Genomic DNA, 72089 nt, shown 5'->3' on the forward strand with positions numbered 1-72089 from the left:
TCTTTTTGGTATTTTTTGATGGAAATTTGTATGTTTTCTACTTGATTTCTTCTACTTTTCGCGAGGAACTGAAAGATTTCTTCAGAATTGGAGTTGCTTTGGAATGTGGCTTGAATCTCGACGGTTTGGGTATTGATTAAGGAAGAAGAGGAAGAAACTGTCATAATGAGCGCGCTTTGGAAAAACGAAACAGTTGATTAAGGCCCGTGTGTTTACGCTCGATTGTAAAAAAGTGTAATGTGCGTGCTTTTTGTTGGGGTTGGACCAACTTATATAACTTATAAGCCAAAAAGACTTGTATATATAGCAGATCTGAATTTTTTACTCTTTATAGCCCGAATTTAATATTTAGCACTATCTAACGACCAATATATCATATAAATTCTTTACACAAAATCAAGTAGCATATTTTTTTTATATATATATTTGTCAAATTCAAGAGACAATCAATCTTAACATAAATCATAACAACTCTCTTACTAGAATTATAATTCGTTATCTTTCGCTATGGTTTATGAAGTTATTTGGTTAAAATTTCATAAAAATCTGTAAGTTAATTTATTATTATTAACTAATAGTAGAGTGTCAGATAAATAAAAAGTGATATTTATGTAATTTTCAACTTACATTGAAAGCAAAATTAATTAAAGAAGCTCAAGTATGCTAAATTAAAATGCCAACTCATAGTAGATGCACTTGATTTGGACTAAAAAGGGGCTAAAACATGCAAAAATTCAATAAATACACATGGTTTTCATTAAATTACCGATGTAATGTCATAAAGGTCAAGATAATCAAGTTGCCAAATGAGAATTACAATCAAATTTTGTAAAAATTCAAAGATTTGCAGCAGCTACAATCACATTTTCTTCAAATCATGCATGTTAAGAGTTAAAAATTATGCATTCTTTGTTCTGTAAAAGGAGAGGTCACTTAGAGCTTTAAGCAGGGAGTTTTACAGAGTTTTATAGAGAGTTTTTAGTGAGAAATATACTCAAAAACAGAAATACATTTTAGAGAAAAGATAGTAAAAGAAGATTAGAGTTTTGAATCAACAATTCAATTTCATTTTTTAATAATGTACAATTTTTCTCATCATTCATATATATTTTTTATTTTATTTGTGTTATTATGAGCTAATCTTATTATTAACTAGGATAAAAATGTATTTTTTATGTGAATTATTGGATAATTATAGATCAATATCATTCACTGATACTTGTTTTAAATAATATGTGTTTATAATCAATCTTAATGCTTTTAAATACTTGGTCAAATGATGTGTTAATTTACAATATACTTAAAAAAGAAGTTGTAAATGAAGCTACTTAGCTACTAATTATGAACATCTAATAAATTGAGTAAAAATTAGAGATAGATAAATCCGATTTATGTGATTATTATACAAGTTTTACAAAACAGAATCTTTTATTCATATAAGTTGTAACTAAAAGAATAATACATCTATATGAGTTTAAGAGAATTTCTTGACCTTGACAAAAATTAAAAACTATATTAAAAAACTTAACCAATTTGAACTTACAACTAAGAAATTGAATGACATAATCATAAATATCCAATTCCGTAATATGGTGAAATTAATTATCCTAGTATTCATTTTATTTTATTCAAACTCTCAATTATGAATTCTTGTCGTTAAATTAATTTCATTTTTCATTTCAAACTTCAAAGACTGTAGTTTTCAAATAGTAGTTTAGTTAAGTTAATTTCATTAGTAATTAAAAAATTCTGGTGAGGACGATATTTTACTCATCACTATTACTTGAAACAACTAGTGTACTTACTAAAAAGTGAATGAATTTATAGCCTACATCAATAAATAATAAAATACTAAAAACAAATAAAACTTTTTTTATAATATGAAGGAAATGTTTTTATTTTATTTATATTGTAAAGAGGGAGCATGAATGAACTAGGTGATGATGAATATCATATTTGCCAATATAAAATAAAAAATATTATGTACATATAAAAATTAGTTATCAAATTAACTGTTATATATTTATATATAAATATATGTATTTATTTTAAAAGTATTATATATATATATATATATAAAATATACTTAATGCTAAATTGTATATATGAAACTAATGATATTTATGAAGGGCCTTGGCCAACAATGGAAGATTGTATGGATGAATGTCAAAGAAAGTTTTTGTATAACGGAAATAAACATTACAATATTTTAGATTTATGGCCATGATTTTTTCAGTTATAGTAAAAAATTGTAATTATAGAGGGTCTATGATTACGATTTTTTATTGTGACAAAAAAAAAATTATGATTACGGTTTTTTAAGAAAGGATGATAATAAAGTACTTATAGTCACGCTTTTATAAAAATGGATAGTCTTAAAAGGCCTATGATCACAATTTTCGGAGTGACCTAAAAGAATTTATAGTCATATTTTTAGGAGTGACCTAAAAAGGTCTATGGTCACAATTTTAAAGATTGACCTAAATGGATCTATAGTCACGATTTTGGGGATGACCTAAAATGGTCTATGGTCATGATTTTTCAAAAAAAGGTAACCTAAAAGAGTCTATGGTCACAGTTTTAGGAGGTGACCTAAAGGAATTTATGGTCACGGCTTTGGAGGTGACCTAAACGGGTCTATGGCCACGATTTTTCGAAAAGGTGACCTAAAAGGGTCTATGGTCACGGTTTTAGGGGTGATCTAAAATGGTCTATGATCACGGTTTTAGGGAGTGACCTAAAAGTATCTATGGTCACGATTTTAGGGAGTGACCTAAAAGGGTCTATGGTCACGGTTTTTCGAAAGGATGACATAAAAAGGTCTATAGTTACGGTTTTATAGGGTGACTGAAAGGGGTTTATGGTCATAGTTTTGGAGGGTGACCTAAAAAGGTCTATAGTCACAATTTTGGGGGTGATCTAAAGGTATCTATAGTCACAGTTTTGAGAGGTGACATAAAAGGATTTATGGTCATAATTTTACGAAAGGGTGACCTAAAAGGGTATATGGTCACGATTTTGGTGAGTGACTTAAAAGGGTTTATGGTCACAGTTTTGGAGAGTGACCTAAAGGTATCTATGGTCACAATTTTGGAGTGTGACCTAAAAGCGTCTATGATTATAATTTTTTAAAAAAGGGTGACCTAAAAGAATCTATGGTCACAGTTTTGGGGAGCGACCTAAAGGGGTCTATAGTCACAGTTTTAGTGGCTGACTTAAAAGGTGTAAACCCCGATAAATTAGTCAATAAATTAGTTTTTAATAAGGAAGATTAGAAATGAGAATATTATATCAAATTAGGATAGAGGTCATCGAAACGAAAATTTTGACACTAATTTCGAAGAAATTGGTCCAAGATTGGACCGAACAGACCGAACCGGTTGAATCAGGCCGTCGGTCCAACCAAACCAGCCCTTTTAAATAAACCCAAGCCTTTCATCCCCTTCATTCCAACAGAAACGAAACTGAAGCACACTTGGGGGAGAAGAGAATCGAAACTTTACCGAAACCCTTACGGTGGTTTCCGATCCCCGTAACTTCTCCGTCCGAACTCCGATCGCAGCACCGATTGCGGCCACGCATTCACCGCATCGAGCTCTACGTTTCTACTGGAACAATTTTATAGGTAACTTGCTATTTCACCTCAGCCTCTTCTTTCCCCCCAATTTTCAAATTTTGAGTAAGAATATTGAATTTCTTTGATTTCTGATGTTTTAAGATCCAATTAGTTTGAGGAAAGTGTTCACTCTTGCTTATGTGAAGCTTGGGTAAGGTGAGGATACGATAATTCTATTTTAATTTTATTGAATTTGAGCTTTGAATATTAAATTGGATACATGTGTTACAAATGTGTATTAGGTTGAAAATAAATAATTGGAGTTTGGAATTGCCAATATTGGAACCTCGAGAAAGCTGAGCTTAGAGTTTGTTGAGTTTTGAGGGGCTGCCTTGATTTTGAATAAATTGCTTTGGTCGTTACATGAAAATCAGCCAAGGTATGGTTTAGTTTTCTCACATTTAATATATAATGTTCTGTGAAAACTTAGGCTAGATGACCATAGGCTAAGCTGAATTGCACGGAATGGTACAATGCTTAGCATACTTGATGTTTATGATGTGGTTTGATTGTATAGTAGAGATTATTATTATGTGGACATTCCAATGAGAAATGAGTAAAGAGATATGGCTAAGTTGGTGATTTTATAGGTTACATGCATATTGATTGAAGGCTTGATGGTTTTGTTGATATATATATATATAATATTGATGGTTGGTAGTTGATAAATGTTGCAAAGTTGTGTTGAGTTTTGTTATTGGTATATGGTGTTAGATTTGGCATATTTAACAAGGAATGGAGTGGAGTTTTAATTGAAAATTGAGGTTTGAATATTTTTGCAAAGGTTGGTTTTGGCAGACTTTCGACGAGGCATAACTTGGCTTTTAAACTTTCAAATTGTTCCCAACTTGTTTTAAAATAAAAATAGGGTTCGTGATGTTTATTCCGTTCGAAGAATGGAAGAAAAACGATTTAAAACCATTGAGTTATGCCCATCAGAAGTTTGGATAACAAATATGTGGTTATACTGCTGAAAATTTGCAAGGTTTGCAGCTCTTTGGTGACCTGATGCTGTTTTTAAAAAGACGTACATCCGCGCGTACACGTGGAATGTAAACTTTGGTTGTGTGACGTGAGTAGCTCTATGTGTACACGTGATGGATCCGCAAGCATGCCCACGCAATTGCGTGACATGAGGTATCCATCTACGCGTACACGTGAGCCACGCGCACGCGTGGATCCTATTTCAGCAAAATGTGACTTTTAATGTTTTAAACTGTATTTTGAACCTCTAAACCTCTATTTTTATTCCATTGGTCATAAATAATAGTGTTAAACCTGATAACTAGATGAAGTTAGGAAATTGGGATAACTTAAAGGTGAAGTAAAGTTGAAAAGTGATGAATTGATTATGAGATGTTACGGACAAGTCATATATGATACTTGACTGGGTATTGCGATGAAAGACTATGTATGAAATTTGGCTTAAATAATTTAATGATCTGAGATACGAGATTCTCTGGATAAAGTGCCGTAGCTTGCCACCACGTGTAGCAAGTTGAAAGCTCGATATTCTGTTGCTCCTACGACGTAAGTGTGACCGGGCACTATAAATTCCCGGAAATGTAACCCCCATTGAGCAATATTGAGTATTTGAGAAAAAGCTATGCATAGACTCTTGTAGATGCATGTTGGGGGACAGTATAAGGTTTTCAGACTTGTCAGGTTGGCTGGATAACCGACAGATGAGCCTCATCAGCCATAGGACAGACTTGCATCATATGCATATTATTTGAATTACTTGCTTGTGCTCTAGCTAGGTGTGCTTAAATGTACTTACCGTGTTAAATGTATATTTGTTACCTGCAGTACTTGTAACCTTCTTGTGCTTGCCTTTATTTGTTTATTTGTTTGTGAAATGCATGATGGAGTTGGAGGTATGGAGGAATGGTAGTATGGGACTTAGATTTAAGATTAAGTTAAGTTAGGTTTAAAAAGTCTTAGAAAACTACCTTTTATGGTTTCAGTTTAATACTTTAAGCTCTATAATCTGAGTGTCAGCGTTTTAGAATTGCCTCTGGCATTCCCAGGACCTTATATCTTATGTGTGTGGCACCTTTACTATACTGAGAACCTCTGGTTCTCATTCCATACTATATTGTTGCTTTTCAGTTGCAGGTCGAGAGGCGTCTCGTTAGGCGTCTAGGCTCCTGAAGCGAAGTGGTTACTGGATTATGTTGTTGTACAATGATATGTGTGTGTGTGTGTGTGTGTGTGTGTGTGTGTGTGTGCCTAGCTTTCTCTCCGCATAACTTGTTATTTGATCCTCTTAGAGGTTTATGGGGAGGCAGGATTTTGTTTATGTATATTTGGGTTTTGGATATGTATATATATGTGTGTAAATATTCTCCGGCTAGCCTTAACTTCGCGAGCTGAGTTAGGAGTTTGCTGTTTTGTATATTTGGCACTCTATTCCTATTTTTACAATCTTATGTTTGATGGATTAAGGTTTCTTAGCACGCAAGTTAACTCGTTTCTCGAGCGTTGCGCTTTTATTCCGCGGTTTTTTATTTCCTCTATTCTTTAAGGCTCCTAGCATATTATAATCATTCTACTATTATATGTACACATTTTATTTTAGAGGTCGTAATACCACACCAACTCTGTTTTACGACTTAAGCGTAAAGCTCAGAGTGGTAGGGTGTTACATTATGGTATCAGAGCAGTTCGTTCCTATAGAGCCTGAAAGACGGACTGATTGTGCTTTTGTGCATTCTCTATATATGTGTTTATGTGCTATTAGGATATCTGACTGATATATATATAGCATAAACGTTTATGAGCATGCATTTGGAACTTAAAGCATTAGACATGCGATATTAAGACTGATCAACTTAATATCACTTGTTTAGTGTGTATAAGGACCATATGTCGACTCGCGGGTGAGGTAGAGGTAGGATATGCACCGTTACTCCTGGCCTTGCAGGGAATGATCCAGTAGATTTTATGGCTTCCCCTGGGCAATATGGTTGAGGCTATGCAGGCGACAGCCGAGGCACTGGGTAATCAAATAAACCAGGGTAATCACGGGAACAATAATGAGGAAGACGACCCTATGACACTTGCTACATTTCTGAAAGTTCACCCTTCAACTTTCAGGGGAACCTCAAATCTCACAGATACAGATAATTCAATTCAGGCTATGGAATAGGTATTGAAGGCTCAACAGGTTCCTAAGGAGCAATGGGTTGAGTTTGGAACTTATCAGCTGCAAGGTGAGGCCCAGTATTGGTGGCAGGGAACACGATGTATCCTGCAGCCAGGTGGCGTTGTGATAGTCAGAAGATTGATTATTTAAGAATCTTGTTTTATTTGATTGTTCTGAGAAGTCAGTACAGTTTATGCCAGAAGGGTCAGAAGCACCGGTTGTAGTGAACCGTTACTATTTGAACTCTATGATAGTAAATTGTTCTGGAATTGAATATCAGGGTATTATGTCACTAATTGCAAAAATATCAGGTGATAATCAGAGTTTAAATCAAATTCCGATTGTATGTGAATTTTCAGATGTATTTCCAGATAATATTAATGAATTTTCACCTAACTAGGAGGGTGAATTTGCAATTGAGTTGGTGCCTGGAGCCGGTCCAATTTCTATTACTCCTTATAGGATGTCATCTTTAGAAATGGCTGAACTGAAAGCTCAGCTGGTAGATCTATTAGGTAAGCATTTTATTCGACCAAGTATTTCTCCGTGGGGAGCGCTAGTGTTACTGGTAAAGAAGAAGGACGGAAGTATGCGCTTGTGTGTCGATTATCGGCAATTGAATAAGATCACTGTGAAGAATAAATATCCGCTACCTAGAATCGACAACCTAATGGATCAGTTACAAGGTACATATGTGTTTTCTAAGATTGATTTGCGATTCGGGTATCATCAGATAAGGGTTAGAGATGAAGATATTCTGAAAACTACTTTCAGGACGCGTTATGGTCATTGTAAGTATACAGTGATGTCTTTTGGGTCAACTAGTGCTCTAACTGTATCTGGACAAGTTTGTTATTGTCCTCATTGATGATATTCTTGTTTATTCTAAGACTGAAAAGGAGCATGTTGATCACTTGCAAAATGGTCACGTGGTGAGTAAGCAGGGAATAGCTGTGGATTCTGCTAAGGTGGAAGCAGTAATGAATTAGGAGCGACCAACTTCAGTGACAGAGATCAGGAGTTTCCTAGGTTTGGCAGGGTATTATCGGAGATTCATTAAGGGATTTTCACAGCTCGCTTTACCTTTAACCAAGTTGACTAGGAAGGATACGCCTTTTGTTTGGACTCCGGAGAATGAGGAGAGTTTTCAAGCATTGAAGCACAGGTTGACTACTGCACCCGTGTTGATATTGCCTGAACCAAGTGAACCGTTTGATGTGTGCCGTGATGCATCACTGAAGGATTTGGGATGCGTTCTGATGCAGCACCAGAATATTGTAGCATACGCCTCACGGCAATTAAGGCCGCATGAGATGAACTATCCGACTCACAACTTAGAACTTGCTGCTGTTGTGTTTCCTCTAAAAGTTTGGAGGCATTATCTCTATGGTGTTAAGTTTCATGTCTTCTCAGACCATAAGAGTTTGAAGTATCTTTTTGAGTAGAAAGAGTTTAATATGCGTTAAAGGAGGTGGATGGAGTTTCTAAAGAATTATGATTTTGAATTGAATTACCATCCTGAAAAAGCGAACGTTGTGGCAGACGCCTTGAGTCGAAAGTCTTTATATGTAGTTTGGACAATGCTATGGGAAGAAGAGTTACTGAAGGCATTTCGAGGTTTGAAATTGAGAGTTAGAGAAGAATCTAGAATTCTGTGTTTGAGTCAGTTGCAGATTTCAAGTTATTTTAAATCAGAACTTCTGAATGCTCATCAAGATAGTGAAGCATTACGTAAGGTATTACCGGCAGTTGAACAGAAAAAATAGTGGAGAGTGTCAGAAGGTCAGAATGGTTTGTGAATGTGCAAGAACCGGATCGTTGTGCCAGATGTCGGGGACCTGCAACAAAGTATCTTGAAGGAAGCTCATAAGAGCAGGTTTTCAATTCATCCAGGAAGCACCAAAATGAACCCTTCAGCCTTTAGAGATTCCACAATGGAAATGGGAGAGTATCGTAATGGATTTTGTGACAGGTTTGCCTAGAACCCGATCAGGTTGTGACGCTATTTGGGTGGTTGTGGATTGACTGACAAAATTAGCTCACTTTCTCCCCATTCGCATAAGTTGCACAATGGAAGAATCAGCTCGAATGTATATTAAAGAGATTGTCATGTTGCATGGCGTGCCTTCTACCATTATATCTGACAGAGATCCTCATTTCACATCAAGGTTTTGGGGAGCCTTTCAGCGTGCATTTGGAACTCAATTGAGTCTGAGCACTGCATATCACCCTCAGACAGATGGTCAGTCAGAGAGAACTATCCAGACCTTGGAGGATATGTTAAGGGGTTGTGTTTTGGACCAGCCGTCGAGCTAGGATTGGTATATGCCATTAGTGGAGTTTGCTTATCACAATAGCTACCATGAAAGCATCGGAATGGCTTCATATGAGGCTCTGTATGGTAGGAAATGTCAATCTACGCTATGTCGGTATGAAACTGAAGAAAGAAGTTTGTTAGGGCCTGAGATGATAGCTAAAACTACTGAACAGATAAAGAAGATTCGTAGTCGAATGCTTATAGCCCAGAGCCGTCAGAAGAGCTATGCTGATCAAAGGCAAAAGCCTTTGGAATTTGAAGAAGGGGAGCATGTCCTTCTAAAAGTTACACCAGCCACTGGAGTAGGAAGAGCTATTAAGACTAAGGAACCGAATCCCCGTTATATTGGGCCGTTTGAGATTTTGAAACGAATTAGGCCAGTGGCTTATAGAATTGCCTTACCGCCATATCTTTTGAACCTGCACGACGTGTTTCATGTATCACAGCTTCAAAAGTATACTCCTAACGCAAGTCATATTCTGGAATCGGAACTGATTCAGGTAAGAGAAGATCCAACACTCCCAGTAATTCCGGTGAGAATTGATGACACCAGCTAAATGATTACGCGGGAAAAAAGTATCACTAGTAAAAGTAGCTTGGAGTCGAGCTGGTATCGAGGAACATACTTGGGAACTTGAATCAGATATGCAAAAGGACTACACACATCTTTTTTCAGGTAACTGAATTTAATTTTGAGGGCAAAATTCTTTGTTAGGTGGGTAGGATCTAAACCCTGATAAATTAGTAGATAATTAGTCAATAAATTAGTTTTTAATAAGTAAGATTAGAAATGCAAATATTATATCAAATTAGGATAGAGCTAATTGAAACGAGAATTTGGACAATAATTTCGAAGAAATCGGTCCAAAATTTAACTGAACAGACCAAATCGGTTGAATCGGGGCCGAATCGAGCCGTCGGTCCAACCAGACCAGCCCTTTTAAATGAATACAAGCCTTTCATCCCCTTCATTCCAACAGAAATGAAACTGAAGCACACTTAGGGGAGAAGAGAAATGAAACTTTACCGAAACCCTTACGGTGGTTTCCAATCCCCGTAACTTCTCCGTCCGAGCTCCGATCGCCGCACCGTTTAAGGCCACGCGTTCACCGCGTCGAGCTCTGCGTTTCTATTGAAACAATTTCATAGGTAACTTTCTATTTCACCTCAGCCTCTTCTTTCTCCCAATTTTTGAATTTTGAGTAGGAATGTTGAATTTCTTTGATTTCTGATGTTTTAGGATCCAATTAGTTTGAGGAAAATATTCACTCTTGCTTATGTGAAGCCTGGGTAAGGTGAAAATTCAATAATTCTATTTTAATTTCATTGAATTTGATCTTTGAGTATTAAATTGGATATATATATATATATGTTATAATGTGTATTAGGTTGAAAATAAATAATTGGAGCTTGGAATTGCAAATATTGGAACTTGGAGAAAGCTGAGCTTAAAGATTGTTGAGTTTTGAGGGGCTGCCTTGATTTTGAATAAATTTTTTTGGTCGTTACATGGAAATTGACCAAGGTATGGTTTAGGTTTCTTGCATTTAATATATAATGTTCTATGAAAATTTAGACTAGATGACCATAGGATAAGCTGAATTGTACGGAATGCTACAATGCTTAGCATACTTGATGTCTATGATGTGGTTTAATTGTATAGTAGAGACTATTATTATGTGGACATTTCAATGAGAAATGAGTAATGAGATATGGCTATGTTGGTGATTTTATAGGTTACATGCATATTGATTGAAGGCTTGATGGTTTTGTTTATATATATATAATATTGATGGTTGGTGGTTGATAAATGGTGCAAAGTTGTGTTGAGTTTTGTTATTGGTATATGGTGTTAGATTTGGCATATTTAACAAGGAATGGAATGGAGTTTTAATTGAAAATTGAGGTTTGAATATTTTTGCAAAGGTTGGTTTTGGCCGACTTTCGGTGAGGCATAACTTGGCTTTCGAACTTTCAATTTGTTCCCAACTTATTTTAAAATGAAAATAGGGTTCGTGATGTTTATGCCGTTCAAAGAACGGAAGGAAAACGATTTAAAAAAATTGAGTTATGTCCGTCGGAAGTTTGGATGAAAAATATGTGGTTATGCTGCTAAAAATTTGCAAGGTTTGCAGCTCTTTGGTGACCTGATGCTGTTTTTAAAAAGACGTACGTCTACGCGTACGCGTGGCCCACGCGTACGCATGGAATGCAAACTTTGGTTGCGCGACGCGAATAGCTCTATGTGTACGCGTGATGGATCCGCAAGCATGCCCACACGTACGCGTGACATGAGGTATCCATCTACGCGTATGCATGAAAAGAGAACGCGCGTGCGAGCTGCACGCGCAGACCCTATTTCAGCAAAATGTGACTTTTAACGTTTTAAACTGTATTTTAAACATCTAATCCTCCATTTTCATTCCATTGATCATAAATAATAGTGTTAAACCTGATAATTAGATGAAGTTAGGAAATGAGGATAACTTGAAGGTGAAGTAAAGTTGAAAAGTGATTAATTGATTATGAGATGTTACGGACAAGTCATATATGATGCTTGACAGGGTATTTCGATGAAAGACTATGTATGAAATTTGGCTTGAATAATTTAATGATCTGAGATACGAGATTCCCTAGATAAAGTGTCGTGGCTTGCCACCACGTGTACCCGGTTGAAAGCTCGATACTCTGTTGACCCTACGACGTAAGTGTGATTGGACACTATAAATTCCCGGGAATGTAACCCCATTGAGCAATATTGATTATTTGAGAAAAAGCTATGCATAGATTCTTGGGGATGCATATCGAGGGACAATCTAAGGTTTTCTGACTTGTCGGGTTGGCTGGATAACCGAAAGATGAGCCTCATCAGCCATAGGACAGGCATGCATTATATGCATATTATTTGAATTACTTGCTTGTGCTCTAGCTAGGTGTGCCTAAATGTACTTACCGTGTTAAATGTATATTTGTTACCTGCAATACTTGTAACCTTCTTGTGCTTGTCTTTATCTGTTTATTTGTTTGTGAAATGCATGATGGAGTTGGAGGTATGGAGGAATGGTAGTATGGGACTTAGATTTAAGATTAAGTTAAGTTAGGTTTAAATAGTCTTAGAAAACTACCTTTTATGGCTTCAGTTTAATACTTTAAGCTCTATAATCTGAGTGTCGGCGTTCTAGGATTGCCTCTGGCATTATCAGGACCTTATATCTTATGTGTGTGGCACCTTTACCATACTGAGAACCTCCGGTTCTCATTCCATACTATGTTGTTACTTTTCAGATGCAGGTCGAGAGACATCTCGTTAGGCATCTGGGCTCCTGAAGTAAAGTGGTTACTGGGTTATGTTGTTGTACAATGATATATATATATATATATATATATATATATATATATATATATATATATATGTATGTATGTATGTATGTATGTATGTATGTATGTACCTAACTTTCTCTCCGCATAACTTGTTTTTTGATCCTCTTAGAGGTTTATAGGGAGGCGAGATTTTGTTTATATATATTTGGGTTTTGGATATGTATATATATGTGTGTAAATATTCTCTGGCCAGCCTTGACTTCGCGGACTGAGTTAGGAGTTTGCTATTTTGTATCTTTGGCACTCTATTCCTATTTTTACAATCTTATGTTTGATGGATACAGCTTTCTTAGCACGCAAGTTAACTCGTTTCTCGAACGTTGCGCTTTTATTCCGCGATTTTTTATTTCCTCTATTCTTCAAGGCCCCTAGCATATCATAATCCTTTCTGCTATTATATGTACACATTTTATTTTAGAAGTCGTAATACCACACCACCTCTATTTTACGGCTTAAGCGTAAAACTCACAGTGGTATCGTGTTACAAAATGGGTCTATCGTTACAATTTTACAAAAGGGTGACCTAAAAGGGTTTATGGTCACAATTTTTTAGAGTAAATTTTTTTTAACTAAATCTGGTTTTGATCATTTAAGTTTAAATTAATTAAGGTTCTTATATATTTTTTATGATTTACAATATTTCATATATTTAAAATTTAAAAATTTTACTAATTAAAAACTAATGAGAATTTTATATGATTTAATTTAAATATTGAAATTTTAAATTTAATTTTATAAATAAAAAAATTAAGTAGAATACTTTAAATTTAAATTAAAAAATTATTTAAAACTTAAAATTAATTAATAAATTGACAAATAAATATTATATTTTTAAAATAATATAAATAAATTATTATTGATTTTTAATTACTATTGTATCTTCTAATTTTATTAAAATTCCCACATTATTCTAGTCGTAGTTCTAACCCTAACCATAATTACTATTCAAGAACTTTTTTGTGACTAAATCAGGTTTCGATCATTTGAGTTTGAATTAATTAAGATTCTTATATATTTTTTATATGATTTTGGGTATTTCATATATATAAAATTTAAAAATTTTAATAATTAAAAACTAATGAGAATTTTATATGATATATTTTAAATATTAAAATTATAAATTTAATTTTATGAATAAAAAATTAAATAAAATACTATTAACTTTAAATTGAAAAATTATTTAAAATTTAAAGCTAATTAGTAAGTTGACAAATAAATAATATATTTTTAAAATAAATTAAGTAAATTATGGTTGATTTTCAATTATTATTCTACCTTCTAATTTTATTAAAATTTTTACATTACCCTAGTTCTAACTAACCGTAACCCTAATTACTATTCAAAAATAAATTTGTAACAAAATCAAATTTTGAAAATTTTAATTTAAATTAATTAAGATTTTTATAAATTTTTTTATGATTTTGGGTATTTCATATATTTAAAATTTAAAAGTTTTAATAATTGAAAACTAATAAAAAATTTATATGATTTATTTTAAATATTACAATTTTAAATTTAATTTTATAAATAAAAGATTAAGTAGAATACTATTAATTTTAAAGTAAAAAATTATTTAAAACATAAAACTAATTAATAAATTGACAAATAAATATTATATTTTTAAAATAATTTAAGTAAATTATGGTTGATTTTTAATTATTATATTACCTTCTAATTTTATTAAAATTTTTATAATATCCTAATCCGATCCTAACCCTAATCCTAATCCTAATTATTATTCAAGAATATTTTTGTAACTAAATCAAGTTTTGATAATTTGAATTTAAATTAATTAAAGTTTTTATATAATTTTATGATTTTGGGTATTTCATATATTTAAAATTTAAAAATTTTAATAATTGAAAACTAATAAAAATTTTTACATGATTTAATTTAAATATTAAAATTTTAAATTAGAGTACTTGATTAAAAATCAATTAGCAAATTGATAATTAAATTAATATTTTTAAAATAATTTTTAAAGGATTAAATTAGATTTTAAATTAATACTCTGTATCTTAATTTGATTAAAATTACCAAACTCTGACTCTAAAATTCAAAACACACACTAACACTCACAACTCTATCCGTCACTCACCCCTTTACCCCAGTTAGAAAGAAAGAAAGAAAGGAAGGAAGAAAAGAGAAAGAGATGGAGCACGAAGAAGAAGAGAGGAACGTGATGACGCCGGCAAAGTTGGGTGTTATCGTTGTCGTTGTCATTGTCAGAACTGAGAAGAAGAGGAAAAAGACGTTGAGAGAGAGGAACGTCGTTGAGTCAAACGCGAGAAAGAGAAAGTCGTCACAATCCATGTTGCCGCTGGAGGGATCCTCGCACGTCATTGTTGCCGTCAAAATTACCGTCATAAGTTAAAAAGGCTTCCAAATTTAAAAATATACAGAAAAATAAAACAATACAATCAAGATACATATCTTATATCAAGAAATTTAATTTATGTACCTGTAAGTTACATAAACATCAATATTAAAAAATAAAAAAGTCTAAAAACTATTAAATTGTAGATAAGCTTCTTAATTTAATTTTCAAAAATAAATTATAATTCATAAATAAAAAGTAAATCAAAGTTTCATATTCTATAAATTTATAATTATCATTCATAAATAAAAAGCAAATCAAAATTTTATGTATATACAAGTTAATGCTAGTTGAGTACCTTTTAATTATGTTTGTAATTGACTAGTTGATATAAAAAATTAATGGTGGATTGTCAACCATTTTTTATAAAATATGTGTACTGATTTTAGTCTTAAAGTTGATTTGGTATTATTTATATTGTATTGTCTGAATGAGTATCTTTATAATTATGTGAGTAAAATAGTCTAATTTGTGATATTTTTTTTAGTTTATTTCTCATTGTCTTACTAGAATTTTACCACATATGGTGTTTAAAACTCGCTTTTTAATTTCTATATGGAAGGAAGGTTGGTGCTGAACCCCGTTATGGGAAGGAGGAGTGCTTTACGAAGGGGTGGTGTCAGTTAAGAAGGAAATCGGACCGTGCGAGTAGCTATGTATAACTCGGACCCTGCGATATGTTGGTCACATGCAGCTGCTCCCAAGTCGGACCCTGCGTAATGGTGCCCACAACATGGATGGTCCGTTTTGTGTGTATGGAGACACGCGTCGTGCAACCCTCACTCCCCAAACGGTGCCCTCATTACCAACATAGTGCATGTTGTAGAGACTCTCACCATCCGATATCTCACTCTCAGCATTCAGTCTCAACCTTCCAAATTCCATTCTTCTTCTTCTTCATTCCTCTGCCAGCAGTAGTGGGTGTTGTTGCATGAAAAAATAAAGAAAATGCCAAAAAAATATATAATCAAAGATGTTGATCGCCCTGAGCTTCATATTAGACATTATCTCAGCCATTCTGATTATGTAAGTTTATTTAATATTTTGTTAAATTTTTATAATTATAAATATTGTTCTTAAAATTTAGTTGTTCCTGTTGTTGTTAGGATCTGAACTTAGAAATATATATAGAATGACTAGAACTGTTTTTTAAATTGTTTTTAATTTTTTTCACGAACTTTTTTTATTTTTTATTTTTGAAAATTATTATTGTTATGGTCTGAATATTTATTATTGTTGTAACATAGAATCTGAAAATGTAGTTAACATGAGATGATGTTATATTCATTAAAACAAACAGTTTTTTTTTAATTTGTTTAGTTTTTTTTGATATATTTATTAGTGTTTGAAAGTGAAGTGAATATTAGTATTTAGAAAATAAATTATAAAATATAAATCGGATTATTAAAAAATGTTTTTTGAAGAACGTTTCTTTTTTTATTTTTGAAATTTTTTTAATTTTTTCTAGTTATAATTGTTATGAAATTAAATATTATTGTGGTGAATGTAAGAATAAAAAATGAATGGTTAGTACTAATTTTTTATAGATATTTAGTTTGATTTCGTTAATTATAATCATAATTGTTAGGAAGTTAATTATTCATTATTGTTATTAGAAGTTGAATTTAGGAAGATAATGTGAATGATTATTAGTATTTTTTAAAATTTACATATATGTGTTTAACTTTACTTATTAATAGTTAATAGCTAATTAAAAATAATACAAATTTTGATGTTATATGTTAAAAAAATTGGAATCTACCCGAAATAAATAAATAACCAGCATGTATTATAATCTAATCTAATGTTGTGATATTCCTAAATATTGATTAGTAATGTATTTATTAGTTGATGTCATTAATAGTTAGTTTTGAGAAATTTCAAGGAATAATAATTTAATTTAGAAGTTGTATATATTTGTTTTACTTTGACTTAGTTAAATAATTTATAAATGTCGTGTGGCTTTAACTAATATGTGTTGTTGAGTTATTTGTGCAAATTTTGTTAATTATTTGTTCTACTTAAAAATTTCTTACCTCTTAGTAGTAAGTTAGTAATTGTTAATTAGTTGACTAATATTTTTTTATGTTTTTTGTAGAAATTAAGAATGTTGACCTGTGACCATCCAGTTCCTCCTGATCGGTACGACAATAGGGTGGAGGAGTATTTACAAGTAACTGGGTTTTATCATGTATTTCAGATTGGTGTAGTACAGTGCCAGAAAGCACTTGTGAATGCTCTAATCGAACGGTGGCATCCAGATACACATACCTTTCACCTACCCATTGGTGAATGTGCCGTAACTCTTGAAGACGGGGCTTTAATTCTTGGTCTTCCGACGGATGGTCTTCCAGTCACGGGGATGACAATGAGTAGTTTCGAAGCGTTGCAGGCTTAGTGTTTGGATCAACTTGGAGTTGCACCGTGTAAGGAAGAGTGTAGAGGATGCTGCATAAAGCTGACGTGGCTGCGCGATCTAAAAGAAAATTTACAGTTGACAGATGAGATTAGTATACGTAGGTATGTGAAGTGCCACATTATGTTGCTGATCGGGATGATCTTGTTTGGGGATAAATCTGGGGCAGCTGTGCACTGGAAATTTCTACCATTGCTTCGTGATTTCTACAGTATTGGACAGTACAGCTGGGGATCAGCATGCTTAGCACACCTCTACAGGGCATTATGCAGGGCATCTCGCTTTAACTGCAAGGAAATTGATGGTCAACTAACACTTTTGCTCGGATGGGTTTGGATGCGACTGCCTTATCTATCGCCGCTTCCTAGGGAACCCCGCAGTTTTTCGCTAGCAAACAGGTAATATTATGACATAATGTATCCGTTTGTTGATATTTAGAATACAAATGCACTAAATAAATATCTCATATTAGGTGGCGTAACTGGGAGCGTGGTGACCGACGATATAGATATTTGACACTGAGTCACTTTAGGAAGGCCTTTGATGAACTTCAAGAAGGCCAGGTTAGTTTTCATTAAAGATGTATTACTTTCGGTTTTAGTGTTTAGCTAAATATGATGAGGCATTGGTATTGTAACTGTGATGTCGGTTGTAATTATGAGTTTCATTTATGATTGACAGTTTGTGTGGTCTGCTTATTCTGTGGATCGCGTGGATCCGAATATAATTCTTCCTGAAATCTACATGCAATCGGTTATCTGGAGCGCAACAGTGCCATTGGTGTCATTCGAATGCATCGAGTGGCATGCTACTGATAGGATTAGGTGACAATTCAGTTTCGTCCAGGGAATACCTAGTCAGGAACAGAATCTGGACAAGGCGCATGGAGAAGTCCTGACTGGTCCTAAGAATTCTAAGAAAATTGGATTCTATATGCCTTATGCAAAACATATGGAAAGCTCTTGGAGGTGACCAAGCACCGTTACTCCTTTCCACAGCGGCATTTATGGATTCATGACGGTCGGATATCAGTCCCACACCATCCCGAGTTACAACATGCTGACGAAGGTTACTAAGGAAAAAGTACCATGCATCAGAAGTCTCTCCCTCCACAATAGCGAACGCAATTGGGACGATATTGTTATTGCCATCTTGTGAAACGGCCACTAGTAGACAACCCTTGTACTTCCCGTACAAGTGTGTCCCATCCACCTGGACAACGGGCTTACAATGTCTGAATGCCCTAATGCAGGGGTAATAACTCCAAAACACCCGATGTAATAACCGAATATTAGTCACCAAGTCATCACCTTGATATGCAGGCATAGTCTCAAAATGAACAACAGCTGATGGCTCCTTATGACACATGGCCTCAAACCATATAGGCAAGGCTTCGTACGATGCTTCCCAGCCTCTAAATATTTTTCCACTGCCTTTTGCTTAGCCAACCATGCTTTTCGATAACTAACGGTGTAGTTAAACTTCGATTGCACCTCTGCTATAACCGATTTCACCTTTATGGCGGGGTCAGCCTCAACCAACGGCTTTATTGCCTCTGCAATTGTATTCGAATCCAACTTCGAATGATCCTGAGAAATTGTTGCTCTCGTACATGTGTTGCTGCCATTATACCTTCTTATAACCTAACAGTACTTCCGGCTAATCATGCTAACCCGGATAAGCCAATCACACCCTGACCCATACTGTGTACACTTAGCATAAAATGTCAACGGCTCAGACTCATACACCCGATAGTCTACCTTCTTCGTATGGTATACTCTTTTATCGCCTTAATAACACATTCTCTTGAACTGAATTCAATCCCAACGGCAAATTCACCATCTGCGATAAAAGGAATTTCTGCCACAACGACGGCCATACAAAACATACTTAAAAAACATATATTGTAACATCAAAAATGAACGTAAACAATTTTTTACTGCATCCATTATGACATAACTCCATTTTATTTATATTTAACTAATTGACTTATTTACACTGACCACGAATTTATTTTCAACTAATTTACTGACTGATATTAATTTCTATTTAACTAATTCACTGGTTTACTATTTTACTAATAAATACTAATTTATATTAATGTAATTTACTAATTTACTATATCAAAAACAAATTTACATATTTACTGAAGTTTTCTAACTTAACTCATAAATCCTAGCCGATATTTATTTGATTTACTAACTTCTATATACTTTCTAATTTACATTCAACTAATTAAGTCACTTGCTAAAAATTAACTATCAAAATAAATTATTAACAAATTCCAAAACATTTTATAAATATAGAGAATTACGTACCTGCAGTGGTATAATCCGGAAACTCCGGAACATGCATGGCTTCCATATCCAAAACTCGCATGAATGATGGCTCCTGAAACGGTATTTCGTTTGCAAGTGCATTTGCCACATCTGACACATTCGGAGCCACAGCTCCGTCACCTTGATCTTCATCTCCATCTGGACCAACAACTTCGTAGTTGCTTTCGAACTCTTCTTCGCTATCGCTGTTGTAATCTTCCCGTAGAATATTCTGGTCGGCCTCAGATTGCTCAAACTCAACATACAACTCGATGAACGCCAGTTGACTCCGACTTTCAATATACATTGAAAACATCTCTTGCATGCTCGCTTCGTCCGTTACATATTTCGTTTGAAACTGGACGAATCCACCAAATACTTGTATAGGATATCTATATAGAATACAGGCCACTCTTCTTGCCCTCTCAGATTGAACATTTTCACAGATCACACCTTTGAGCTCTTCAAATGAGATTGTGAAAGGAATCACAACATCTAACGAATTTTCACAAATAAATCTTATTCCTTTAGATGTTTGTAATAAAATTTGACCAAAATAATACACTTTCAATAAAACTCTGTCACCCATTACTCTTAATCACATAAACAAAATCAAAAACTTGAGAACTTGATCTTTGAAACTATCTTGCTAAGTAAAGAACAAACAGAGATAAAAAAAACCAGAACCGTTGAAGAAGGAGAAGAAGACGCGAGAACGTCCCCACCCGCATTCAGACTCTTTTGTTTAGAGTCACCAAAATATCGAACCCTCCGATTAGGTATGATTCATTCAAAAAATTTTGAATAACTCCTAATCGCACCCTCCGATTTGATTACACGAATTAAAAAAAATACACTTCATCAACAACTCGGAGGGTCCGATTACGCTTATCAGCCAATTTTGTTTTAGTCACAACAACTCGGACTCTCCGATTAAGTATGCTTCCTTAAAAAAAATTTTAACAAATCCTAATCGTACCCTCCGATTTCATTAAACGAATAAAAAAAATTTCACCTCACTTGCAACTCGGACGGACCGATTACCAGTTCCAGAACATTAAAAATTCCATCTTCTTCAAATCGGACCAACCGATTTGTTGGTCCAAAATTGAGAAACAAACATATCGAAGGGTCCGAGTTCAATGACTTGACACCAGAAAAAAGGCTGCCCCACATTTTGGTTTAGCACCCCATGATGCCATATCCCGAGATGACATGCACGCTGCATCCATATCAATAAAATTGAGCCGTTTAAAACTCTTTGATGGTTTTGTTTTAAAACTTTCATTTAGATGTGTTGTTGATTGTGATCAGCATCACCTTTTTTTTCTTTCATTGTCAATGAAATTTTTTTATAGGTATCTTTCTATTATTAATTAACTTGTTAATATAGTCTTTTCTAATATTGATTGACTTATTAAATATGTGTCACATATTTATTATTCAACTGTATTGTATCATTAAAAATAATTTTATTCTGTTTTAATATGTTTATTTTTTTATTAACAGGAAGCTTTAATGTGAAAAAAATATTATTTTTTATAGAAATATGAGAAAATGTAACTATAAATCTATGATCACGATAGAATAAGTCATAATAAAAAAATTGTGACTATAGATTAAAAATGGTGACCATAGACAATTATATATATGTGAGATTATAACTAATTAAATTGTAATTATTTTCTTTCTATTTATCCAAGACAATATAGACAATTGAATTCTGGACACCTGATCATCGTATTTACTTATAAACATCTTCATATTATTTGAATAAATTAATAAATTTCTGGTAACTTAATTTGTTAAATAAAATCATTATTAAACAACTCAATATATTCAGTATTATTAAAATAATACTTCTGAAGAGATATAAAATATAAATTCCATAATAACCATGAAAGGAAAAAATATCATACAGTGTTAAAGGATTAATTTCCCCACATTGATAGAAAAAATTATCAATACTAGTTAATATCACTACCGCAGAGGCGGAGACTAGCGGCGGAGAAACAGCGGCCCATTCCAACAACGCCGCTAGTTGAGAAGATCCCAGCAGAGGTCAGCGGCGGTCATGGCAGGTACCGCCAAACGCCCCCTGGATAGCGGCCGTGCAGTCCGAACCGCTGCCAAATTGGTCTATTTATCTTGAACCCTCCAGATTTTACGAAGCCTTCTTGGCGCGAACAAAACCACAGGCAGAGGCGCGAAGAGCACCCAACCTAAATCTGGCGCAACCTACCCGCGAGTACACCCATAAACGCCGCTAGGTGAGTTTCAATTCCTTAATTCAATTCCCCCTTTTACCTTACTGCAATTAATCGAAACCCCTCCCCCCAATTTTGCAGAAACCCAACACTTGATTTTGCTAGCGCACCGAACACGAGCGGGAGCAGAGCCGCGTACCATCCGCTCCACCCGGCGCTTCCCTCTTGGCTGTCGAATCGCGCAGCGGCCAACCGTGGTTCTATCTCCGGCGACGAAGTTGAACATCTCATCGGGACTGTGTGAAACCATGACACCGTCCTCCATCGTGCGCGAAACCTAGCTATTGCTGCCTCCCCCTTTCACTGGTTTGTTCTTCCACAATGAGCTTTTCTTCTGGTTTTCATTATTGGTACCGAGTTCTGAACATGTATTTGTCTATTTGTTCTATAAATTGTGGTTAATTGAAGCTGTTTCGAGTTAGGGATTTCATTCTTCACGATGAATTAGCAGATTGCAAGTTTATCTTCCAAAAGATAAAAAAAATTTATGTGTAATACATCTGTCCACAATCATCAAGGATGAATTGCCCTGTTAATTTTTATATTCAGTATGGAGACTTGATTGGTTCACGTTAATATCCTCTATCTCTCACCCTTGAATCAATCTCTTATTGTGTAGACAGATAGAGTACTATTAGCTTTGTGTGATGAATGTGGAGCTGAGAAACAAGGTTGAGTGCTTTGAGTGAACAAAAAAGCATGTTGAGACCATAGGATTAATTTAATTTTACAGATTCTTTGATGCTCAATCGGTTGTTGATTGTTGTCTTTTTCTCCCCTTTTTCTTACGATCGATCCTCAAATTTATATTGCCTTCTTAAACCTGCTATAGTTAGTTGAACTTGAAGGGTAATCGTGTGAATTGGATTGAATCAAGCAATATTTTGGTTGAGAGACAAGAAAATCCCATTAGCCTTTGAAACATCACTGACTCCCCTCCCTGTGTATGTTGCTTTTAAAGTGTGAAATTAAATAGACTATTCTAGTTACAAGGTTCTGGATTAACCATGATATATAGATGCAAAGTGGTTGTCATCATTCCTTTTAGGTGCGTGTACAGAACTACAGATATACAAACGCTTTAGTTTTCATAATGATCTCCATTGTGATCTTTGCATTCTGTCCTGCATCTGTGGTCTGCCTCTAAGTTTGAAAATTTGAATCTACTCTGATAAATTTGATTTATTAATATTGTATCCATTCATCTTTTGCATATGTGAGTAGTGGAATTGACAATTCTTCTGGTTAGGAAAAGGGTTTTAATAAGAATGATTTGGGCCTGATGTAACCATAATAGTGTATATGTGTTATAACCAATACTTACCTGCATTGAAAACTTCTCACCACTGCATCTTTTGCCTATTGTTAGTAATGTTAAAGTGAAATCTACAATATTATGTGAGTTTTGGATATTGTTGGATAATTGATCATATAGTATATTTGGTGGCATTCTAATCTCCAAAAAAATCTGACTAATGAATGAAATGTTGAAGTCAAGATGAGTTACTAAGTTCTAACAAACATATAGATACATGAGTCTTTATTTCATTTTTGGTTTGACTGATTGGTACCTGTTATGTTCAACAAATTGCAACAGAATATACAGGTTTCCTTTGTATTATTATTTATGTGAAACTTGAAAGTAGTGCTTAACTAGTATCCGCAGCTAGCTAGATATTATGGATAGGATTTTAGTCACGGTTTATATACTAATTCCAACAGAATATACAGGTTTCCTTTGTATTATAGTCATGGTTTATATACTAATTATTGATAGAGATGTTTGGTTTATATAAGATAGTACTTTGGGCATTTATCCAAGAATGAAAAACAATGAAGATACTATGGACTCTGCGTGTTTACTTATTAAGTTTCTTTTTTTTACTTGACTTCAATTGATTTCGCTTGACCATGGTTTCCTATTTCTACTTCCTGCTTCGGTAATACAGTTTCTATGTCACATAGCAGATGAAGCCAAAATATCAAAAGAACCCAATTATATTCTTCATCATTGTTACTACAATTCTTAATGTTATAGCAGCTCCCTTACCATGGCTCAAAACCACATTTTCTTGTATGCCCTTTTTCTTTTCCAAGTAAAGGAACAATATTGACTTCTCAAAACCCGTTACCAGTGACTTGTTCTATATATTGAAATTGAGTTGAGTGGTTAATAATTCATTCTTAATCAATGAACTTGTTTATTATATTTACACGGGCAAAGACAATTATGGCAGGGAAACTATAATAAGAGCTTCTTATAAGCATACAAGGAGTAATATATCCTTAAAGTTTATGAATCTGTCCTCCATCTGTTATTATTGTTATTTTGACCCCTTTTTATTAACTTTCTTTTAATTCTAACTTTTAATACTGTTTTGTCTTCCATTTTCGACATATTTTAAAGATCCAATTCACTGTACATGATCATTGTTTAGTTATCTTTGTTGACCTATTTATTGTTTAATTTTAACAGTTATTCTTGGTTTCTTTTTTAATTTTTAAGGTAGCTTTTCTTTATCTTTTCATTTTTTGGATTTGGAACCAGCAAATCTTTCTACCAGTATTCTTTTAAAAAAGCACAGAATTTTAAACATGAGTAAGGCTCCTTCCCAATACCTTTCCTGTTCCACATGTTATCTGGGATGCACTCAACTTTGGTTCTGTTTCCGTTTTGAGTTATTGCGTCTCTTCCTACATGGTTTAGCTTGTAATATCTTGTCGAGTTTATTATCGTATGGTACTCTCCCTTAACATAATTGTGATAAACTGTTACTGGTTCAACTGACATACACCCTATTTTTTATTTAGGGTTTTGATTTCTATGTACTTTTTTACTAAGTATCTATTTGTGTGTGTTATTTCATTTACTAAGACATTGATAAGAGCTGGATTACAAAGCCACGAGGTAATACAGAATATAGGGATGGACTCAATATATTCCTCGACTTCGCATTTGCCAATGCATCATCCGATGGGATGATACATTGTCCATGCCCTATGTGTGGGTTCCGGTTTTTCCAGACTAGAGAAGATGCATACGATCATCTTCTGATGAAACCATTTCCCCCCAACTATACCTTTTGGTTACATCACGGTGAGAGGATAATAGACGAGAGACCCAGCGGTAGGGAAGAACTAGATCCCACTATAAATTCAGGAGATCAAATGCGTGACATAATCCACGACGCATTCAATTTGCCGGGACAGCAGAGCGAGGATGATGATTCCATGCATGGGCATGCTGGATACGTTGCGGATGGGTTGCCGTACTTATCTGATGAACCTAGTCACGAGGCTCGTGCCTTTCAAGACTTGCTTAATGACGGCGAGCAGGAATTATATCCGGGATGTTCAAAATTCTCGAAGCTGTCTTTCCTGGTTAGGCTGTACCATATAAAGTGCATGTGCGGAGTGAGCAACAAGGCTTTTGGATTGATTCTAGAGCTATTGGGGGATGCCTTTGAGCATGCACAGATTCTGAAGACCTTGCACGATGCCAAGAGGATCATAAGGAGGCTGGGTATAGAGTACAAGAAGATAGATGCATGTCCGAATGACTGCATGCTATACCAGGGTCCCGACCACGACCTGTCTAGATGCAAATGGTGTGGAGCATCCAGATGGAAGCAGAAGACCAGGAAGAATTCAATAGTAAGGATCAACGCTGTTGTCAAGAAGAATGGTAAACCTCAGGCGGCGAAAGTTCTTCGTTATTTTCCTCTGATTCCACGGTTGCAGCGGTTATTCATGTCCAGCAAGACTGCTGTGGACATGTTGTGGCACAAGAGAGGCACCAACTCTGACGGTTTCTTGAGGCATCCCAGAGATGGCGAGGGTTGGAAAGCATTTGACATGAGATATACTGACTTTTCGGGCGATCCGCGCAGTGTTCGCTTAGCCTTGGCCAGTGATGGCTTCAATCCTTATGGAAACCTCAGTTCAAAGTACTCAATATGGCCAGTGATTCTAATCCCATACAACTTACCCCCGTGGATTTGCATGAAACAAACCAACTTCATACTCTCTATGATTATCCCCGGTCCTAAAATGCCTGGCAATGACATAGATGTATACCTGCAACCCCTGATCGATGAGTTGAAGCAGTTGTGGGCCAGTGTTGATACCTACGACGCCAGTGAGAAGAAAACATTTAAGATGCGTGCTGCGTTGATGTGGACTATCAGCGATTTTCCTGGCTTGGGCAATTTGTCTGGTTGGAATACGTACGGCGGGAGAGCCTGCCCCACGTGTAACTTGGACGCCAAGACTATGCGACTCACTTTCAGTCAGAAATGGTGTTATATGGGTCATCGACGCTTCTTGAATCGCGATCACAGATATAGAAGAGACCGGATTAGATTTGATGGTAAAGTAGAGGATAGATCCCCACCTACCAAATTGACTGGCAGGGATGTCCTGAGACAATTGGAGGGTGTGCCCATCTCACAGGGCAAGGTGCATGCGGTGGGCGGTAAAAGAAGACGTGGCCAGCAGACTGTGGTGCAAGACGAGTCACCCTGGAAGATGAGGAGTGTATTCTTTGAGTTGCCTTACTGGGAGTACAACGAATTACGTCACAACCTTGACGTCATGCACATCGAGAAGAATGTGTGCGATAACATTGTATTCACCATGTTGAACGAGATCGATAAATCCAAAGACCACCTGAAAGCTCGTAAAGATCTCCAGATGATGGGAATCAGGCATGATATGTGGCCACTTGAAGATGGAAAGTATCCCGCTGCAGTCTTTACCATGTCGAACTCACAGAAGGATGTATTTCTTAGGACCATAAAGAATGTGGTTTTTCCAGACGGGTACTCTAGCAACATCTCTCGCTGTGTTGACTTAAAACAGCGCAAGTTATTTGGTTTGAAGAGTCATGACTGTCATGTTCTAATGGAACATCTATTGCCAATTGCGTCAAAACACGTATTGCCGACCCCAGTGCCCGCTGTCCTAGCCGATTTATCAGCCTTTTTCCGATTAATATGCAGTAAATCCATAGATCCTCAACAACTTCCTCTCCTTCAGGATCGTGTAGTCCATACTCTATGCCACATGGAGATGATATTTCCACCTTCCTTCTTTACAGTCATGGTTCATCTAACGGTGTATTTGGTCGAGGAGGTGCGTCTCGGTGGCCCAGTGCACTACCGGTGGATGTACCCAATCGAGAGGTAAAGATCCACTTAAGATTTCTCAGCCTGTTTTATTAGGAGCTATCACCTATTAATTTATATGTTACATTCTTGAAGGTACCTATGTCGTCTCAAGCAGTACGTGCGTAACAGGGCACAACCGGAAGGATCGATAGCAGAGGGCTACCTATCCGAGGAGATTCTCACATTCTGTTCAAGATACCTAGATAACGTCGAGACTAGGATCAACCGACTGACGCGCGTTGACGACCAGCCGACCGATGCCCGGCTGAATGAGATTGCCAACTTGTTCCCAGAGGTTGGAAAGGCGGTCGGGGTAGCCTCATTTTTCAAACTAACACCCACCGAAAAGCTTCAAGCACATCGTCATGTACTGGTCAACTGCATTGCTGTAGAGAAATTATTGGAGTACGTGCAGAGCCTGAGTTCTAAATTTATACCGTGAGCCAATTCGGTTTTGATAGTACTGAACTTGAAATACCTTTTTGTGTGCACAGTGAGTTCAGAGCCATCACAAAGAGAAGGTTGCGAAGTAAAACAAGGTCCCAGTCTCACGTAGATAATGTTGTGCACAGAGAATTTTCGAACTGCTCAGGCATACGATAATCTTAATATCTCCTGGATCCTACTACCATGTTATGCTTTCTTGCCTCTAATTGTTCAATGCCAGGTCACATTTGGAAGCGCCAATCATTCGAACGAGTTGCAATGGCTTGCTTGCGGTCCGAATGCTCAGGCCAAACGCTATCAGGCGTACAACATCAACGGATTTAAATTTAGGACCATGTCGAGGGAGGAAGGAATGAAAACACAGAACATCGGGGTTTATGTCACTTCGGATACTAGAAGTTATGCAAGTAAATGGGATGCCAATGTTGCTATTGGCGGTGTCTCGTATTACGGGAGATTAGTAGACATCATCGAGCTAAATTACAGTGGTCAATTCAATGTAGTCTTGTTCAAGTGTCTTTGGGCGGATACCACGTCGGGGAGAAGTATCCGACAGGATGTTTTCGGCCACACCTGTGTCAATTTTGCGACACCGATTCACACCGGTGATCGAGAAGACGATGAGCCATACATTTTGGCAACTGAGGCGCGTCTTGTATTCTACGTGGAGGATGAGGTGGAGAGCGGATGGAGTGTAGTAGTCCATGTGAAACCAAGGGATTTGTTTGACATGGGTGAGGACTATGAACATTGCGAGGTCGACCTTCATCCACAATCCTGTATGACTAGCTTGCCTGAATTTGATGTCGAAGGCCTGCGGTTGACAAGAGACGGTGATTTAGAGGAATCCATTACCGACGGGGTTGAAGACTGTGATGAGGCAGCCGATTCCTAAGAGATTGGATTGTATTTAATGGATTCTATGTTTGTCATATCGTTGGACAATAGGTCGAATTGATTGAGACTTCTTAGATTTTTTAAAACTTATCCTCTCATGTAAACTTATGCTGTACTTGGACGGTCTTTCTATCTCTGTTGACTTTCAGGGAAATTGGAGAGCAGAGACTTCTTTCTCATTTCCAGAAGCCGTTGGTTCGCAGAGAAGATGATAGATGCGTCTCCTTTCTCTTCGTTGGAGGTCGCAACCTCATTTGCAAGGCAGTTGTGGTTCAGAGAGTCCCCTATACAATCATGGTTGGATGCCTTCTCTGGACAAAGTCACCTCTTTCGAGCCATTCGTTATGCCCCAGGATCAATGATGAGGGTTTATTTGCTGCTACCCAATTTTATTTTGTAAATACTTTTCTTATTTGTGAGGGAAACCCATATATACATGTTTATGTGTAAATGCTAGGAATTGCTTCATTGGGACCGAAAGTACCGAGCCAAATATGGGTTTGAGTTTATAACTAGTACGGACTCGTGGGAGTCGCAGAAAATACTTGACGAGGTGAAGGTAAAATAGTGGTGTTATTCCAGGGCTATTTATCTAACGTATATAATATTTATCTATCTAGATATCTAAACTATTTTATTTGCTTTCTAAGATTATAATTAAATTCTGTTCATTGATATAATATAGACCCTTTAATTTTGTCGTACTCAAGCATATAATATTGATCCTTTTGTGGTTTCTAATTGCCATGTTTCTAATCTATGCGGGTGTAATAAATTAAAGAAAAATTTGATACCTGCTGAAGGTAATGTCATGATGAAACATTTTATATATATATAATGGGAAATTCTCAACCCTGTCATGAAGCTGAATTCTGGGATTACGTAGGCTTATTATCCTTATCCTATTTAATAGTAATGTCTCTTATAAAATACAAATGGCTGAGTTTTCTAGAAGGGCTCGAATGCATGCAATTAACCTTTTGCTTCTTTATACAAGTATATACATATATATGTCAACGGAAATTGCTGAAGGTGGGCGTTCTTTTAATTGTTCTTCGTACACTGAACTCTGTGCATGAGCTAAATTTTTTAATTCTAACTTAAGTAGGAGCGACCCCAAAGGTTCCAATTTTTGATGCTGTTATTTGTGTACTCCTTTTTGGATGCCATATCTTTTATGCCTTCTTGAATCTGTTTGCTACGAAATATTTTCTAGTAATAAACTTATGAGTCACCAGTATGGTAATGGTATAGGTTTGGAATGATGTGAATAATTATATATATCATATATTGTAAGGGATTGCATTGTCCATGATTTTTACAAAAAGTGTTTCTACATTATTTGGGTGGTGTGTTGTGCAGGTACGCTATGAAAATACTCTTGTTGTTGAACTGGATATTGCAGCACGAGAGGAGTTCAAACTCATAGAACATGGACTTGAACGACTATGGGAACGTAATATTATCAACTTCTTGAAATTCTTTGAATTAGAATAATTACGTTCATACACTAAGTCCTAACATTTTGCGCTTATATTTGGCCATGACGTACCTGTCAGGATTATCTCGATCCCAGGTTCAGGAGGCACCCGAAGAAACGGGGGAGGTGGTACCGGATTCAGTGGAGAAAGAGGCTGTTGTCTCCTCCGAAAACTCTGCAGAGGCTAATTCTGCTGGACAAAAGGCCTCGATGCTATCATATGACCTCAATAAAATGCCGGACGAGAATGAATATCCATATGGTGGAATGTCCCCTGATACAAAGAATGCATGGCACCTATCTATGTGGGCGACACGATACCTGAACCCTTAAAGATATTGCAATAGTTCTAAAAATTTGGGTTTGGATTTATAGGCTGCCCAAGACTTCTGTGTTGAAGTTGTCGTGACTTAATGGAACTCTTTAAATTGCTTATAGGGATCGTTAGTATGCTGCATGTTGAATGCCCTTGGTCTACTGTTTTACCCATTTATGCAGTTTTTTAACTTGACTGTTTCAAGTTGCTGATTAATATAATTTTTTTGGACAATTTAGTGACCTATTTTGCTATGATTCCTGCCATGGTCCGCATAGAGTATACAACCCTGTTGAATGCTACAAATGCTACAAATGCTACAAAAGCAGGTTGTGCATTTCAGGCAAGACTTGTGATTTTTTAGTTTTTAAAAATGATATTTGGTTGTTCACTTCCATCCAGGCAACTCCCATTGCTTCAGTTATAGTCTACCTCTTAACACGCTCCATATCACTAGCATTCCTTCGCTGAGCAGATGTAGCCATTGCAACAGCACTAATACAAAAAACGACACATACTTTGATAACAGCCTAACATATTAAGCAAGAATAAAAATGTTAAAGGCTGAAAAATACTAACCTCAGAATAAAGTAAACAGCATGCTACCAACACTCTTTGTCTTTTAAAAATGATATTTGGTAGAAGTGAAAACTTTTTTACATTTTTTTTAATCCAAATCACTTTACTTCAAAATCAGTTAACAGAATTAATTCTACAAAGGAAGAACCAAGCTAATTTGCTTAGGTTTGTGCACATATTTGTTGAATCTCACTTCGTACAGAAAAAGAGTTTAGTCCTTTATTTGCTTGCGAATATTGTGTTGACTTTGGCATATGATAGAGGATAGAAAAGGAAAAGAGAATCAGTCATGTACCAATTCTTCCAAGAGGATAGAAAAGGAAAAGTTTAGTCCCTTTTTATCTTTTATGTATTTCTTTTATTTATTATTATTTAAAAATACTTTAGATTATGTAATTTACTTATTATATTTATTAATTTATTTTAAACACATATATCAAAAGTATTATATAAACAAATTTATATTATTTACGATATATGACTTATATCTTTTATAATTTGGAGAAAAATTAGAATTTTATGGAAAAAACTTTGATATAAATGATTTTCTTAAAATTTATTTTAGGTTAAAATAATATTAAAAAAACCAATATTTTTTTTTACCTTTACATTTTAATATGATAATTTTAATGTTATGTTTTCGATCCCCTCTTTATAAGATTTCTGGATCTGCCACTTATTATTATTATTATTATCATTATTATTATTATTATTATTATTATTATTGTTGTTGTTTTTTTCAAAGCTAAGGAATTAGTAATAAACTTAGTTTTTAGTCAATTTTTAATATTTCAGTTTCCTCCCAATATAATCATTCCCGCGTCTCAATATCTTTTTATTTCGTCAATAGTTACTCAGAGAAACAAAATATGGATCTGATTCAACCTAATTTCAAAATCTCCAGCTGCTGCGACCCACCTCTTCTCCCCACTCCTTAAACATTATATAACACACACAGCCCTAGCACACTAATCTGGCCTCTCTTCGTTGTCGCCGGGGGGAACTGCTCGTCTATCCTTGATCTTCAGCTTTCAGAACCTGCCGGTCACGTCGCTCTCATTATCATATTGGTAGTCATGGTTTTGGTCTTGTTGTTAGGCCCGCCCTCTCTGTTCTGGTAACAACCTCTATTTCTTCCAATAACATTTGCCATGTTCTAATGTGCATGCAGTAGGTTTTCTGATCGACATTGATGAATTCGGTTCTCATAAGTGTATTTTAAATCTGAACCCCCTTTAGTTTACTGATGCTTTCATGAGTAGTGCTAGTGTTTATGAGTTTTTCTTTTGCATTTTTCCATCTGTGTGTTGATATTGAGATGGCTTTTCGTTAGTCTGTCATATTCTCTTAGTATATGCTTGGTGGTTCGATGTAATTGGAAAGAAAGAATGAAGGGTAGGGATTTGGGGGGCTTAAGAACACACAGATACGGTTCGGGATTTTGTTATTAACCGACTATTGTATACAGAAAATGATAATCAAATTCTAACATTTTTTTAGATAAATTAAAGAACTAATTATTAAACTAACCAAACTTAATCACCTATAGTAATGAAATTATCATGACTTCATAATGAAAAATGCTGAAACAAGGTTCTTCATTATTACATAAAGAGAAAGAGCACTCACTAGGCACTAACGGCTGTGATCCTTCCATGTGCAGTTGCTATATTCATATCATGGTAACCTCATAGTTATTTAGTTAGCACAGTAGGCGTGTTATGATTTGTAACCTCCCCCTTGTGAACACGTTACTTGATTTGGTTATTCTTGTTCATTTGGTGTTATAACTTTTGTTGGCCTTAAAGATTCATGGTTTGCTTTTGTAATGATGAATCTGATTTATAAAGAACAGGTAGAGTATTCTAGCTTATAACCATGTCTTGTGCTGAGTAACTCCTGGCATTGCTTACAAGTTAATATTTTGGCTTCTAGTATACATAAACAAAATTTACCCGCATTATATGTTGCTGGAGTTAATGTCATGATTTTTTGCCTGCATCATGTCACTATGAATTTAAGATGGCTAGGAAAGGCCGGTTTACCAAAAAGGCTAAATCAGGACCAGCATGCCAGCAGTCTCAAAAGGCACCGGCTTCGGCTCCGTCTCCGACTTCGGCTCTGCACCAAGATGAATCTGAAATTCCCCAAGCAAGCTATGGTGGTGTCCATACAACTGTACGCCCGTTCCGTCCACCACGCAGTGAACCAAGGCCTGCTCCACAGACGCGCACTTATAGCAGTCAAAACTCGGAGCTGGGATCCGACCAAGTGGATACCAATGCTCATGAAGTGGATTCTATTGACCAAGAAGTTGACGACCGCTCTGTTGCTTCTAGAGCTCAGAGTCGCAAAGGACGGAAGACCACAGAGTATTGGACGGTTAAGACCATCGGTAACTTTCTATTAGATTTACCGTCTTCAATTTACTCTTTAGTATGTGTTACTTTAGATTTCTTCGTGCAAACGGTCTACAACGGAGACATATATAAAGGTTTATAATTGGCTTGTAGATTCCGATGGCACAATCAAGGCGGCTAACATCAGTGTGAGGGAGGCTATGGAACGGTCCAATGGTAGAAGGATCGTACTTAGGTTCAACAATGAAAAGCAGCCAGTTGGAGACGAAGCTGGCCTGTTGAGTGGCGTTCTTGGCATGCTTGGATCTGACTACGGTAAATTCCCTATCTGCGAGGAAAGTTGGCGTCACGTTACCACTAAGGAAAAAGTTTATTTCGAATGTGTCAAGGTAAGAGTTTATATCCGATCTAAGTTACATCTGCTTATTCATGATTAGAATTGATTATTTTAGGAATAGTAATTTATTCTTAAATTAAAAGTAACTTAAATACAACACAAAGTGTTTGTATATAAAGTGCTCATGAATACACCGATTTTATTCACAAACTTCTGTGTACTCTTAATATATGAGTTTACATTTTTTCTTTTTAATTTGTTGGCCTTTGGATTTCTGTTAGTAGCAATATACAATTTTTAATCCCTTTGTGCGTTTTTTTTAATCAATATTATATTTGAGTCAATAGACATCTTTTACTCCATTTTTTTGGGTTCTGGTCGGTTGGTGCAGCTTCTTCGATTTATTCTTTATTGCTAAAAGATGTTTTTGTAATGGATGGCTACCTTTTACCTGCTACTTGACCAGCGAGTATTACAGCAAATAATTTTAACGAATCGGGTTACTTATGCAGCAAATCTTTGAGTTTGATGAAGATAGTGACGGAGTTATAAAAAAAATATTTTGAAAAGTATGGGGAAGTCCTGGAAAGATACAAGGCTAAGGTTGTATGATGATTACTACGAGCCAACACTGTCGACTGAAGAAAATATCGAGAACCGTCCGCCAGGAATTGATTGAGATCACTGGCGATGGTACCTTGATTATCGCGCCAAACCTGAGACGAAAGTAAAAATAGTATTTATATTGGTATAATATAGTACAATCCCCTTTGCATTGTGTCTTTTTTAAAATAGCTTCTAACGACCGTTTATCTCTTATGGACCAATAGGAAAAGTGCAGGAAAAATGCATTAAATCGATCAAAACAGCTGTATACACACACTGGCTGTTCAAAAAGCCTGGCTCGGCGGAGGGAAGAAGAGGTAGTGTACTTTTTTATTCACTCTTCAGTATTGTACTGCTCTGCATAATCCCCATTTAATTTTTTATTCTCCCTGATTGCGTGGTTTTCGGTGATGGATTAAACTTTCTTATTTCAGTAAGAATAAGAAGGAAGGATAGTCAGTAGAGGAGAGTTGTGGATCAAGGTTCACAAAAGAAGGGATGGCTCTTATATTAATGATGAGGCGAGAGAAATTGGTGTAAGTACAACTTAGTATGATTAGTCATTACATTTATGATATATAATGCATCCATAGTTCATTGTTGCTTCTTAGTTGCCTATTCCTTGTGTGCTGAGCTGAAAATAGGTTGTGGGTTTCTTTTCATTCAATGTTTACAAATAAGTTTTTGGGTCCAACGCTTATACCATGAAGTAAACTTGGTTTAGGAGAATTTATATATGTAACAGCTCTAATTCTTTGTTTCAAAATATATATGTAACACATGATTGGGAGAATTTATCAAAATTACATGCTGTAACTAGTATTGAATTATTTCTCTGCCCATTTTATTTATTTATGTATTAATACATTTATTTAAATGAGCGATATTCTGAGAGCGTGTAATATGCATAAGTTTAGTAATAGAGAGAGAACAGTAGAAGGTTGGAATCTAAGTTTAGTAATAGAGGAAGAACAGTATAAGTCTTGGAATCCAAGGAGATCTGAATAGTGAAATCTATAGCGTACTTGGGTGTCTTGTGGTTCCTCAAATTGATTTTGTAACAGAACTGGAATCCAATCCATTCAAAAATATTCCCTGCTCTCACTTCAGATGTATATCCCTATGCATGCTTATGCTTATCGTGTGCCTCAAATATATTGTCTCAGTTTAAGTTTTAATTAAGTTGAATGTACTTGAATCGGATCTATATTGTTGTTTTATGTCTGTAGGAAAGACTTCTGGAGATTGAGCAAGAAGATGAGTCTTCTAGAGTCTTGTCTTAAAATGATTCCCTTGCTCAGGTTTTTGGAAGAGAGAAACCGGGTAGAGTGCATGGAGTGGGTCTTGGACTGACTCCTTGTCAACTCTTTGGTACAAATTTGCGGCCATCAGTAAACCGAGTCCTAGAAGAGGAGACGCAAAGGAAGCTGAATGAACTACAGACAGAACTGGAAGCTGAGAAGTTGAAAAGGAAGGCGATGGAAGATGAAGCAGCAGCAGACAAGAAAAGGATAAAGGTAATGGAGAGTGCTTTGATTTATCTTTTTCAACGGCAGGGTAAGGAGCTGCCACCAGAGATTGCTGCAGGGATGTGTTAAGTGGTTTTGATTCAGTAGAAAATAGTAGTTTAGGATTGAAATTGTTTTGGATGGATGCATACTTTTTTTGAAGTAGACTACGCAACTCTTAGCAAGAGATTTATTTTGTTGATATTTTGATAAATACATTTTGGTTTTTGGATATTTTTCTGGTTTTGTCACATGTTTAGATTCTATCCGTCAATACAGTCACTCCTAAAATAATTAGAAATCCAGGGAACCAAATTTATTATAATATTTAAGTAAATTTTACGTGATTTCATAAATAAAAACCCAAATTATGCATTTTTTTTATTTTTTCTTAACTTGGCGGCGGTTCTTAAAACGCTAGAAAGACTAAAAAAATATGGCACTTGTATGGTGGATTGCGGCAGTTCGCAACCGCCTATAAACATGGAGACAAACCGGACCTATACTGCGGCGGTTGTACGATAGCCGCAAAATACATTCAAATTAGAGGAAACTGAATTGATTCGCGGCGGTTTTTAAACCGCTGATAAACAGAGTAGAGAATCGTAGAACGTTAATTTTGCGGCGGTTATTTTAACAGATGCTGCGAAATATGTATTTAGCGGCGGTTATACCAGCGGTTGCTGGAAATCGCCGCTGAACTCAGTCCCCGCGCTCATAACCAGGGCGGTCACCATAGCCGCCGGAAAACTGTTTTGCGGCGGTTTAAAACCGCCGCTAAAAGGAGAAAAAAGCGCCGCTAACCTCCGCCTGTGCTGTAGTGTATGTTTAAAATAAAAACTACTTATGTTATTGTACGTTGTCTCTCATATCATGTTTATAAATAACTATATTCAATAATTTTATGAATAAAGTTCTATATTTAAGCAAAATACTTAATTAAGTCTAACTAAATTATTATAATTACTTTTTAAATCACGCATCTTTTTTTTTCTATTTCTTTTTTCCTTCTCTTTCTCTCTCTCATTTTTCTTCTTCTAAATTCTCGTACGCAAGTTCTTCTTCCTGTCTCATCCTCCTCCTCCTCCTCTTCCTTCTTCTTCGATGTTGCATCTTCTTCTTTTTTTTTATCTTTCTCTTTCGTTATCGTTATCATTAATAAATCTAATATTTTGTTAACATCTTTATTGATTTTAATTTTCTCTGATACCATCGTTAAATAATTTTGGTTTATTTCTTAGTTTATTTCGGTTTATTTGTGTGTTAATTGAAGTACACTTGATGCGACTGATAAGTATTGACCAATTTTTTTATTCCTTAAATAATTTCGGTTCATTTTTTAGTTTAATTGTGCTTCATTTGTATTCAGAAATGAATTCGATATGTTTTTGTTAATGATTAAGTCTTTTTTACTGTTTGTTTAAATCTGAACTAATTTCGGTACATTTGCGTACTAATTAAGATTCACTTGATGCTACTTATAAGTATTGACCAAATTTGTTAGTAAAGAAGAATGAAATTATTCATTATCACTTTATTCAATTGCATTAGATTTCACTTCATTCCATTCAATTAGTTCAATTTTAAACAAATAGTCAAAAAGACTCAGTCATCAACAAAAACACATTGAATTCATTTTTGGATCCAAATAAACCTCAAATAAACTAAGAAATGAATCGAAATTACTTAAGGAATAAAAACTTGGTCAATACTTAACATCAGTATCAAGTGAACCTCAATTAATTCTCAAATGAATCGAAATTAGTTCAGTTTTGAACAAGCAGTCAAAAAGACTCAATCATTAACAAAAACACATCCAATTTATTTTTGATCCAAATGAACCTCAATTAAACTAAGAAATGAACCGAAATTACTTAAGGAATAAAAAATTTGGTCAATACTTATCAGCAGCATCAGGTGAACCTCAATTAATATACAAATGAACCGAAATTAGTTCAGTTTTAAATAAGCTGTCAAAAAGACTCAATTATCAACAAAACACATACAATTTATTTGTGGATCCAAATGAACCGAAATTACTTAAAGAATAAAAAATTTGGTCAATATTTATCAGAAGTATCAAATGAAACGTAATTAATTTATAAATAAACCAAAATTAGTTCAATTTTAAACAAATAGTCAAAAAGACTCAATTATCAATAAAAACACAACAAATTTATTTTTGGATCTAAATGAACTTTAATTAAAAGGAGAAAAAGAAAAAATACAATAATAATAACAGCAATAAAATAACGATAATTGAAAGAAAATATACAAAGAAAAAAAATGCAAAAAAAAAATACAAAGACGAACAAAAATATGCTTACAATATTAAAGCGCGTATATGTATGCGCTGATATAATAAAAGTGATTTTTATTGAGTTTATATTAACTTAATTGTATTTAATTATTAAAAAATCTTGAATGTATAGCTAGACTGTTTTCTTACCCCAATACCGTTATACAGGGCATACCATGCATTCATAGTGTTTTCAAGATTGTCCAAGTCGTCCCTTCGGAGACATCCGATAAAAAAGATTTTCCAAGTCAGGTAACTTTTCACTTCTTTAATCGTCAACCCATATTTAGTATTAGCTAACAACCAATTAGCTACTCAAATTTAACCGAAATAATAAACAACTCCTAAAACAACGCTTTTTTCCCCTAAGCGAGCAATGAATATAATCATTTTGGTGTGGTGGTTGAGCAAATAATATTAAAGAATAGGGTAAAATATACTATTTAATTTGTTTTTAAAAAATATTCATAATATTTCATTTTATTTTTAATATTTTTAATTTTTTTAATTTTATCTTTAATATTTTTTATTTATGTAATAAAAATTATCACTAAATATTTTTTATTTTATCTCTAATATTTTAAATAAATTTAATATCTAAAAATAATTTTGACATAAATTAAAAATATTAAAAACAAAATTAAATATTAAAAACATTGTACTATATATAAAAAATTTATTAATTAAATTTAACTAAATTATTTTAACATAATAAAAAAACTAGCATTATTCAAAATCATATTGTAGAATCTAAGAGCCTTGGACAAACATTGACAGATTGCCATGAACAATGTCATAAAAGATATTTACAAAATCATGACAAGTTGAAAGAGTGCTATTTAAGATGTTGTATTACTGACTAGGACGAGTAAAGGTGGAAGTGAGTCAAGTCAGCTCATAAATTAGTTCGACTTCGATTCATTAATAGTTTAATAAATTGAACTCGTGACCTGGTAAACTAAATTTAAGTTTAGAATTGAGTTTATAAATTAAATAAGTCGAGTTTGAATTTAGATAAACTCAACTCATTAGTTCGTGAACTGGTTCGATTATATATATAATATTAAAAATATAAATTAAATACATATAGAATATGCATAATTTAATATATATATATAATAGTAACATATAATTTTACATATATATCAATGTTTTTAATTATTTAAAATTTTATAGTTATTTTTTATATATAATTTTAATGTAAGATATAAATAAAAAATTTATAATTGATAGATAGATAATATATAAAATTTATCTTTTTAATATTTTTTAATATATATATATATATATATATATATATATATATAAATTATAATTTATTGATATAAAATTATAGATTATGTTTTTAATATTTGAGCCAACTCATAAATTTTTGTTGAGTCGAACTTAAACTTATAAAATAAATTCAATTGTTAATAAATTGAGTCGTGAACTAAACTTAAGTTTCATAAGTTGAAGTTAAACTTGGTCTAATTCGATTCACTTTGATTCACTTCCTGCCCTAATTATGTGCGACAAACGCTATTTATGTCCGCATCATAAGTTGAATGTGTTCAAGAGCTTATGTCATGCTTGCTGGGGTTAGTCCAGTACCGGTAATTATTGTGGTTTTTTGTTGCTTTTTTAGTTTAAATTATGAGCCGAACTATGAGTTAATTATTTTTCGATCAATATAAATTAATTTTATTTAAAAAATTGTTTCCATATTTTTATATTTATCATCTCCGTTCTCACCTCTTTTTTCTCCTTAATACCGCATCTTCATTTTTTGTCTCCAACCACCTATAGTTACGTTTGTTGCTGCATATTATCACTATCTGATAGATAACTATTTTAAATTCTAAATTTTACTTTTTAAATATTAAATTTTATATTTTAAATTTTAAATTTTAAATTTTATAATTCTAAAAAAATTAAAATTAAAAAATATTTTCATAATAAAAAATATTACATAATATTAATTAAAAGTTAATTTTTTATTATTTTTATTTTTTTAATCAATATTTGATGTCTGAATTTTCCCACTTCTTCATGAATATCCAAAAATCAATAGACTAACAAAAAAGATATAAAGTATTGTATTCGATTCTTTTCTAAATGAATGGAATCTTCCTTTAATGATTAATTATTATTTAAGTGCCACATTTTTAATATTATTATAAACAATTATAATTAAAAATAAAATAACAAATTAATGGTCATCTTAACAAAAGTGACATTTGAATAACTAATTTTAAAATAGTAATATTTGGATAATAAATTTTAAAAAATATGGTACATTAACAAAACAAATTTAATATTGTCTGAGAGAAATTTTAACAAATATTTCTTTTTTTAAGAAAATAAAAAGAAAAATAATTATTATCCAATTCTGTTCCAATTTTATGCATTTAAACCGTCACCGTTAATTTCCAATTTTATGCATTTAAACCGTTACCGTTGATTTGGTTTAGGACCCCAAACATTTTTACCGTTGATTTTATACATAAAATGAACTTATAATATCAAAGTACTGTTAGTCGAAAATAATTTATTTTAAAAGAAGTAGCATTTGAGAGTCAATAGGCGTGTGTTTTTCGAAGATAAGTCAATATCGAAGGAGAAGAGTTTTTTGGCAAAGAAAATCGAGCAAGAATTGCCAGTCAACAACCTGATCAACATGTTGAATCGAAGGTTTCAAGATTTGAGGTTTTTTTTTAACGTTATCTCTGTCCAACGAAAGAAGCGGAAACAGTTACCTATGAATTAGCAAACGTGAGAGTTATACTTTAATCTGATTGGTCAAGGATTTTTATAAATAGAAGAATGCTCGAAGGTACAAGGGTTGAAACTTTGCTTCAGAAATTACTTACGCATGCTCACATCCCAGCAAATTTCTGAGTCTGCTTCAAGTCAATTTTCTGTAGGATTTCTTCCACTTGTTTTTACTTTTCATTTACATTTTTTGCAAACTTTATTTTTCAAGCAAATTAATTTTTCAAGCAACATTTAATATTCTTGTCGAATTTACACTTCAGCACTTTTATTTTTCCATTTCAAAAGTCCTTTGATACAATCGAAAGCATTTTACTGCTTTATTTAAATTTAATGCAAATCATTTCAAGTTCGGTTAATTTATTTTCAAAGTCTTTATTTACTGCTTTCAGAAAATTTTTGTCTGATCGAAAGGTCTTTGATGTACTTTGAAAAAACTGGTACTCAGAAAGAGGAGTAGGTTTCGCATTCAAACCATTAGATATCGAACAATTTTTCGATTTACTAAAAATTGACAAAACAAATTGACACACCCAGTGGAATAGTTTTAAAATTAAGTGTGTCAAATGATTAGTCATAGTGTATGTGATTAAGAAGTGGAAAGATTATACAAATGGCGGATGAAGTTTCGAATGCTAATGGTGGTTCATCCACAAATGATAGTGCACCAGTAGGTGCCCAACCTTCAAACGTTACTTCACGTTCGGAAAGTGTGGTAATAAGTGAAAGTGTGGTAGTTACCAGTGTACAAGAAGGAAATAGTGGGCCTAATACTCGCCCACGTGATAATCCACTACCAACACAACCTTAAGTAACCGCTGGTTAGCCTCCTTATGGCCTTCTTCTAGGATATAAGCCACCAATAAGTGGCTTCTTCTAGTATTACGACCTCTAATATATATATATATATACATAAAAGTAACTCTAACTCTCCATAAACTTCTAAGAGGTGTAAAAGTAAAATATATATATACATAAGGAGGGTTTTATACAGGAGCATATATCTAAACCAAATAAAATATAATATCTCCCAAAAGATCCACTTCACTGCAGAGAACTCCAGACACCTAGCAAGGGGCTCCTTGACCTGCATCTGAAAATCACAAATATACGTATGGAATGAGAACCTAGGGTTCTCAGTATAGTAAAGGTGTCGCATACATAAGATATAAGGTCCTAAGAAAGCCAGAGACAATTCTAGAATGCCGACACTCAAATTATAAATCTTAAAAAACTACAACAGAAAATCATAAAATCAGGGTGGTTCTCTAAGGTTCTTAAACTTAACCAAGTTCTAACTAAAACCCTCAACTATTCCCCCTTCCTCCACCATCCTCTAAAACACCCGTAGATCCACACAGGCAAACAAAGCAAACATAAGTAGAATACAGATACGGTAGGTAGCAAACAAAGCACACATATGCATATGATGTATGTCTATCCTACTGGCCGTTAGCTCATGTGTCGGTTATATCGCCGGAACCCAACACATCCGATAGCTAACCCGGATATCATCTTTCTGACATGCCTCCACACTCTTGGGATATAGTGCCCGTCACACTCTCGGGATACAGTGCCGTCACACTCATGGGATATAGTGCCAGTCGCATTTCCTGGGACAAAGTGTTCCCACGATCTTGGGATATAGCGCCTGCCACCCTCTCGGGGTATAGTGTCCGTCACACTCATGGGATATAGTGCCCGACACACTTCCCAGGGTAAGGTGCTCCCACACTCTTGGGATATAACTGATAAACCCCATTTGTAGGGTTTATCTTATACTTTATTTAAGGGATTTTATGACCTTTTATCCACATTTATTCAATGAAATAGCATGGTTTCATGATTGTCTCCCAATTTGTGCTTAAGTGTGAAAACATGCTTTCTAGGTCCTTAATTAGCTAAATTTAATTCACCTTTGATTCCACTAGATGCCTTGACTTGTTTGTTAAGTGATTCCAGGATGTAAAGGGCTAGGAAAGGATCAAAGGAGTGAAAGGAAAGCATACAAAGTGGAGAAGATCATGAAAAGCCAAAGAATTGAACTCGTCCATGGACGCGCGCGCGCACCAGGCACTCACGCACACCTTGCGAATTACCCCATGGACGTGTACGCGTGTTGTGCGCGTACGCATCGGTGGTGGTATATGATTTTTTAATGAAAACGTGGCCAGCAAATTCAGAAGGGTTGTGGGGCCCAATCCCAACCAACTTTGGCGCCAAAAATGCTATTTAAAGCCAAGGATTGAAGAGCAAAGGGGGGATTCCATAATTCACACTCATTAGGATTAGTTTAGAGTTAGTTTTAGAGAGAGAAGCTCTCACTTCTCTCTAGGATTAGGATTAGGATTAGGTTTAGTTCTTAGATCTAGGTTTTAATCTTTGCTCTCATCTACTTCTACCTTTCAATTCCTTGTTGTTATATTCATTCTTCTTCTATTCTTTTGTTGTAATCTCCTTTATGTTGCTTCTATATTTTGTTGTAGATATACTCTTGTCTCTTCTACTTTCTTCCAATTCTATTTGAGGTAATTCATAATAATTGTGTTCCTTTTGATTGTTGTTGTTGATTTCTTACATTCAATTGTTGTTAGATTCTACTCTTGTTATCAATTTACTATGCTTTCCTTTTATGCCTTCCAAGTGTTTGATGAAATGCTTGGTTGGACTTTAGTATAGATTTTATTCCTCTTGGCTTTGGTAGAGTAATTAGTGACGCTTGAGTTATCTAATTCCCTTGTTGATTGATAATTAGAAGTTGCTAATTAATTGGATGCTACTAAAGCTAGTCTTTTCCTTGGGAGTTGGTTAGGACTTGTGGAATCAAGTTAATTTATCTACTTGACTTTCCTCCATGGTTAGAGGTTAACTAAGTGGTAGCAATGGAGAATTGTGGTCACAATTGAGGAGGATAACTAGGATAGGACTTCTAATTCTCACAACCTTGCCAAGACCTTTCTAGTTGTTAGTTTGCTTTTATTGCCATTTACCTTTCATGTCTAATATCTCAAAAACCCCAAACATAGCTCCATAACCAATAACAAGGCACTTTATTGTAATTCCTAGGGAGAACGACCCGAGGTTTGAATACTTCGGTTATCTAAATAGTGGTTTGTACTAGTGACAACCAAATTTTTGTATGAAAGGATTATTGTTGGTTTAGAAACTATACTTGCAACGAGATTTCATTTGTGAAATTTTAGACCGTCAAAAACCTGATCATCAATAACGCCTGCCATACTCTCGGAATATAGTGCCTGACACACCTTACAACAGAGAGAACTCATACATTTTCATCATGAATGAAATCTCAATCATCATATTCATTTACAATCATTCGTATTTATTCACACAATATCATTATGACCAAATATTCATCAATTGCACAACACTTTCACATTCCTCAACTATGATTCATCATATTTTTAAGCTTTCTTCTCTTCCAAGCTACCATCCCTTCCTAACTTCACCTCATCACTAAGCATACAACTAAGGTTTAGGGGCAAAAAGAGTAAAAATGGAGGTTTAAAGGTTTAAAATCATGTTTAAAATACTAAAATCTCCTTTTTACTGAAAAACAAGGCCCCGCTCATGCGGACCATATCACGCGTACGCGGGAATGCATTTTTCCTTAGCTCACGTACGCATCCCCTGTCCGCATACACGAGTACAGTGGACAGTGGCGAACGTTCGCGTACACAGCCGTATCCCTGCATACGCGATTGCCTTCTTGGGCCCATGATGCGTACGCGGAGCCTACTTGCGTATGCATGTACTCCAAATAGTATCGCACAGCCGTGTATACAAGGGTACGCAAACGCGGATAATGCAGAAAAACCAAAATCTATTTAAGTATGTCAGAATTTCCATTTTGCACACCGAACTTCAAAACACAATAAATTAAGAATTCCACTAGGGTTCAAGGATTCTCACTTTACCCAAGCACCTATGAAGCAAGGTTAAGCATTTTTCTCAAACTAATTGGTTCTTATAACATCAAAGAACTCAAAATCTCAACACCAATAACATTAAATTTCGAATTGGGGAAGAGAGATTTGGAGCTGGAAATGTGGATTTCTTACTGAATTCCTTATCGGGCTTTGTAGAGCTCGTCACCACGGACGGGTAGTCGTAAACGGTGCGACGATTAGAGCTTTGGATCAAAAGTTATCATGGTTTGAAAATCGAACTAGGTTTTGAGAATCTCCTTTCTCCTCCAAATATGTTCCAGTGTGTTTAATTGTGTGCATGGAGGAGAAGTGAGCTGAAACTCATGTCTTAAGTATATTGGGCTGGACCTTGGGCCCAATACGGGCCCAATTCGCTTAATTTGGCCAAATCTTAGACCAAATTCTTTAAAATTAGCGTCAAAATTCTTATTTTAATTAGTTGTATCTTATTAATCTATCAAATTCATATTTTTAATTATTTTAAATAATAATTAATTTATGGATTAATTATCTACTAATTTTGCGAATTTTACACTTTGACCCTCTAGTTCGATTTGGAGGCGCGGGTGGAGTGAATAAAGTTCAAATGCCACAACAATATCCCGAGTATTCTCGAGATCTCAATGTGGGTTCTACATCAAATGCTTCTAATTCAGTAGCAGCATTTTGACAATATGTAAAAGAAAATCATCATAATTTAGTCAATTTATTAACCTAACAGATGACCATAATCCTTAATCCCATAATGGCAGATCATGAAACAATGTTTGATTGTCTTACAAGACAAGTAGAACGAATTGCTCGAATTGTCGATTATGATAAAGACAAAAGGAAAAATGAAGGAGGAAATTATGAGCGTTTTGAAATTTTATTTCAAAATGAAAATGATGCTCTTAGGGGCAGGGAAAATCCTCAGTTAATTTCTCGTGACCAAAATGCTGATGATGTATTGACTTGATTACATGCTAATCAAGTCGGTGAATGTTATCAGGTCACAAGAATTGTGGAAGATGTCCTCAATAGGATTGGATTCAATATAGAATTCATGAATTAACACCATTTTGTATAAACCTTTCCTCATAATTAATGTTTAAATGGCTGAAGTGTCAAGAGGAGTAAAAAAAATCCTAAGATAGTCACAAAGTTTGCTGGAGAAGTTGGAGAATCAACTATTGAACATGTTGCTCGATATTTAGTTGAGATTGGAAACTCGGCTAATGATGAAAATTTGAAAATGAAGTTCTTTCCTTCTTCGTTAATGAAGAATGCATTTACTTGGATTTTGAATCTTTGACTAAATTCGATAACAATATAGGCACAGTTAGAAAATGCTTTTCATACCCAATTTTATCCGGGATAACTGAACGTAGCAATTACTGACTTAATGGTTTTGAAACATGAAGATGGTGAAACCATCGATGATTATAAGATCTGTTTCAAAAATACTAGGAGTCGATGCTTTGTATCTCTTCCTGAAAGTTAAGTAGTGAAAATAGCAATTATGGGGGTTAGAATTTTATAGGCGTCGGAAGTTGCTTAATGTTCATATACCTGATTTGGCGCATTTAGCTGAAAGAGCACGCCAGGTTGAGATTCTGAAGAAAGAAAAAGAGAAGTATAAGAGTGATGAGAGAAAGTTGAAAAGTAAATCTTTTACTCGAAAAGAAAAAATATCCTATGTAGCAATGGATTCTGCAGGTCAAGAATCCGATCTTGAGGCAGAAGTTGATTTGGCTGAACTTAAAAAAGGACCGTCTTATGTTTGTTCCTTACTCAGGAAAATCTCGAGTGGTGATAAATTGAGTGATTCAAAACATAAGAATGGAAAGAAATACAGTTTTAATATTTCAAAATCGGATCAAATATTCGATGTGTTGCTTAAAGATAAACAATTAATTTTATCTGAAGGCAGAATTTTACTTTCGGTAAAAGATTTAAAAGAAAAACCTTACTGTAAGTTTCATCAAGTAACTAGCCATTCGACTAACAATTGTGTCTGTTTCAGGGACTTGATACAAGAGGCGATTATGGAAGGTCGATTGAAATTTAACGATGAAAAGAGATGAAGGTTGATACTGATCCCTTCGATAGTGGAGCCAATTTCGCTGAACCATATTTCAGATTAAACATGGTTGGCTTGTCATATGACTTTGATGTGGCTTTGGGAGACTTTGAATCTAATGTTCGATCAGTCTACCCTGGTGTGGGAGATGGTTTGCTAGAATTCTTGATACAACAAAAATTGAAGGATCGGGACCTATCTTTGTGTACTCGATATAATGCAGTTTTTTATGCTGAAGGTGCAGTAATCCTTGAGAAGGAGAGAATGAAAAAAAATTAGCTCATAAAGAATAGCAAGCTCGACCGAAGCATCCAATTCAAAGAGTAGAAGGGCAGAGTTCTGGAGGCCCTCAGAGAAATGCTGCTGTGCCTCTAAGTCGTTCTCAAGCTCTGGGTGTGCAGTAAATCTGAAACTGTCAAGAGTTTTAAAACAGGGATGTCCAATATAAGCACAATCCAAAGTGGGGACATCGAAGACCTTCTTTAGGTTGTTACCCTTATTTACGTGGCCGAGCCAGAGAGAATCAAAGGGGAAGAGGAAGAAATGGACGCCAGTTACCAAAGGTGGCTCAAGGTGACAAGGTCAAGGGGACAACTCCTTCTATGCATTCAAGGGTTGTGCTCCCTGCTGATGGGGAGACGTATTCCAAAAAAATTTCATCTCTTGCTAAACTTGATAAAGGTAAGGCAGTGGTGCTTACTCAAGAAGCTGCTAAGGAGAAAGAGGCTGATTTGGACGAAGAGTTCTTTGAAGAGGGTGATGATGAAATGGTGGGTACCATTTCGATAATTCCGACTGAGTACTTAGAAGAATATGAGGGGAACCCTAATAAAGACTATGATGTGGATGATAAGGAGGCTTTCTCATTCATTCCATATGAGGATGAGCCAGGTTATTTCCAGAGACCTTCTGAGAAACAAAAGTCTCAACTCTGTCCTTTGTATGTCACGGCTAAGATGAGTGGAATTATAGTTAACAAAGTCTTGGTCGATGGAGGAGTGACGATTAGTTTATTGCCAGAAAGAATGCTGATGAAAGTGGAAAAGTATCCTGATGATTTGATTCCCACTAATATCTTTGTGACCGATTATAGCGGAGTTTCTACCCTTGCAAAAAGATTGGTTACCCTTGGAAAAGTTGGGTCCTCTGATCGAAACACTGTCTTTGTAGTGGTGTCATCGAAGGCCAGCTATAATGCTTTGTTGGGGTGTGACTTGATCCATGGAATCGGGGCAGTACCTTTCCACTGTGCATCAAAGTATTGTTTTATGGACAGACGAAGGGAAACCTGAAGTGGTTAAGGCTGATTCGAATTTGTATGTCAAACAATTGCATGTCAATTTCAGGGTATATATTCCTAAATTGAAGCCTTTGAATGTCGACAAAATGCTCACTTCTTACAACTGCGAAGGGTGTTTCCTAACTTCGGAAGGGTTAAATGTGAAGCTTCGTTATCCACAACTGGATATCCCTTAAACTGGCTGGGACTACTCAACATAGGTGGTGATTTGAAGACGTCCTTACATGGCTGATGAACAAGACATCTCGAATTACCTGGTAATTTTAAAAAATTATTTAGGTAGTTTTTCTTTCATTGAAAATAAAAATGATTCTTCTGATGAAGTTGAATCATCTAGGAATGTAGTTGTATCTTTTCCAATTTGTAGCAAGGATTCGATTGCTTCGATCAAATTCAGTCATGGCTTAGGTTCTTTTTGCTTTCCTAGATTTAATAATGTTATCAATCAAACTGCTATCGATGTAGCAGAGGTACATTGTATCGAAAACAACTCAGTTGTTGAAATGATTGATAATAAAGTATATTTCAATTCTAGTGAATCTATTGATTTATCTTTTGAATGCATCTATGATTTGGAGCCTTTGGGTTTTGAAAAATATTCAGTAAAAAATGATGAAGATACAAAAGGTTTTAAGTCACAAGATCCTTTGGAAGAAGATAACTTGGGATCTGATAATGATATTCGAATCACTTACATACGTAAGAACTTTGTGGAACCATGTCGAACCAACTTACTTATACTTTTACATGAATTTAAAGACTGCTTTACTTGGGATTATCATGAGATGCCTGGTCTCGATCGTTCTCTTATAGAACATCAATTAGCATTAAAATCATTTGTTCGACCAGTAAAGCAATCGCCCCGACGATTTACTCCTGAAATCAATCAAAATATTAAAGAAGAGATTGAACGTTTGATTAAAGCAATGTTCATTCGAACTGCATGTTACGTGGAATGGGTATCAAATATTGTTCCCGTAATGAAGAAGAATGGAAAATTGAGAGTATGCATTGATTTTCGAGATTTGAATAATGCTACTCTGAAAGATGAGTATTTCATGCCTATAGCAGATATGTTAATCGATTTTGCTATGGGTAATGAATTCCTGAGTTTAATGGACGGTTATTCAGGATATAACCAGATTTTTATTGCAGAGGATGATGTGTCTAAAAATGCTTTTCGATGCCCTGGAGCATTAGGAACATATGAATGGGTGGTTATGCCATTCGGTTTAAAGAATGCTGGTGCGACATATCAACGTGCCATGAATACTATTTTCCATGAGTTTATTGGAAATTTTATGGAGGTTTATATCGATGATGTTATGGTAAAGTCAAGCTCCGTAAATTAGCATCTCGATCATTTGAGGTAGGCATTTAAAACAATGCGGAAAAAAGGATTAAAGATGAATCATTTTAAATGTGCATTTGGTGTATCTGCAGGAAATTTTCTAGGGTTTGTAGTTTACAAGAAGAGGATTGCCATTGATAAAAATAAGGCTAACGCAATCTTAAAGTTACCTCCTCCTAAGTCGAAAAAGGAAGTGCAATCTTTTCTTGGAAAGGTTAATTATCTTAGAAGGTTTATATCAAACCTTTCAGGTCGAACTCGAATATTTGCACCCCTAGTAAAACTTAAAAATGAAATACAATTTATATAGACCGAAGAGCATCAGGGGGCTTTCAAGTCGATTAAAGCTTACTTGTCCAAAGTGCCAGTAATGGTGACCGTTCATCCTTATGAGCCTTTGAAATTATATATTGCGTCATTGATGAATACTATTGGATGTATGTTGGCTCAAGACGATGAGAAAGGACATGAACAAGCTATTTATTATCTTAGTAAGGTGTTAACTGATATCGAAACAAGGTACTCACCCATTGAAAAATTGCGTTTATCTCTTTATTATGCTTGCACGAAATTAAAGTGCTATATGGTTGCAAAAACTGTCACATTGCACAGAGTGACTTAGTTAAATACATGTTATTATATCCTATGTTAAGAGGCCGATTAGGAAAATGGATATTGGCTTTGATGGAATTCGATTTGCAATACATTCTGGCAAAGGCTGTGAAAGGCCAGGTCATTGCGGATTCTCTAGTGGATCATTCGATTAATTCCAATGACCAGGGGGCAAATATAATCGATGTACTAGTTGATTATTGGAAGTTATATTTTGATAGCTCGAAGCATAAGGATGGTGGAGGGGTAGGAATTTTGATTATTTCACCGGAAGGTGTTCCATCAGAGTTTCTTTTCAAATTAAAGTACCCTTATTCGAATAATATAGCTGAATATGAAACTTTAGTATTGGGTCTCGGAATTTTAGTTGGTAAAGGGGCTTTAGATATTCAAATCTTTGGGGATTCTCAGTTGGTTTTAAAGTAGTTATCAAAAGAATTCAAAAGTAATAATGAGAAGTTACAAAAGTATCTATCGATAGCATGGGAGTTGCAGCCGTCTTTTCGAAAAGTCTCATTAGTTCATATTCCAAGGATTCAGAATGAAATTGCTAATAAGTTAGCCCAAACTGCATCAAGATACAGAGTATTTCCTGAAACGCTAGAAAAGCTGGCAAGGGTTTGTCAGATTTTGGTGCCCATTGATGAAACAGAGTCTTTAGTCTTAGATGAGTTGGATGTTGATGATTGGAGAAAACCCATTGCTGAGTATCTAAAAGATCCTAATATTCGAGTTGATAGGAAAGTAAAGTTGAAAGCAATGAATTTTGTGTTAATGGCTGATGAGTTGTATAGAAAAGGCATCGATGGAAGTCTTTGTAGATGTTTAAGTCAGTTAGATAAAGATATTGCTTTGGGAGAGGTTCATAGAGGTATATGTGGTGCCTATCAGGCTGGAATGAAAATGAAGTGGGTACTTTGACGAAATCATGTTTATTGGCCTTCTATGATTAAAGATTGCATCGATTATGCGAGAGCATGTCAAGAATGTCAACGACATGGAGTGATACAACAGAATCCAGCTTCCGAATTACATTCGATTATTAAGCCATGGCCTTTTCGAGGTTGGGCTTTGGATTTGGTTGGAGTAATACACCCACCTTCATCGAAAAATCATAAGTTTATTTTGGTGGTAATTGATTATTTCACGAAGTAGGTCGAAGGTGTTCCATTAGTAGAGGCTGGGAACAATGAAATTATAAACTTTATCGAGGAGTATATAATTCATCGATTTGGGATTCCCCAAACTCTAAGCACTGATCAGGGAACTATATTTACAGGTCAGCATGTTAAGAATTTTGCAGCTTCAAGGAATATTAATATGGTTACTTCAACTCCATATTACGCACAGGTTAATGGCCAAGTTAAGGCAACAAATAAAATATTGATCAATTTGATTAAAAAGCAAATTGGTCGTAAACCTCAAACATGGCATGATACTTTGAGTCAAGTATTATGGGATTACCGAAACTTACCAAGAGGTGTGATGGTTTATCAGTGGCTAAGAGAAGGGGGGTTGAATCTTAGCCCCTTTTTCGCTTAATAACACTTGTTGTCCTTTTAGAATACTTGAGGAGATATTTCTTGTTTTTGTCTCGTGCCTAGTTAAGAGACTTTTTCTTTTTGTCACGTAATCAGCCAAGAGATATTTTTCAGTTTTGTCTCTTATGCAGCAGAAACAGAAATGGAGTAGAAGAGAGAGAAAATCACACCAAATGTATCCTGGTTCAGTTGCTAAGTGCAATGCAGCCTACATCCAGTCTCCATCACAACAATGATGGAATTTTACTATGATCATGATTACATACACCAATTCTCCCTAGGAACTACCCTTCCTATTTGGGACAAGTCCAGAATCTAACCCTAATCCTGAACTTGACTTGGTAACCTACTAAGCTTTCAACTGCTAAGTGCTAACCCAACTTGCAAGGGGATTCCCACAGAATCATGAAACACAACACAGATGTACAAAGGACCTCTAAGGACATCTATGACTTTTTCTTTTAATTTTGTGCACTCTGCCTTTTTCTGCTCTATGGCTTTTTCTTACAAACCTCACTGTTTGTCTTTTTTCATGAGACTCAAGACAGACAAAATTAAACAGAAAAATACAAAATGAAGAACATTGAAGGAGAAGAACTTCTGTTAGTTGGGGTAGCTATAGGAACACTGTGCTTTCACTCTTTTTCTTGCTTCAAGCCCTGATTGTTCTCCCTTATTTATAGAAGGGAAGCCTCCAAGGTTGAAACTCTTGAACCGAGCTAAACTTCTTTTTCTTCATACAAAAACCGGTTCAGCCAGAGAGAGAGGAGAGGAAACCGTATGTAAAACCCAACATGCAATTACCTCTGTGTCTTCCCTTGTCACCAATCTTCATCAATCCGGACCTTCCATCTTGACTTGCACTCCAAGAAGGATTCCTAGCCCTTGATGAGTTCTTGATGATGACAGCTCCATCTGCTCTAACTTCTGCCTCTTCCTCCACGTAGCTACAGTAGCTACCTCCTGTGGTGGTTGATCAAAAGTTGAGACAAGTCATTCCTCCAAGGATCTTCTTCCTCTGACTGAAATAGATTTCTACCATTTTCGGGTATGGAAGGCTTAAGATTTTCTTTTTCTTGATGCCATTAGCATAATGGCCTTTTTCTTGCTTGTAGCTCCACTGCTACAGTACCTAAGATCTGATAACTTGCTTCTTCCATTTTTTCTGTGAAGTGACCAAAAGTTATGAGAGCAAGGAGAGAGAAGAGAGAGAAATTGAAACACTTTTAATGTAACTAGGAAGGATAATGAAATGAATTTAGTTTCCTTCTTCCCTTTTGCTTAGTAGCGTGTGTCATTAATAATAGCAATCAAATCAATTGCTATTTCTCTCTCATGTTTCTAATGTCTGCATTAACTTTACTTAACAAAAATTTGAATTCCACCAAATGAAGGAGGTGGTATCCGTGGAAGCATGCAAAGTTCCCCTTTTCTCATTTTTTCAATTTGGACCAAGCTTTGTTGGTCTTACTTCAAGGAAACAATTGGGCTGGCTTAAGGACTTTTAGGCCCAATAATGCATAACAATAATTCAGCCAATGTATTGAACACTTTTGCATGATGCTGAATTTTATCTTTCCATTGGGCTTGCTATTTTTCGGCCCGAAGCAAAATCTGCAAGCAACAAAATTATTAATTAGCACATATGAATTAAAATCAAATTAATAATTTTGCAGTTAGTTATATTAATAATGTTTGATCATCACTAATTTCATTTGGAATTTTTCAAACTCATCAAGGTGCAACAGGTACTTCTCCTTATAAGTTGGTGTATGGTCATGATAGAGTTTTGCCATTGGAAATTAATCTTAATACCTAAGTATAATGAGGCAAGATAACCTGCCAATCAAAGATTATTAGAATGCAATGTATGACGAGTTAAATGACTTGAATTTAGAACATATTCTAGCACTTGAGAATATGGTTCGGCAGAAAGATAACATTGCTCGAAATTATAATCGTTGAATAAATGATAAGTGTTTTAGTATGGGGGAGTTGGTGTTAAAAGTTATATTGCCAATTGAAAAAAAATCGAAGTTTCTTGGCAAATGGTCCCATAATTGGAAAGAACCTTTTCAAGTGATTGACTTGTATTTCGGGAATGCATATCGAATTAAGGATATCCATTCAGAAAAGTTGATTAAGTCAATAAATGAAAAATACTTGAAATAGTATCGATGCATGGAAGATCAATATTAGATATATAAAAAAAATTACAAATATTTAGAGTTCTAAATTGATGGAAGGAAAGGTGCCGAAAGTCCTTGAAGTTCAGAATAAAGTTGAATCCTTTCACTATCCAAGGCAGAGTTTGGCTAGTTCGTGTTCTTCGTTCTGGACCTTGTCAAATTGATAATTGATCTCCTCTTGTTTGGTTTCTGCTATGCAAAGCTCTTTGAAAATTTCTTGTTTCTTCTATTGCACTGCAGCAAAGGGCTAGGCCAATTCGGCTCTTCTTTCTCGAATTCTAGCCAATTCTTTTCCAATTTGGGCTAGTTCTGTTTCGAGCTTCTCTTCTCGTTTGTCAAAATAGACTTGAGTGCTGATGACCTAAGCAATTCTTAAATCATACTCTTTGCATGATTGCTTCATTGAGTGAAGAGCAGTGCATTTTTCTTCTGATTTAATTCTGATTTTGGCTACTTTTTCTTTGGTCTCTTGCAATTTATATTGAATGATGATGCAATTGTTTGATACCTTTGTAAACCTTTTTATTATGGAAGAAAATTAAAGAGGGACATGACATTCGAGAGAAGAACTCAAAACGTCAGATAAAAGGACATTCAAGTCAGGCTGATCAGTCCATTTTGTAGGAGTATGTGTCAGTAGCCTCAATACGGTGGTTAATTATTGGAGAGTGTGCTGGTTAAGTTCTGTGGGAAGACTCGATGTGGATTGGTTTTTAGTGGCTGGAGTCGAGATGGGAACATCTTCCTCTTGAGCGATTTTTGTTAGAACAACCACTAGATTAGCCAATTCAGTATCAGAGGGCTTAGAAGTGACGTCTGGGGTTTCTACTGATGGTTCAGAATCATGTGAAGAAAAAAGTTCAATGGTTTTTTATGGACTTGGTATTTTGTGTGGTGACGTGACTTCTTCGACTACTCGAATGGGTGAGGCAAGGTTTTGTGCAATGGGGGTCTTAAGGAGTGTATCAGTGTAGACTAGTGATGAGCGGATAATTTGTACGCTTTTTGGCATTGTTTTTAGTATATTTTTAGTATATTTTAGTTAGTTTTTAGTATATTTTTATTAGTTTTTAGTTAAAATTTACTTTTCTAGACTTTCCTATGAGTTTGTGTGTTTTTCTATGATTTCAGGTATTTTCTGGCTGAAATTGAGGGACCTGAGCAAAAATCTGATTCAGAGACTGAAAAGGACTGCAGATGCTGTTGGATTCTGACCTCCCTGTACTCGAAGTAGATTTTCTGGAGCTACAGAAGCCCAATTGGCGCGCTCTCAACGGCGTTGGAAAGTAGACATCCCGGGCTTTCCAGCAATATATAATAGTCCATACTTTGCCCAAGATTTGATGGCCCAAACTGGCGTTCAAAGTCACCTTCAAAATTCCCAGTGTTAAACGCCGGAACTGGCACCAAAGTGGGAGTTAAATGCCCAAACTGGCACAAAAGCTAGCGTTTAACTCCAAGAAGAGTCTCTACACGAAAATGTTTTAATGCTCAGCCCAAGCACACACCAAGTGGGCCCGGAAGTGGATTTTTCTGTCATTTACTCACCTTTGTAATTCTTAAGCTACTAGTTCCCTATAAATAGGACCTTTTACTATTGTATTTTTCATCTTCGGACATCTGGTTCTTAGATCAGATCTTGGTTCTTCTGGTTCCCTCTCTGGGGCCGAGGCCAATGATCACTCTTGTTCTTATGTATTTTCAACGGTGGAGTTTCTACACACCATAGATTAAGGTGTGGAGCTCTGCTGTACCTCGAGTATTAATGCAATTACTATTGTTCTTCTATTCAATTCAGCTTGTTCTTATTCCAAGATATTCATTCGCACTCAAGAACTTGATGAATGTGATGATTATGTGACGCTCATCATCATTCTCACTTATGAACAAGTGACTGACAACCACTTCTGTTCTACAAGCAAACAAGGCTCTAATGTTTATCTCTTGGGTTCTTTAACCGGAATCTTCGTGGTATAAGCTAGAATTGATGGCGGCATTCAAGAGAATCCGGAAGGTCTAAACCTTGTCTGTGGTATTCTGAGTAGGATTCAATGATTGAATGACTGTGACGTGCTTCAAACTCGCGATTGTGGGGCGTTAGTGACAGACGCAAAAGAATCACTGGATTCTATTCCGACATGATCGAGAACCGACAGCTGGATAGCCGTGCCGTGACAGGGTGCGTTGAACATTTTCACTGAGAGAACGGGACTGTAGCCATTGACAACGGTGATGCCCAACATACAGCTTGCCATGGAAAGGAGTAAGAAGGATTGGATGAAGACAGTAGGAAAGCAGAGAGACGGAAGGGACAAAGCATCTTCATACGCTTATCTGAAATTCTCACCAATGAATTACATAAGTATCTCTATCTTTATCTTTATGTTTTATTCATATATCATCCATAACCATTTGAGTCTGCCTGACTGAGATTTACAAGGTGACCATAGCTTGCTTCATACCAACAATCTCCGTGGGATCGACCCTTACTCGCGTAAGGTTTATTACTTGGACGACCCAGTGCACTTGCTGGTTAGTTGTGCGAAGTTGTGTTTATGCCATGGTATTGAGCACCAAGTCTTTGGGGCCATTACTAGGGATTATTTGAGTTGTGAAAAGTAGTGATCACAATTTCGTGCACCAACTAGTGAAGGAGATTTCGAAATGATTGGTCCTTGGGATAATGAAAGTCGATCTTAAGCCAAATCAACTAAAGATGGTGTTTTGGTAGTTGATAGGAGGATGATTTGTATAGGTTCTACTGAAACCACAGTCTGAGTAGAATAGTGGGACTCTTGTGGTTTTGATCTAGGCTGATTCTCTTTATTCTTCATATCAGGGATGAATGAGGAAGAGGAAATAGATTGAGTAACCTTTTCAGCCTGGAATGTAAAAACATGTTTATAGGATAAACATTTCAAGTTTATTCAAAGAAATTTGAAATCGATAATGGTATATCTGAATGGATTTCTTTCGAACAAAGCAACTTCTGATGAATCTTCTGAATCTGACTCATTTGAGGAAGCAAAGATGTTTGTTTGGGATTTACTATCATCAGAGGAATTCTCACTTAATGATTGAATCTGACAAAGATCGGAAGAATAAGAACAAGGTATGTTTGAATAAACATGGCAAAAGAAATTCATAAAAGATTCGATTAAAGGTTTACCTTCTTAGAGGCTTTGTTAGAAACTTTTTTTATTTTCTCTTTTTGGTTGCCTTTGTTGTGCTACGGCTTTGATTTTCCTTTTCGAGGTCCTCTTCGGTGAACCTTCAACAACCAGGATAACTTTTATTGATGAATCTTTGATTTGGTCGAAGGTGCGACTATATTGAGAGTAATACTTGGTCCACCATTCGACAAAGGATTTAGTAATGTATGAACTACGCTCATAAAGAAGATGAGTACAATTGTCCTAATGTCGTTGATTAGTTGTAAGGCAATAATCAATGTTTCTCTTCGAGGTAAATTTGATATGATAGAGGGCATTGTCATTTCGAGAAATGGATATAGGAATAGCTTGAGAGAAACCTAGTTGCCTAATAACATAATGAGGGGGCATAAAGAGTTTTCTTGAATTGCTCTTTTTTATATTGAGGTAATCCGATTGGAATTACCTGAACAGCAAGAAAATTTGCCTATGATTTGTTGGCTATTTCATTCTCTTCGTCATCAGAAGGGAAGAGAGGGCATTTGAGCCATTGGGGGGGCACAGTTTCGATGCAAGAAAGGAGTAAAGTTCAAGTCATTGTTGTTGAAGCTTTTACCAGAATAAGTCTTCAGTCGAGTTGGCATTTTCAAAGTTTGGTTGAAAGGGGCCAATCGAAATCCCTTAATATGTTGTTTTTCTAGAGTGCTATCCCCATCCTGCTACATGTACTTTTCGAACACAGCATTTAACCAAAGTTGAAGGAGTCAAATGGGGCCTCCCACATTGATCAACGAGTTGGTTCGAAGACAATCAACTAGATGTCCAAGTTCATCAAATAAATGCCCCAAAATCAACTTGGCCAAATTGAATTTGTGGCCTTCATGCAGAAGAGCAGCCAAAGGAAGAAACAACTTTTGCATCTGGACACTTCTCCAACAGAAAATGATGGCATTCAATCAGTAGTACAAGAATGCCACGCTTTCTTCGTCAGTCACTGATAAGCGAATAATTTATATACTTTTTAGCATTATTTTTACATAGTTTTTAGTATGTTTTAATTGATTTTTATTATATTTCTATTAGTTTTTATGCAACATTCACATTTATGGACTTTACTATGAGTTTGTGTATTTTTCTGTAATTTTAGGTATTTTCTGGCTGAAATTGAGGGACTTGAGCAAAAATATGATCCAGAGGCTGAGAAAGGACTGCAGATGCTATTGGATTCTAACCTCCCTGCACTCGAAGTAGATTTTTTGGAGCTACAGAAGCCCAATTGACACGCTCTCAATTGCGTTGAAAAGTAGACATCCTGGGCTTTCTAGAAATGTATAATAGTTCATACTTTGCCCAAGATTTGATAGCCCAAACTGGCATCCAAACACCACCCAAAGACCCTTTTTCTGGAGTAAAACACCAAAACTGGCATTAAAGCGGAGTTAAACGCCCAAACTGGCACCAAAGCTGGTATTTAACTCCAAAAAGGGCCTATGCATGTTAAAGCTTCAAAGCTCAGCCCAAACACTCACCAAGTGGGCCCTGAAAGTGGATTTCTGCACTTAGACTTATTCTCTGTAAACCTAGTTTACTAGTTTAGTATAAATAGAATTTTTTACTATTATTTCAAAGGACTTTTTTCCTGTTTTCGAATTCTTATGCCTTTAGGGAGGCTGGCCTCACGGCCATGCCTGAACCTTGTTTTTGATGTATTTTCAACGGTGGAGTTTCTACACCTCATAGATTAAGGTGAGGAGCTCTGCCGTTCCTCATGAATTAATGCAAAGTATTATTATTTTTCCTTCAATTCATGCCTACTTCTTCTCCAAGATATACTCTTGTACTTAATTTAGTTAAGTCAAGACTGAAGGAGTGACCCGTGACAATCACCCACTATCTTCAGTAATCGCTTAGCCAAGATCCGTGTGCCTGACAACCACAACGGTCTACATGATGTTTAACGTAGTCATTGGACACCAGCTGGAGTATATTCTCTTGGTTCTCTAATCAACGATTCACATCGTCTCTCCTGACAACAGAGCATCTGAATCTGAGATTAGAACCCTCGTGGTATAGGCTAGAACAATAGGCAGCATTCCTGAGATCCGGAAAGTCTAAACCTTGTCTGTGGTATTTCGAGTAGGATCTGGGAAGGGATGACTGTGAAGAGCTTCAAACTCATGAATGTTGGGCGCGGTGACAGTGTGCAAAAGGATAAAGAGATCTTATTCCAACACAAGTGAGAATCGACAGATGATTAGCCCTGCGGTAGCTGTGCCTGGTATTTTTCATCTGAGACAAGAAATCCGACAGTTGATTAGCCATGTAGAAACCGTAGATGGACCATTTTTACTGAGAGGACGGATGGTAGCCATTGACAACGGTGATCCACCAACTTACAGCTTATCATGGAAGGGAGCATGTGATGAGCGGATAATTTATACGCTTTTTGGCATTGTTTTTAGGTAGTTTTTAGTAAGTTCAAGCTACTTTTAGGGATGTTTTCATTAGTTTTTATGTTAAATTCACATTTCTGGACTTTACTATGAGTTTGTGTGTTTTTCTGTGATTTCAGGTAATTTCTGGCTGAAATTGAGGGACTTGAGCAAAACACTGAAAAAGGCTGACAAATGACTGCTGATGCTGTTGGAATCTGACCTCCCTGCACTCGAAATGGATTTTCTGGAGCTACAGAACTCCAAATGGCGCGCTCTCAATGGCGTTGGAAAGTAGACATCCAGAGCTTTCCAGAAATATATAATAGGCCATACTTTATTCGGAAATTGACGACGTAACTTGGCGTTGAACGCCAAGTACATGCTGCTGTCTGGAGTTAAACGCCAGAAAAACGTCATGATCCGGAGTTGAACGCCCAAAACATGTCATAACTTGGAGTTCAACTCCAAGAAAAGCCTCAGCTCATGGATAGATCAAGCTCAGCCCAAACATACACCAAGTGGGCCCCGTAAGTGGATTTATGCATCAATTACTTACTCATGTAAACCCTAGTAGCTAGTCTAGTATAAATAGGATAAGTTACTATTGTATTAGACATCTTTGGTCTCAGTTTTGTTTTATTCTTCATCTAAGGAGACTATTGATCACATTCAGGGGCTGGCCATTCGGCCATGCCTGAACCTTTCACTTATGTATTTTCAACAGTGGAGTTTCTGCACACCATAGATTAAGGGTGTGGAGCTCTGCTGTACCTCAAGTTTCAATACAATTACTCTTACTTTCTATTCAATTCTCTTTTATTCTTATTCCAAGATATACGTTGCACTACACTTTGATGAATATGATGATCCGTGACACTCATCATCATTCTCACCTATGAACACACGTGACTGACAACCACTTCCGTTCTACTCTAGGCCGGGCGCATATCTCTTAGATTCCCCAACAGAATCTTCGTGGTATAAGCTAGATAGATGGCGGCATTCATGAGGATCCGGAAAGTCTAAACCTTGTCTGTGGTATTCCGAGTAGGATTCTGGGATTGAATAACTGTGACGAGCTTCAAACTCCTGAAGGCTGGGCGTGATGACAAGCGCAAAAGAATCAATAGATTCTATTCCAACCTGATTGAGAACCGACAGATGATTAGCCGTGCTGTGACAGAGCATAGGACCATTTTCACTGAGAGGATGGGATGTAGCCACTGACAACGGTGATGTCCTACATACAGCTTACCATGGAAATGAGTAAGAAGGATTGGACGAATGTAATATAAAGTACTATTAATTTACATCTCTCTCCTTTTATTTTTCTTTTTATTATTAATTTTTGAAACCCAAAACTATTCAATCTGCCTAACTGAGATTTACAAGGTAACCATAGCTTGCTTCATACCAACAATCTCTGTGGGATCGACCCTTACTCACGTAAGGTATTACTTGGATGACCCAGTACACTTGTTGGTTAAGTTGAACGGAGTTGTGAACCATGGTATTGGCATCATGTTTTTGGCGCCATTACCAGGGAATGAAAAGCAATGAATTTTGCAAAATGGAATAACACATGAATAACAATTTCGTCCACCAAGTTTTTGGCGCCGTTGCCGGGGATTGTTCGAGTTTGGACAACTGACGGTTCATCTTGTTGCTCAGATTAGGTAATTTTCTTTTCAAAAATCTTTTTCAAAATTTTTCTTTTATTTTCATTTTTTTCAAACTTTATTTTCGAAAAAAAAATAATAAAAATCCAAAAAAAATAAATAAAATCATAAAAATCCAAAAATATTTTTTGTTTCTTGTTTAAGTCTTGAGTCCATTTTTAAGTTTGGTGTCAATTGCATGCTTTAAAAAATTTTTCTTGTATTTTTCGAAAATCCCATGCATTCATAGTGTTCTTCATGATCTTCAAGTTGTTCTTGACAAGTCTTCTTGTTTGATCTTGATATTTTCTTGCTTTGTGTTGTTTATTGTTTTTCATATGCATTTTTCGTTTGTTAGAGTCCATGCATTAAAGATTTCTAAGTTTGGTGTCTTGCATGTTTTCTTTGCATTAAAAATTTTTCAAAATTATGTTCTTGATGTTCATCATGATCTTTAAAGTGTTCTTGGTGTTCATCTTGACATTCATAACATTCTTGCATGCATTCATTGTTTTGATCTAAAAATCTCATGCATTGAGTATTTTTGTTGTTTTCCTCTCTCATAATTAAAAATTCAAAAATAAAAAAAATATATTTTCCTTATTTCCCTCCAAATTTTCAAAATTTTGGGTTGACTTGGTCAAAAATTTTCAAAATTAGTTGTTTCCTACAAGTCAAGTCAAAATTTCAATTTTAAAAATCTTATCTTTTCAAAATCTTTTTCAAAAATCATATCTTTTTCATTTTTTTTATCATTTTTGAAAATTTCAAAAATATTTTTCAATTTATTTTCAAAATCTTTTTCTTACCTTTATATCATATTTTCGAAAATTAGCTAACAATTAATGTGATTGATTCAAAAATTTGAAGTTTGTTACTTTCTTGTTAAGAAAGGTTCAATCTTTAAGTTCTTGAATTTTATCTTGTAGTTTCTTGTTAGAGAAGTAAGTAATTTCAAAATTTTTAAATTAAATCTTTTTATCTTTTATCTTATCTTTTTCAAAAATTTTATCTTTTTCAAAATTTGATTTCAAAATATCTTATCTAACTTCTTATCTTTTTATCTTTTTAAAATTTGATTTCAAATCTTCTTCAATCAACTAACTAACTTTTTGTTTGTTTCTTATCTTTTTCAAAACCACCTAACTACTTTTTCCTCTCTAATTTTCGAAAATATCTCACCCCTTTTTCAAAAATTCTTTTTAATTAACTAATTGTTTCATGTTTTAATTTTAATTACATTTTATCTCTAATTTTCGAAAATTACTAATCTCTTTTTCAAAATTATTTTCGAGATTTCCCTTCTCTTTTCTTATTCTATTTAATTATTTATTTACTAACACTTCTCTTCACCTATCTTCATCTAAATATCCGAATCCATTCTTCTACATTCTTCTTCCCTTTCTTTTTCTACTAACATAAAGGGATCTCTATACTGTGACATAGAGGATTCCTCTTTCTTTTCTTGTTTTCTTCTCTTTCATATGAGCAGGAACAGGGAAAAAGGCACTCTTGTTGAAATTGATCCTGAACCTGAAAGGACTCTGAAAAGGAAACTGAGAGAAACTAAATTACAACAATCCAGAAATAACCTTTCAGAAATTTTCGAACAAGAGAAGGAGATGGCAGCCGAAAATAATAATAATGCAAGGAGAATGCTTGGTGACTTCACAAAGCCAACGTCCAAGTTTGATGGAAGAAGCATCTCCATTCCTGCCATTGGAGCCAATAACTTTGAGCTGAAACCTCAGCTAGTTGCCTTAATGCAACAAAACTGCAAGTTTTATGGACTTCCATCTGAAGATCCTTACCAGTTTTTAACTGAGTTCTTGCAGATCTGTGAGACTGTAAAGATGAATGGAGTTGATCCTGAAGTCTACAGACTCATGCTTTTCCCTTTTGCTGTAAGAGACAGAGCTAGAATATGGTTGGATTCACAACCCAAGGATAGCCTGGACTCCTGGGATAAGCTGGTCACTGCCTTCTTGGATAAATTCTTTCCTCCTCAAAAGCTGAGCAAGCTGAGAGTGGATGTTCAAACCTTCAAACAAAAAGATGGTGAATCCCTCTATGAAGCTTGGAAAAGATACAAGCAGCTGACCAAAAGATGTCCATCTGACATGTTTTCAGAATGGACCATATTAGATATATTCTATTATGGTCTATCTGAATTTTCGAAAATATCATTGGACCATTCTGCAGGTGGATCTATTCACCTAAAGAAAACGCCTGAAGAGGCTCAGGAACTCATTGACATGGTTGCAAACAACCAATTCATGTACACTTCTGAGAGGAATTCCGTAAATAATGGGATACCTCAAAAGAAAGGAGTTCTTGAAATTGATGCTCTGAATGCCATATTGGCTCAGAACAAAGTGTTGACTCAACAGATCAACATGATCTCTCAAAATCTGAATGGATGGCAACATGCATCCAACAATACTAGAGAGGCAGCTTCTGAAGAAGCTTATGATCCTGAGAACCCTGCCATGGCAGAGGTTAATTACATGGGTGAACCTTATGGAAACACCTATAACTCATCATGGAGAAATCATCCAAATTTCTCATGGAAGGATCAACATAAGCCTCAACAAGGCTTTAACAATGGTGGACGCAATAGGCTGAGCAATAGCAAGCCATATCCATCATCTTCTCAGCAACAGACAGAGAATTCTGAACAAAACACTTCTAATTTAGCCAATCTAGTCTCTGATCTGTCAAAGGCCACTTTCAGTTTCATGAATGAAACAAGATCCTCCATCAGAAATCTGGAGGCACAAGTGGGCCAGCTGAGTAAGAAAGTCATTGAAACTCCTCCCAGTATTCTCCCAAGCAATACAGAAGAGAATCCAAAAGGAGAGTGCAAGGCCATTGATATAATCAATATGGCCGAATGCACAAGGGAGGAGGAGGACGAAAATCCTAGTGAGGAAGACCTCCTGGGACGTCCCTCAAGCAAGAAGGAGTTTCCTATTAAGGATCCAAAGGAATTTGAGGCTCTTATAGAGACCATAGAGATTCCATTAAATCTCCTTCTGCCATTCATGAGCTCTGAAGACTATTCTTCCTCTAAAGAGGATGAAGATGTAACTGGAGAGCAAGTTGCTCAATATTTAGGAGCTATCATGAAGCTGAATGCCAAGTTGTTTGGTAATAAGACTTGGGAAAGTGAACCTCCCTTGCTCATTAGTGAACTGGATACCTGGGTTCAGCAAATTCTACCTCAAAAGAAACAAGATCCTGGCAAGTTTTTGATACCTTGTACCATAGGCACCATGACCTTTGCAAAAGCTCTGTGTGATCTAGGGTCAGGGATAAATCTTATGCCACTCTCTGTAATGGAGAAGCTGGGGATCATTGAGGTACAACCTGCCTTGTTCTCAATACAATTGGCAGACAAGTCATTGAGACAAGCTTATGGAATAGTAGAGGACGTGTTAGTAAAGGTTGAAGGCCTTTACATCCCTGCTGATTTCATAATCTTAGACACTAGGAAGGAAGAGGATGATTGCATCATCCTTGGAAGACCTTTCCTAGCCACAGCAGGAACTGTGATAGATGTCAACAGAGGTGAATTAGTCCTTCAATTGAATGGGGACTACCTTGTGTTTAAGGCACATGGCCATCCCTCTGTGACAAAAGAGAGTAAGCATGAAGAGCTTCTCTCAGTTCAGAGTCAAGAAGAGTCCCCACAGTCAAACTCTAAGTTTGGTGTTGGGAGGCCACAACCAAACTCTAAGTTTGGTGTTAAGACCCCATATCCAAACTCTAAGTTTGGTGTTGGGACTACACAACATTGACCTGATCACCTTGTGGCTCCATGAGAGCCACTGTCAAGCTATTGACATTAAAGAAGCGCTTGTTGGGAGGCAACCCAATTTTATTTATCTAATTTTTATTTTATTCTATTTTATTGTTATTTTGTGTTTTATTAGGTACATGATCATGAGGAGTCACGAAAAAATCATAAAAATTAAAAACAGAATCAAAAACAGCAGAAGAAAAAAATTCGCACTCTGGAGGACGCACAGGCTGGCGTTCAACGCCAGTAAGATGCATCTGGCCGGCGTTCAACGCCAGAACAGAGCATCATTCTGGCGCTGAACGCCAGAAACAAGCAACATTCTGGCGCTGAACGCCAAGAATGTGCCTAGAGAAGAAAAGCTGGCGCTGAACGCCAGTAACAAGCATGAAACTGGCGTTCAACGCCAGAAACATGCTTTACATGGGCGTTGAACGCCCAGAACGTGCACCAATGGGCGTTTAAATGCCAGAATGGTGTGCAAAGGCATTTTACATGCCTATTTGGTGCAAGGATGGAATTCCTTGACACCTCAGGATCTGTGGACCCCACAGGATCACCTCAGGATCTGTGGACCCCACAGGATCTCCACCTACCATATTCCCACCTTACCTCCTAATCCTAGTTTTTGTGATTACTCTTCCCCATGTCACACTTCCCAACATTCTTCACCAATCACCTCAATTCCTCTTCCCAATCACCCCCTTCACCACTCACATCCATCCACTCTTCCCCATAAACCCCACCTACCTTCAAAAATTCAAAACCATTCTCCCACCTATTCCCACCCTAAATGGCCGAACATCCACCCCCCTCTCCCTATAAATACCCTTCCATTCTACTTCATTTTCACACAACACAACCCCCTCTTCTCCCACTTGGCCGAACCTACATCAATCCCTCTCTCGCATATTCTCTTCTTCTTCTTCTTCTCTTCTTTCTTCTCTTGCTCGAGGGCGAGCAATATTTTAAGTTTGGTGTGGTAAAAGCATAAAGCTTTTTGTTTTTCCATTACCATCAATGGCACCTAAGGCCGAAGTATCCTCTAGAAAAGGAAAAGGGAAGACAAAAGCTTCCACCTTCGAGTCATGGGAGATGGAAAGATTCATCTCTAAGAGCCATCAAGACCACTTCTATGATGTTGTGGCAAAGAAGAAGGTGATCCCTAAGGTCCCTTTCAAGCTCAAGAAAAATGAGTATCCGGAGATCCGACATGAAATCCGAAGAAGAGGTTGGGAAGTCCTAACCAACCCCATGCAACAAGTCGGAATCTTAATGGTTCAAGAGTTCTATGCCAATGCATGGATCACTAGGAACCATGATCAAAGTATGAACCCGAGTCCAAAGAATTATCTCACAATGGTTCGAGGGAAATACTTAGATTTTAGTTCAGAAAATGTGAGGTTGGCATTCCACTTGCCCATGATGCAAGGAGATGAACGCCCCTACACTAGAAGGGTCAACTTTAATCAAAGGTTGGACCAAGTCCTTATGGACATATGTGTGGAAGGAGCTCAATGGAAGAGAGACTCCAAAGGCAAGCCAGTTCAACTAAGAAGACTAGACCTCAAGCCTGTGGCTAGAGGATGGTTGGAGTTCATTCAACGCTCCATCATTCCTACAAGCAACCGATCTGAAGTTACTGTGGATCGGGCCATCATGATTCATGGCATCATGATTGGAGAGGAAGTAGAAGTTCATGAGGTCATCTCCAATGAAATCTACAAAATAGCCGACAAGCCCTCACCCATGGCAAGGCTAGCTTTTCCTCACCTTATTTGCCATCTATGTTACTCAGCTGGAGTTATCATAGAATGAGACATCCTCATTGAAGAGGATAAGCCCATCACCAAGAAGAGGATGGAGCAAGCAAGAGAGACCCCTCACGGTTCTCAAGAGATGCATGAGGAAGCTCATGCCTCAAGGGATGCACTTTCCTCCCAACAACTATTGGGAACAACTCAACATTTTCTTAGAAGATTTGAGCCACAATGTTGAACAATTAAGGGTGGAACATCATGAGCACTCCATCATTCTCCAAGAAATAAGAGAAGATCAAAGAGCAATGAGGGAGGAGCAACAAAGGCAAGGAAGGGACATAGAAGAGCTTAAGAACATCATTGGTCCTTCAAGAAGAAGACGCCACTAAAGGTAGATTCATTCCTTGTTCTTTATTTCTTTCTGTTTTTGGTTTTTAATGTTGTGTTTATCTATGTTTTGTGTCTTTATTTCATGATCATTAGTATGTAGTAACTATGTCTTAAAGCTATGAATAAATTCCATTAATCCTTCACCTCTCTTAAAAGAAAAATGTTTTAATTCAAAAGAACAAGAAGTACATGAATTTCGAATTTATCCTTGAATTTAGTTTAATTATATTGATGTGGTGACAATACTTTTATTTTCTGAATGAATGCTTGAACAGTGCATATGTCTTTTGATCTTGTTGTTTATGAATGTTAAAATTGTTGGCTCTTGAAAGAATGATGAACAAAGAGAAATGTTATTGAGGATCTGAAAAATCATGAAATTGATTCTTGAAGCAAGAAAAAGCAGTAAACAAGAAGAAGCTTGCGAAAAAAAATGGCGAAAAAAAAAATAGAAAGAAAAAGAAAAAGCAAGCAGAAAAAGCCAATAGCCCTTAAAACCAAAAGACAAGGGTAAAAAGGATCCAAGGCTTTGAGCATCAATGGATAGGAGGGCCCAAGGAAATTAAATCCAGGCCTAAGCGGCTAAATCAAGCTGTCCCTAACCATGTGCTTGTGTCATGAAGGTCCAAGTAAAAAGCTTGAGACTGAGTGGTTAAAGTCGTGATCCAAAGCAAAAAGAGTGTGCTTAAGAGCTCTGGACACCTCTAACTGGGGACTCTAGCAAAGCTGAGTCACAATCTGAAAAGGTTCACCCAGTCATGTGTCTGTAGCATTTATGTATCCGGTGGTAATACTGGAAAACAAAGTGCTTAGGGCCACGGCCAAGACTCATAAGTAGCTATGTTCAAGAATCAACATGCTTAACTAGGAAAGTCAATAACACTATCCAAAATTCTAAGTTCCTAGAGAAGCCAATCATTCAGAAACTTCAAAGGAAAAAGTGAGATGCCAAAACTGTTCAGAAGCAAAAAAGCTACAAGTCCCGCTCATCTAATTATAATTAATATTCATTGATATTCTGGAATTTATAGTATATTATCTTCTTTTTATCCTAATTGATTTTCAGTTGCTTGGGGACAAGCAACAATTTAAGTTTGGTGTTGTGATGAGCGGATAATTTATACGCTTTTTGGCATTGTTTTTAGGTAGTTTTTAGTAAGTTCAAGCTACTTTTAGGGATATTTTCATTAGTTTTTATCCTAATTGATTTTCATTAGAATTTTTTACTATTATTTCAAAGGACTTTTTTCCTGTTTTCGAATTCTTATGCCTTTAGGGAGGCTGGCCTCACGGCCATGCCTGAACCTTGTTTTTGATGTATTTTCAACGGTGGAGTTTCTACACCTCATAGATTAAGGTGAGGAGCTCTGCCGTTCCTCATGAATTAATGCAAAGTATTATTATTTTTCCTTCAATTCATGCCTACTTCTTCTCCAAGATATACTCTTGTACTTAATTTAGTTAAGTCAAGACTGAAGGAGTGACCCGTGACAATCACCCACTATCTTCAGTAATCGCTTAGCCAAGATCCGTGTGCCTGACAACCACAACGGTCTACATGATGTTTAACGTAGTCATTGGACACCAGCTGGAGTATATTCTCTTGGTTCTCTAATCAACGATTCACATCGTCTCTCCTGACAACAGAGCATCTGAATCTGAGATTAGAACCCTCGTGGTATAGGCTAGAACAATAGGCAGCATTCCTGAGATCCGGAAAGTCTAAACCTTGTCTGTGGTATTTCGAGTAGGATCTGGGAAGGGATGACTGTGAAGAGCTTCAAACTCATGAATGTTGGGCGCGGTGACAGTGTGCAAAAGGATAAAGAGATCTTATTCCAACACAAGTGAGAATCGACAGATGATTAGCCCTGCGGTAGCTGTGCCTGGTATTTTTCATCTGAGACAAGAAATCCGACAGTTGATTAGCCATGTAGAAACCGTAGATGGACCATTTTTACTGAGAGGACGGATGGTAGCCATTGACAACGGTGATCCACCAACTTACAGCTTATCATGGAAGGGAGCATGTGATGAGCGGATAATTTATACGCTTTTTGGCATTGTTTTTAGGTAGTTTTTAGTAAGTTCAAGCTACTTTTAGGGATGTTTTCATTAGTTTTTATGTTAAATTCACATTTCTGGACTTTACTATGAGTTTGTGTGTTTTTCTGTGATTTCAGGTAATTTCTGGCTGAAATTGAGGGACTTGAGCAAAACACTGAAAAAGGCTGACAAAATGACTGCTGATGCTGTTGGAATCTGACCTCCCTGCACTCGAAATGGATTTTCTGGAGCTACAGAACTCCAAATGGCGCGCTCTCAATGGCGTTGGAAAGTAAACATCCAGAGCTTTCCAGAAATATATAATAGGCCATACTTTATTCGGAAATTGACGACGTAACTTGGCGTTGAACGCCAAGTACATGCTGCTGTCTGGAGTTAAACGCCAGAAAAACGTCATGATCCGGAGTTGAACGCCCAAAACATGTCATAACTTGGAGTTCAACTCCAAGAAAAGCCTCAGCTCATGGATAGATCAAGCTCAGCCCAAACATACACCAAGTGGGCCCCGTAAGTGGATTTATGCATCAATTACTTACTCATGTAAACCCTAGTAGCTAGTCTAGTATAAATAGGATAAGTTACTATTGTATTAGACATCTTTGGTCTCAGTTTTGTTTTATTCTTCATCTAAGGAGACTATTGATCACATTCAGGGGGCTGGCCATTCGGCCATGCCTGAACCTTTCACTTATGTATTTTCAACAGTGGAGTTTCTGCACACCATAGATTAAGGGTGTGGAGCTCTGCTGTACCTCAAGTTTCAATACAATTACTCTTACTTTCTATTCAATTCTCTTTTATTCTTATTCCAAGATATACGTTGCACTACACTTTGATGAATATGATGATCCGTGACACTCATCATCATTCTCACCTATGAACACACGTGACTGACAACCACTTCCGTTCTACTCTAGGCCGGGCGCATATCTCTTAGATTCCCCAACAGAATCTTCGTGGTATAAGCTAGATAGATGGCGGCATTCATGAGGATCCGGAAAGTCTAAACCTTGTCTGTGGTATTCCGAGTAGGATTCTGGGATTGAATAACTGTGACGAGCTTCAAACTCCTGAAGGCTGGGTGTGATGACAAGCGCAAAAGAATCAATGGATTCTATTCCAACCTGATTGAGAACCGACAGATGATTAGCCGTGCTGTGACAGAGCATAGGACCATTTTCACTGAGAGGATGGGATGTAGCCACTGACAACGGTGATGTCCTACATACAGCTTACCATGGAAAGGAGTAAGAAGGATTGGACGAATGTAATAGGAAAGTAGAGATTCAAGAGGAGCAGAGCATCTCCATACACTTATCTGAAATTCCCACTATTAATTTACATAAGTATCTCTCTCCCTTTTATTTTTCCTTTTATTATTAATTTTCGAAACCCAAAACTATTTAATCTGCCTAATTGAGATTTACAAGGTAACCATAGCTTGCTTCATACCAACAATCTCTGTGGGATCGACCCTTACTCACGTAAGGTATTACTTGGATGACCCAGTACACTTGCTGGTTAAGTTGAACGGAGTTGTGAACCATGGTATTGGCATCATGTTTTTGGCGCCATTACCAGGGAATGAAAAGCAATGAATTTTGCAAAATGGAATAACACATGAATAACAATTTCGTCCACCAGCATGCATGATTGAATGGAGGCAATAGGAAAGCAGAGGTTCAGAGGCAACAAAGTATCTCCAAATGCTTATCTAAAACTCCTACCATTAAATTACATAAGTATCTCTATCTTATTTTATGTTTTATTTATCTTTTAACTATCAAAACCTCATAATCATTTAAATTCGCTTGATTGAGATTTACAAGATGACCATAGCTTGCTTCAAGCCAACAATCTCTGTGGGATCGACCCTTACTCACGTAAGGTATTACTTGGACGACCCAGTGTACTTGCTGGTTAGTTGTATCAGAGTTGTGAATAGTGTGAATCACGATATCGTGCACCAAGTTTTTGGCGACATGCCGAAGAGCGAACAATTCCGTGCACCAGTCACGGGATTGTTTTCATTTCCCATATGATGACTGATAAATTCATTGTAGGAGTTCCTTTGAGCTATCTTATAGGTCTGATTCGGTTTCATATCATAAGTCAGGGAATTTGTTGGGAGGCCAATGATAGCAGCCACATCAAGTAATGGGGGCCCTATCATCCCACAAGGGAGGTGGAAGTTGTTTGTTGTTTTGTTTCAAAAGCACACAACTGCACCAATCATCCAATGGTTAGTCGTAGAAGAGAAGTGAAAAATTCGAAGGAGGTCATGAATACCAAGAGCTTTCTAAGCGTCACCCTTTACCAATTCGAGACGTTTATGCCAAACTCGAAAGTCAACTCCTCGAGGGGTAACTTTGGGGTTATTTCCGAAGATTTTCTTATGGTCGATAAAAAGGAGTAACAAGAAGGTCTCATTTGATGAGCAAGTCTTCCCCCTTAGCGTTAGGGAAGAAATCAAGGCGTTTGCTGGCGCGTTCTAGGGTTTGAATGGGGCCAATAATGCAGCATGTTTTGTCATCAATGGTGAAAGGAATGAGAACCCTCTTATCATCAGGTTGAAGTTGAGATCTTCAATAATCTCATCATTGATTTGGTTTAGTACTTGTAAGGTCAGTGGTTCTTAAGCCTGAGTTGCAGGACCTTTGTCCTTATCTTGGATAGTGGGAGTGTTGTGAATAAAAGAGGAAGCCATTAGTGTGTAAATGTGAGAAATTGAGGATGGTGAAGTTAATTGCAGAAGGCAGAATCGGACAGAGTATTTAGAGAACATGAGAAGACGAAGATCGAGAATAAAAGGTTAAAGGTGAGTGATGGTAAAAATTCAATTCAATAAATAAAAAGGCATTCTGCCGTTTTGTATGAGGAAGTTCAAAATTTGAAATTGGGTAACTTCCCAAAGAAGGCGAAGTGGTGGAGAGAGAAATCAAGAATAATGAGAAACGTGTCGGACAGGCGCGAGTAAATGAAGAGAAGTGAATTTTATTTATGATTAATTAATGCCTTATGATGATATAATAAGAGCATGTTAGTATTAAGTGTTATTGTTCTAAGATAATATCGAAAATAACACATTAATCATAGGGAGCAATTTGTCAGTCAAAAATAATTTATTTCGAAAGAAGTAGCATTCGAGAGTCAATAGGCGTGTGTTTTTCGAAGAGAAGTGAATATCAGAGGAGAGTCCTTTGGCAAGGAAAATCGAGCAAGAGTCGGT

At 35.9% G+C, this 72089-nt stretch overlaps 2 protein-coding genes across 5 annotated transcripts; both read left to right on the forward strand.

The window, feature by feature from the left end:
* Positions 1–21485: 21485 nt before the first annotated feature.
* On the forward strand, positions 21486–30382 carry LOC130969261 (uric acid degradation bifunctional protein TTL-like). Of its 2 annotated transcripts, XM_057894915.1 has the most exons (6): positions 21486–21843; positions 21922–22146; positions 28502–28719; positions 28810–28911; positions 29715–29808; positions 29912–30382. In XM_057894915.1, exons 3-6 carry the CDS (start codon positions 28561–28563, stop codon positions 30163–30165), a joined length of 609 nt encoding a protein of 202 aa, XP_057750898.1. In that variant the 5' UTR covers positions 21486–21843; positions 21922–22146; positions 28502–28560; the 3' UTR covers positions 30166–30382. The 2 variants fall into 2 exon arrangements, 1 of the variants encoding a protein (XP_057750898.1); XR_009081833.1 differs by lacking the exons at positions 28502–28719; positions 28810–28911 and having other exon boundaries at positions 21491–21843.
* A 1200-nt stretch (positions 30383–31582) lies between these two features.
* On the forward strand, positions 31583–35779 carry LOC130969793 (uncharacterized). Of its 3 annotated transcripts, none has more exons than XR_009081922.1 (7): positions 31583–31844; positions 32750–33122; positions 33241–33476; positions 33937–34172; positions 34255–34347; positions 34465–34566; positions 35260–35778. XR_009081922.1 is itself a non-coding variant. In XM_057895682.1 (6 exons), exons 2-4 carry the CDS (start codon positions 32750–32752, stop codon positions 33988–33990), a joined length of 663 nt encoding a protein of 220 aa, XP_057751665.1. In that variant the 5' UTR covers positions 31583–31844; the 3' UTR covers positions 33991–34347; positions 34465–34566; positions 35260–35779. The 3 variants fall into 3 exon arrangements, 1 of the variants encoding a protein (XP_057751665.1); XR_009081921.1 differs by having other exon boundaries at positions 33937–34151; positions 35260–35776; XM_057895682.1 differs by having other exon boundaries at positions 33937–34347; positions 35260–35779.
* Positions 35780–72089: the final 36310 nt, after the last annotated feature.

This window comes from Arachis stenosperma, chromosome 3 (assembly GCF_014773155.1).
Source record: "Arachis stenosperma cultivar V10309 chromosome 3, arast.V10309.gnm1.PFL2, whole genome shotgun sequence".
Taxonomy (NCBI): domain Eukaryota; kingdom Viridiplantae; phylum Streptophyta; class Magnoliopsida; order Fabales; family Fabaceae; genus Arachis; species Arachis stenosperma.

What these genes read in the sequence shown, in the direction of transcription:
- LOC130969261 (XM_057894915.1), top strand. Translation starts at nt 28,561, where the DNA reads ATGATAGATGCGTCTCCTTTCTCTTCGTTGGAGGTCGCAACCTCATTT. An exon ending in CCCCAGGATCAATGATGAGG is followed by an intron (nt 28,720 to 28,809) that starts GTTTATTTGCTG and finishes TGTAAATGCTAG; the next exon opens with GAATTGCTTCATTGGGACCG. An exon ending in AAATACTTGACGAGGTGAAG is followed by an intron (nt 28,912 to 29,714) that starts GTAAAATAGTGG and finishes TGTGTTGTGCAG; the next exon opens with GTACGCTATGAAAATACTCT.
- LOC130969793 (XM_057895682.1), top strand. Translation starts at nt 32,750, where the DNA reads ATGGCTAGGAAAGGCCGGTTTACCAAAAAGGCTAAATCAGGACCAGCA. An exon ending in TTGGACGGTTAAGACCATCG is followed by an intron (nt 33,123 to 33,240) that starts GTAACTTTCTAT and finishes ATTGGCTTGTAG; the next exon opens with ATTCCGATGGCACAATCAAG. An exon ending in TTTATTTCGAATGTGTCAAG is followed by an intron (nt 33,477 to 33,936) that starts GTAAGAGTTTAT and finishes TTACTTATGCAG; the next exon opens with CAAATCTTTGAGTTTGATGA.